The sequence below is a fragment of the Sinocyclocheilus anshuiensis genome, unplaced genomic scaffold (genome assembly GCF_001515605.1).
Source record: "Sinocyclocheilus anshuiensis isolate Anshui unplaced genomic scaffold, SAMN03320099.WGS_v1.1 scaffold524, whole genome shotgun sequence".
In the NCBI taxonomy this organism is placed as follows: Eukaryota; Metazoa; Chordata; class Actinopteri; order Cypriniformes; family Cyprinidae; genus Sinocyclocheilus; species Sinocyclocheilus anshuiensis.
In genome coordinates, this window is record NW_015555703.1 from 1,682,887 (window position 1) to 1,754,975 (window position 72,089).

Genomic DNA, 72,089 nt, shown 5'->3' on the forward strand with positions numbered 1-72,089 from the left:
TGTTGATCAGTTTCATGTTCCCAGTTCCTTGATGACGTCTTTACAATTCATTGTGTAGCTTTCCCAAATTTCAGAGGAAAGGGGGTCAGTAACAGACAGAAAGGGTTGTAATATCATATTACATGGTAACCTGCCAGCATAGGTTACTTTAAAAAAAAAGAAAGAAAGAAAATAGAATTTAGCTGAATGAAACCCAACAAAACCCATTTTTTTCAACAATTTTTAACCAATAGAAAGGAGGTTTGAGATGTGATGTAAAATCAGAAACACAAAATCTCAACATTCTTTTAAAAACTCTTTTATTATTTTCAGATTTTCTTGCCTTTGTTATACAAAGATGTTAAATAACTTAAATACATTCTTACCAGTCATTCATGATCAGTTTATACCTACAAGCTATACACATGAGGTAGAGGAAAATAATTTAGAGGAAAATAGTTTCCCATAAGACAAGACAAAAGTGGACAAAGACAAACTACTGACAAAAACTCTGCCCTTAAAAGAAAAAGAATGCCTTTTAATAGTTACAGCATTGCACAAACCCTGACAAAAATCAGAATAGTGGCCAAGCCATTGGAATTTATGGAAAAAATTACTATGCATTTGTTCAATGAATGTTGGTCTATAACAATCAACTGACTTGTTAGTTGTTTATTTCATATAATCAACATAGTAGTATAAAATAGTATAACATTTTACAGTCTTTATGCTACAAATGATGAAATTGCTACAGCTGACTGGGACATATATAGTATTATTGTGGGTGTTGTAGTTTTGAGTTGGTTACATACTAAATATTGTTAATCTTTGGTATACATTCCTCATCATAAATAAGGACAACGTTGCATTTCAGACATAGGAGAGGAACTGAATTTTACAGGGTTTGCATTGTTTTTTGTTTTTTCTTGGGGGGATTTTTGTTTTTTCTTTTAACCATCGGGAGCAATTAAGTTGTAGAAAAAAAAAAAAAAGTATACCGCAACCCTAGAAAGCAAATACACAATAACAGGCCAAATGCAAGAAAATATATAGAAAATCATCTTGAACTTTACAAAATGTACAATTAACACATGCTCATAAAACATTTCAAAATAAGTTATATTTTGTCTGTCTGTCCATTTTCCTACCAAATACATTTTATACAGGTTGCATTGGAAAAGGAAGAATATGGAACCAAGACAACAACAAAAATAAACATATGCTTTCACAATGCCTTCTGTCAATGAAAAAAATATATATTACTGATTACTGAGAACATGCAGCATGCCAACAATGCAACTATATGTGATATCTACATTGTATGTAGTCAAAACAGATGTGAACAAGCAGCTGAGGAGAATTGTGTCTTATATGAATGTCATTGCTGTTTTCTGTTCACTTCTGCTGTGGGCAGACACCATGACTGGTGAAAAACTCTGCATAGCCATTATGGTTTCCATTTAGCATGCTCAAGTCTATGTTTGTGTTTCCATGCATTCTTTAATTGGCAAGTCTCCCCATCAAATAACTATTTGGAATTCAGCTCGTTACTTTAAATGAAAGAAAATTTGAATCCCTTCTCAGACAGAATTATTTCCTGTGCACTCCTGAACCCCTTGGTTTTTGTATTCAAAATTAGCAACAAAATCTTCACTGATTTTTTTTTTTATATATATATATTAATATGAAATATTATCATTTTTGTGTTGCTTCCCATGACAAATATATGAGCATCCTTGAGAAGCAAAAAGTCTTAATATCTTATGCAAATTTGCAGAAGTAAATGTGTCTTGTTTTAAATATATTTTTACTAGAAAAAAAACAAGAGAAATTAATTAATAACATTTTTTTTTTTTTGTAGTGCTGTCTATTTATGCAGATGTCATTTTAGTTGAACATTTGCCCATCTTCAATGCAACATCAAAACTTTCCTTATTGAATCATTCACCAGATGTTTTTGCAACATTTGATTAAAAATTTAAAAGTAAATTTGCTTATTTAAAGATTTGACACAAAAAAAAAGATTAAATGCAGTGCTTTCCAGATGATGCATATTTTCACAGAGATCTACTAAGGATAATTACATAAAATTGTAACATTTATTTACAAAGCACTGAACTTGGCACTTCATAAAAGTTTGAGAGAAAAAAAAACTGTTTGAGTTTGAATTTTAACTTAAAACAACAATGTACCTCTACTTAGTCAGACAGGTCTAAACATCTTTATTCTGGAAAGTTCTGTCCAAAAGCGGTATGCATGTGCCTCACTTTTGTCTGTATGCCACAGGAACATAACCATAGCTATTTACAACAAAAATCATAAATAAATAAAAGAGCTTCCAAGCTTCAGTGCGTGAATGGTACCATTTTTCTTGTTGTCGGTCTCTCACTCAGTAGTTCATTCACACTAAACTAAAAAAATAAAAGAGCATATATAATTCATTCATATATATTTTGTCATATCTTAATTTCTATATATTGTATTTACACAATGTGATCTCAACAGAGTTTGGCAATCTGAATACAAAATCATACATTTTCAAAGTTTGTGCTGCCACTAAACTGACAGAGCATTTAAATGATTAAAAGTCTGATCAGAAACTTAGATCCTGTCATTTGGTCACACGGCGGCATTCTCCATTCCAGCTGTTATGTTAAATAATTTTCAAAAATATGGAATTTCAGTGTTTATATTTTACAATATAGATACAGTATATGGACTTCTACGCCCATATAGTCATACAAAAATATGCCATGTCCAGCCTCTCCACAATTGTGAATAGATTAGATGAAATGATCATTGTTCATTAACATGCATGGGCATTTGTCCAATGTAGTTATTAAGCAAAACTTTCTTAGTAAAAGTTAACAATGTGACAAGAGAGAACCACAGTCAAGCAATACATCATCCACACTTGAATATAAAAAAAGTTCACCTTAATTTTCCAACATCAATATCTGCTGGAAAATGTATTAGATTAGCTCTGAGGTTGATTATTTCCCCCCTAGAAATACAATGAAAAAAGGGGGAAAATTTTTTTTCGTTCCAATTCAAATTTGGATCTCACATTTGCTGTCATGTTCATTCTCAACTCTTATTTGCACCCTCCAGCTGTCTGTTAAACTGACAGAACATAAAGTGGCCATGAACCATGGCATATTTCATATTTAACCAGCATTGTCCTGAAAAGCACTGCTGCAACGATTACAGCAATGAATCAGCAGCTAGATGGACAGATCTGTCATCAAGTGGAAGCCTAAATCACAGAGACTAAGCTCCTTGCGTTATCTCTGAGATTTCTTTACCATACAATGGTGCATAGTGGTTTCACTTGTTCCCTGAACAGTCATTTGTAGAGTTTGTTTAAGGCCGAGTTAAATCTTAAATAGACTGGCAAAGATTTCCACTAAAAGAAATTAATAAAATAAAAAAACAAAAAGGAAGTAAAAGCACATTTTCCTTCCATGCAAGGACCATTCCTTGAGATGTTCCATAAATTATATCAACAGAAAAACACAAATCAAAAGTATTGCTTTCCTAAGGGCCTTGTCGAGAATTACAACACAAAGTGAATGCAAGCACACAAACAATAAAACATTTGTGTGGTTAGTGGTTATTTAACATACTCAGATAAGTGGTGTATATAATAGAATTATAATGTAATTTTATCTATGTACATATGCATACACACTCTTGTGTGGGTGTAGGATACATGTGCATGTAGAATAAATCTGACGCCATTATTTTTCACTGCAAATTCTGTCTGCAAGTTGAAATTAAGTCACATACAAACACATACTCTTACACATATGGCTTGAAGCTATTATTCAGAGACTGTCAAATCATTGGGCAAACAATTGTCTGTCCAAGACTGGACTTCACTGTTGATTGATATCTTGGCAGACTAATTACTCCGTGAAATGTTTAATCTAGTTCCAAGGTGTCTTTCAAAGCTGTAGACCATTCCCTTAGGCTTGGTATATTATACAGCTTTCACGCTGCTCCACATGGAAAACAGAAAAAAATGCCCTGCAAAACCTCTCAAAAAAGTGCTTTCAACTAGTCTGATGTCTTTGAGACCTTTCTCCAAACCAGGACAACTTGTCACTTATCCTCTCTTTTTGCCTTCCACTCATTCACTGTTCTCAGACTGGTGAGAGATATTCTGCATGGTCGTGACAGTTTTTACCCCTTACAGGTGTAAACTTCTTCTCTTTGTGTGCACTGTTTGCATTCAACATAGCAGCACCAGCGCACCTGGCACTGACACGGTCTCGTCACCACCCGGCTCTGAGTGTTGTGGCCCCTGCCGCAGCAGATGGCCTCACAGTTCTTATCCTTGTAACATTTGTGGGCCATGGTGCCTGCCGAATACTTGCTAGGCCTGCAAAAACTCGGCGAGTCCTCAATGTGAAGTAGGTCAAGGGTGCGGGGAATGAGGTCCGGTCGAGGGCCCGGAGGGGGCTGCTGCCCTTGGGATCGGGTCTGGGAGATCTCCCCCTCCCCAGTCGCCTCATTGGTGGAGCTGACCACTCTGATTGAAGTCTCGTAGCGCTGCTTGAGCTGCTTGCCGATTTCGTGGAAGGGTGCCAGCTGCCTCCAGCATGTTTGCACGGTACACGAGCCCGAAACTCCATGACACTTACAGGTGGTCTCCACCCCCGCCTTGATCACCTGTGCGGGAAAAATGTTAAAAGTAGTCAGACTACACACATCAAAGGAATTACATTCGAGATTTTTACCAAACATCAACATTTACGTCTCCAATTATCTCAGCAGACACAGCACAGCGCTCAGCTGCGATACATCAAAGATGCAGTAAGTGCAGTGTTTACCAAACCCTTATGTTGCCCCTCATATTGATAAATCTGAATGGGTCAGTTAAACAGATGGGCAATGCTATTTACAAAACAAGTATTTCAAAAGCACATTGAAGCAGTGACTTTAATGTTCCCACATATTTTGATTGCTTTTACCCTTCCCAAACAAAGACCAAAGATATAATACAGGCCATTGGGGAGTAGGGCGTTATCGTCATTCTTACCTAACTGCCATAATTATGGTTTTATCAAAAGCACCATCAGTTGTCATTAAAAAGCGGTGCTTTAAAATATGTCCGTTATATACAATTTTAAGAAAAGGTAAACTAAATATGTAATTATGATAGCCTTGGTAACTTTAATTTCAGTCACAAGACGCTAAGTGTGTCACAACCCAGGACTGTTTGTGTTTTCTAGTGATGGGAAGTTCGGATCATTTGACCGACTCCTTTGAGTCTCGTTCAGCAAAATGAACGAATCTTTTTTCGAGTCATTTCGTTCATTTCGTTCATTTTAGCAAAATATAATTAAAATGTTACGTGTTACTTCCCTAATATGTCTACTACTTACGCAAACGTTGATCACACTACAAACAATACAAAACTATAATGCTATAAGAAACAGATTCAAAATGAACGAATCGTTCAAGAACGACCCAACACTAGTGTTTTCACTCCCCATGTGCTCTGTGACCTAGGTTCTGTCTATGTCTGATTGTGTCATCATGTTCAGGTGTGTCTCATCAATTATCATCCCTGTATAAGGCTGCGTTTACACTTGGCATTAACATGCGACCTGTATCTGGATGTTGTCCACATACACATTGAAAAAACAAGTGTAAATGCGCTTCTGATTGGAATGTTATCCGATCAGCGTGTCCTGGTCCAGAGGTAGTCGAGGACGCATTGTGAACGGATCTCAGTGTTATGTAAACGCAATCCAGCCATCGTGTCTGCATTCGCAGGTCGACATCATGCAAAATGATGTCTCCCGAACTGTCAGAAGAACAGAGCACTAGTGAGACTCGTACATTTATTTTCACTATTCGGTGAAATATTCACTATTCGACCACTTCAGGTCGACTTTGCACCGCAGACTTATTTAAATATCGTGCGGGAAATACAGATCTGATCGGTTATCCAGATCGAGAAGTCAGCTGATGTTGCCAAGTGATAGTTTACACAAAACTATAGTATTGTGCTGAATATTGAATAGTGCTGAATGTGTGTATATATTCAGCTCTTGGATACTGCCAAAATACTGCAGTCCAACTGCAAAGGCCAAAAAGGTCAAATAAAACTCTAAATGAATAGCATGTTACAGTACACTCAAATACTGTAAGTTGTGCAATTGTAAAATCAGGGTCAATGACAGATTCATTCTGTCTCAGCATCATGCCTTTGTGCTTGAGTCTGGCCTGAGGACTTTGTCCACATCACAAGTAATGTTGTCTTTTTTGCCAGACAAAGAGAAAAAAAACGTCTGACAGATCCAGCCTTGATAACACTCTCTAAACCTTACTCTTTCTCTCCTAATCCTCTTCCTCCACTTCTTACATGTACACTTCCTCCTCTCCTTCTCAGATTGTGTCCATCTATTGTTCGTATCATCATTCAGTCACCTGTGCCACTTGTGCACTCTGAGCTGGCTCATATTTTGTACAGTTGGTTTGATCACATCTTTAGAAACAAGTGTGAACAATTTTGAATCGTTGTGTGTAAACGATGACCACTGTGCTTTAGTTGTTTAACTTTTGTCGCTTTTGTTTAGCATTTTGCAGCACAAATCTATCACAGTGTGATAAGTGTTTAAGTGAATGAGAATGTGTTTAGATTTTTTACAAAAAGAGTGCATGAGATTTGCTAATAGAGCCTAACTGCCTGAACGTGTTTAAGGTTTAGCAGAAAGAGTGCTTTATTCGACAAATTGGTTTAAGCTAGTGAGAATTTGGTTCAGAGATTGGGGTTTAGTGTTTTAGCAATTCAGAAAAACTGTAAACATTACAGGTTTTTTACAAACATTTTTTGGCACTAATATCAGAACAGTGATGTCATTTTTTTTTTAAACGCTAAACACAAAACTCACAAATTTACTCCATTTGCTTGGATACAAAACCTAAAGCTAAGCTCATTTGTTCACTGAACTAAAATCACCTATTCAAACTTACACGATTTAGATTTTTTTCAAAATTATCCCTAAGTTGTCCTATTTTGTATAGATTTACTGAAAAACTAACACCTATTTAGGTGTTCAGCTACAACTAATTGTTTTGATAGTATTTAGTTTTTTATTACAATGGGTTTCAATGTGGTAGTATTCTAAATTGCTGCCTTATTCAGTTCTGTATGTTTGGTTTTGAACTTAAGTTTAACAGTTTTGAAAAGAGTGTATAACCAATGCAAATTGGCCTGTTGGTTTGTAGTTTTGGTGGTAGTTGTGTTTGAGTGAGAAAATAATTCATGTAATTTGAAAGCTGTAGTCATTGAATGCATTTTGTGCCAAAGCAATGAAAAATTATCCACAGTTTCGCCCACATAGACAGCTGTTGTGCTCATTGTGTGAAGAATTTTGATAAAGTGACCTAAGAACTAAGAACTGAGATGGGTCATAGTGATCGTAAAAATGGTAACATTTCAATTGTATTCAGTTGAATTACTATTTCAAAATGCAATTTACACATTACATTGGAGATGACTGTTGATGAGATGCTGAGATGATTAATTTCATTACAATGATTTAACCTTCAATCTTTCCAATTTTATGGAAACTGACAAAGAATATTCCATCAGGTACATTTCAGGATAACCAGATCTGTTAACACTTTATTTTCGTGTCCTTGTTATATGTTACATGTACTTACTATATTAATAACAGTAAATTATGCATACTGTAATTTCATGCAAGTAACCCTAAGCCAAACCCTAATTCTAACCCAATGTACGTTAAATAATATTCCTCAGTACTTAAATGTATAATTAGACTGTAATAAGGACACATTAAAATAAATGTTTTCAGATTTGAAAAAAAAATTTTTGCAGTCCCTCAACCCTTGTTTTTTCTCCACTGCAGTTGGACGTTTACTGGGCTTTAGTGTTTTGTTTATTTGTTTGTTTTGTAGCTACTAAAATCATTTTTGCCTTGATTCAAAGAAACCGATGTTATGATTTGATTGTATTTAATCAATACTGTATATTTCAAGCAGAATTTGTTTTAAGATTCCACTGTCTGTAGTATTCTCTCTTCTAGTCTGTTTACAGTGATGTATTTATGTAGTGCCATAATAAAATACGTATCACATATTTTGTACTACAATATTTAATGATTGTACAAACAACTACACAGTAAAACTATCTGAATCTTGTGTGCGGGTGATCTAAATTAATGTTCCTATGATATTTCATAATAAATAATTTATCTGAACCAGTTATTTAGCTTTTTTTTTTTCTTTTAATATATGAATGTACAATGCAAAATTGAACACTAGGTACTGATGTCCATTTTGAATTTTGTGTCTAAAGTTTTGAAAAAAGACATCAAGTTTCTGAAATTAGTGTCAATGTGAAAACAGTTGTAATAAATGATAGACAAATGTTTTAAATTGAGAAGAGATGCCATAAAACCATAAAACTGAACTGCTGACAGAGGTAGCTACTTAAATTTCACCACAGTGTTTGATCCATTCAACATTTCTGTAAGAATGTGAACTTTAAGATATGCATATAAAAGGTGCTGTCTGGACATTTTGTGTTAAACAAGTGGTGGACTAGTTCAACAGAAACTGCAAATCCACCACAATGGAAGGAGAGGAAAACATGTAACATCAGCTTTAAAATGCAGGTGATGCCGAGGCTAGCACATTCCAAGTGTGTTCTCCATATGGGATTTGACCCCAAACCCCGTACACCTCCTTACATGTGCAGATGGACCAAAATATGCAGTGCTGTAAATCTCTTATCGCAGACAATATGGCCTGAGGACGACTACTTGAGATGGACTGAGCAAAGAGGGCAAGTCTGCTGAGTGCTGCTGTAATTTATATTCATTCTACAACTAAAACTAACAATATGAGACAATCTATTGGTGCCAGACCTGTAGTTTACTTTGGCTCTCTGTTATGGGTCTTTTTCTGTTCCTTCTTTTTTTGTTTTTACTCTTACGAGGGCCTCAATGTTACCTCGGCTCTTTCTCCTACCAGAAACAATGGAAGACTTGGACAAACTCAGTGCACTTTAGACTAAGGGAAACCAAACTTTGATTAATGGGCACTTATTATAAATTACTGAATTAAATAGTCAATTTAAGTGATTTAAAATGGGACCTTTACAGACTATTTGAGTGAAAGAAAGAAAGAAAGAAAGAAAGAAAGAAAGAAAGAAAGAAAGACAGAAAGAAAGAAAGAAAGCTAAACGGTTCAATCACTTTATAGTATACTGTATGCAGATAACTTTATGTTTCTCATTCATGTTTCTGTCACACAACATTTCCCACATTATTTATGATTCCCATGATCCCCATACTTTTTAATATATCTTAGCAGCCTACCTTCATCCCTACATTGCTGTTGTGCATATCTATCCGGGCGCGGAGATCCTTGTTGGACCTCTTACCCAGGAAGTCTTTGACAAATTTGTTGCTGTACTTGAGGTTGTCTCCACAGCCTCCCCACTGCCAAGCCTTGCGGTTCTCCAGGTCAGGAGCCTCATCACAGGTGCAGCGCTCCATGCGGCCAGCGCTGCAGGCTTTGGCCATGGCGTGGGTCAGGCCTGCTGAAGAGATGGCATAGAGGAATGCCGTCTCCTTGAAGCCTGTGAGGAACATGGAGATTACGAGGCAGCCAATAGTTCATTCCTGACCTTCAATCCTGTGATTTTACAGGGAATGCTAGTAACAGTTCCAAGCCCCCCTTGTACTTACTTTTGTTCAGCAAGTAAATGAATGACAGTAAAGACATTTATGATGTTACAAAAGATTTCTGTTTTCACATAAATACTTTTTTCATCAAAGAAACCTGAAAAAAACTAAACCTGAAAAAAAGTATCATAAGCAGTTCTATTTTATTTAAATAGTCCACTTTAGACATTCTACCAACTAGTCATTTTGCAACTATATGCCAACTAAGGGTACGTTTACAAGACAACAATGTACTGCAAAATGGAAAAGTTTTTCCTTTGCTTTTTTGAAAAGTTTCTCATACAGGCGACAATATTGCGAAAACAATCGCTGTTCTCATGGAACTGAAAAAGATTAAACTGCTTTATTAAGCATGCCAAGCCAGTAGTTGGCGATGTCACTTTGTAAAGAAACTCGCGCATGCCTATAGACTGAACACATAATATGTGCGCCCATGACGTCACTGTTTTCACAAATTCACGTTTTTATAGTTTACACGGAGACTATACTGGTATTGTTTTCAAAAACTTGCACTTTGAAACCCTATTTTAAAAGTTTGCGTTTTCCTACCCAGGCTAATTGGAAATATGTGCCTCTATCTACATTTCTGCAAAACTCAAAAAATGTACATACATACAAATAAATCGCTGCAGTTTCCAGTTGAAATGAACACTAGAGGCAGTAAAACTTTTTCCCTAAGAAAGCCTAAATTTCGCACAATTCCTGCACAATATTGTGTTATGACTTCAAAACAATTCTAACATGCTGCGAGATTAAAACTGATACTTTTGAACGTTAGCATCACATATACAGCTTCATATATTGGTTTTATAATGTAGTAGGTTTGCTCAGTAGCTCACACAATACGGCGTTGCACTTGTGAAGTGAAGCGCTCCGGTACGGAGGTTCACTGGTACAATCCCGTGAAACTACGGTTCAACAAAACAGCTCAAACCTGTGTAGAAGGAAGTAAAAATAGTACAGTTGTATCAGTGAATGTATTTTTATATCACTTTTGCATTCTTTAACACTATCAGGCTGGTTTAGGTTGGGTTGGGTGTAGGGCAGAGGTGCCCAAACTTTTTCTTATGAAGGGCCAAAAATCAAACTTGACTGAGGGCTGTGGGCTGAAAATAAGAATTGCATTATACTAAACTGTATTATATTAAACTTTTATTAAATTATATGTATTATAGTACATTTTCTAAGGTCCCCATCATTTATGAGTTCATAATATTTAAAAATTAATAAATAAAAAGAAAACATTACTCTGTAATCTGCTTAACTAATGCAGTTTTATTTTCAAAATGTTATAGTTCAATTAAACTTATAGTACAATGAAAACATAGAAACACTCCCATTTATAGTACAATAGAGTTCAATGCCTAATACAGCTATTTAAGATAAAAGCAACACAGCCATATGCTTGCAAAATCAGTGACCTCTAATGAGAGACATGAAGCCGGTCCTTATTTTTCAAATGTTTTCGAAATTGAGCTGCAGCTGAATTACTGACAAAGTCAGGATATTATGTAGGTGATAGTCAGTTAGTTTGCTTCTCATTTTACACTTGTTCAAGTTCATAAGACTGGAAGTTTGTTCATAGAGGAAGGTACTGCCAAACAGAGATAATATCACTTGTGCCTTTTTGCACATGAATTTCATCAGGACACTTCGCTGACAGTGATTTTGAGTGGATCAATATCGATATTAACACATTATTATTATTATTATTATTATGCTATATGAAGAGACTTTCCAAAAGTGCTGATATTTCAACAGTATCAGCACTGGGACTGTCAGTCAATGCAGTTACATTGTTACACCAGTAGGTGGTGGCAAGGAACTGTCTTTATGAGTAGTCATCGTTAAACCGATCTGTTCATTTAACGAATAGACATACAAATGCTGATTCATTCATGAATGAAACATGGTGTTGAAATTAATTTAACTTTGAACGCCACTTAGTAAGGCTCAATCGACGATCAACAAATTATCTGGGTAATGCTGAAGCTGATGTTTCATTTCAAAGAGAATAATGCCATTGATTCAATGCATTGAACAGTGTTGAGACCAAAATCCCCTTAAACACTGAAAGGATGCTATGACAAAGATATCGCTTTTCATCTTCTGACAACTGATGGCAAACTGTTTTACTAATAATGACTTGACCTGAAGAAGGACAGACGGAGGTAATCGCACACGCTTCAGTTCCCCTGTCTCTGTCTGCTCTGTGTGTGTGTGTGTGTGTGTGTGTGTGTGTGTGTGTGTGTGAGGAGCTGCCTGAGCCCTGCCTCTACGTCATACACAGATAGTGTTACGTCCTGGGACATAAAGCTTGTTTTGTTTTGTTTTCCCTTTGTGTTATTGCTGTTGTTTTATGTACACTAATGAAAATGTGTATTGTGACTTGTGTGAGGAGTCTTGCTCTCTCCATTTCTCTCTCTCTATGCCTAATTAGGACCAGCTGAGGAGAATTTGTGATGAGGAACGGGAGTGTTGAAATAAGGAGAAGATGGCAGTGGCTCTTCGTTTTGCTCTTCGTCTCCTGCTCCAGACTGATGTGTGCTATTGTGTACTGTAATTCGGCTTGTGTGGCTGACCAGTGTATTCATTGTATGCCTTTTCCAAACGCAGTATTTTAATCACATTAATTCACCATTAAAATGGAGTCTTCGGAAGCTGTAAGGAGTAGGTTTGCCCTTTTTCTTTTTGAACATTGTTTTCTCCTGTTTTCCGACAGTTAAGGAGTCAGGGAAGGCACTTGTCATTTATTTTGGGAGTTTTAGTTAGTAGACTCTAGTAGACTCTAAAGGTAGAGTATGTTTTGTTTATTGTTTTGGCTTGTACCTCTCCTGGGGGGTATTCCAAAAAGCAGGTTATGTGATATACCCGGGTATGTTTAAGGATAAGCGAGCGGATCACCTCAGCTTTCGGTTCCAAAATCGGAGGTTACTTTCAGGGCATGTAAGTAACCATAGTAACTTGCTCTCTGAAGCAGGTTATGTTCCAGGGTTAGTTCACTTCAGCGCACGTGTGATCTACTGACGAGCCAGTTTACGAGACCACGAAAACCAGTCAGTATCTGGTGTGACCACCATTTGCCTCACGCAGTGCAACACATCTCCTTCGCATAGAGTTGATCAGGTTGTTGATTGTGGCCTGTGGAATGTTGGTCCACTCCTCTTCAATGGCTGTGCGAAGTTGCTGGATATTGGCAGGAACTGGAACACGCTGTCGTATACGCCGATCCAGAGCATCCCAAACATGCTCAATGGGTGACATGTCCGGTGAGTATGCTGGCCATGCAAGAACTGGGATGTTTTCAGCTTCCAGGAATTAAACAAAAGTGTTGCGTTTATAATTTTGTTCAGTGTATGATATGTTAATGATGAAGCACTAATATAAGTAATAAATAAGGTAATATATTATTCTAATATGGTTATTATATTTATTTTATTGGCATATATAACAGTTATCTGTATCAATTATAAAGCACTATGACAAGGTAATGTTTATTTTATTATATTATATATATTTATTTATTAAATTTTGTATTATCATCTCACACATGGATCGGCATTTTCTATAATGTCTCAATTCTAAATCAAAATACATATCTAATATGACTTAATATATAGTTAGCATCAAACAAACAATATAATTCATATTCTCAAGGATTAAAGATTAAATGGAAAAAAAATAAAAATGATTGCACAACCATCAATTAGGTGGCGATATGCACTAAGCATGTAAATGACCACTGAACAAAAGAAGAAGAAAGAAACAGCATGGTGTGCTTTTTCTTAGCGTCCGTTTCCATAGTGACTCGTCTATTCGTCGCTCTGTTGAGAATGTCTTGAGCCTTAACCAGGAACATACTCTGAGTTGAATGAACTTACTCCCGGACGCGTTTTTGGAACCACATACCTTGAGTAAGCAAGGTTTGGGGTTAATCAACCGAAAGTTCAGGGTTTAGCTGACGGTAAGTTAACCGTGCTTTCTGCAATACACCCCTGAAGAGAATCACTTCCTGTTTGTTTTTCCTTTTGTAAAACTTCAAATAAAAAGCCACTATGTTGGTCAAATTTACTCTTCTCTAAAGTGTAATTTTTATGAGCTGAGACAGGAGAGGAAATACAGATAATTGGATCCAAGTCCTTTTATTTTCCTTTTATTTCCTTATGAGAATTTCCTAACCTAGACTAGGGGAGCTCGTAACAATAGAAAGCAGACCAGATGTCAGAGGCAGCTGGATATCTATAATGTTTTTGAAATTAATTTTTTATGTGAACAAACAAGCATGTGAACGCAATGGGCAATACTGCGTCACCAAAACCTACCATGGTCATGTCCATATTTCGTGCGATAAGTCGATATAGTAACTATCGCGACAGGCCTAGCATCAATGCCATTTTTCCCCTCTTGTCGTATATGGCATGGCAGGCCAAATTATACGTGTGCCACAATACGTGTACCAACGTAATAAAAAACATGTCCATGGTCACATGGCAACGCATGTTTTAGCACCACTCACTGGACCTTTCACATCAAAACTGTGCGAAATATGCAATAAAGTACGTAATATCAATTTTGCAGAAACGTCACCACAAGCACATATTTTCAGTGAGCCTGGGTTGGCATTTTCAGACCTCCAAAACGCTGTTGTCATGTAAATGAATGGCCAAAAGGCATAAAAAGTTTTCTGTTTTTAGTTGAAAACAGTGTTGTGTAAACAGCCTCTAGCTCTCATTAGAGTATTAGACTTATGGTTAGGGTTAGTAAAATAAGTTTACCTGTACATGCATTTACCCATAGTCAGTAGACCATCAATATTGTATAGGCATTGTATAGATTGCACACTACTTACCTCTCTTTAAAATGTTAGCCCTGTAGCGGCCCTCTATGGTGCAGTTCCATCTCTCAAAGCGAAACTGATATTGGCACTCTAAGGCACTCATGCTGATGGCCTCCATTAGAGTCTCAGCCATGCCAGGGTCCCGTCTGCACATTCTGCGCTGTTTCTTCTCCAGTTTGAGTCGATCACACAGCTTGTAGTGTGCCTTGCCCGCCCTTTCGTCTGGCTGTGAGCTCAGTGGCAAAATGGACAGGGGTTCATTACCTGTTAGCCTACAAAAGAGAGCAATACCATCACTGTTACTGAGGAATTGTTTAAAGGCTATTTTTTTATGTTATATATGAACATCGGAAGAGATGTGTCAGCCAGTAGCCTTTACCATTTAGAAAGGGTGTCCCAGACAAAGACCAAAGTCCAAAATGGACCAAAATGATACATTTACTAAAATATACCATTACCGTGATATAAATGTACTCATACCATGGTATATGATTTGGATAGTTCCACCAACCCCTGAGCCTAGTTTTTGCAAGCATGCTTCAACACATTGAGCCAAGCTGTTTGTTTGGCCAATACTAGTTCAAGTCTTGAGAAGTTCAAGAAATCCAATACAACAGACAAACAGTTTGTGATCTGTCTATATTGCACTGAAGTTCAATGGGTTATACAACTTTGTACTGAGGACTGCATATTGCAATGGCAATGAATCAGATTTTGTAACAGGAAAATGCCAAAATCCAAATTCACCCTCAAATCACCCACAACTCTGTTTGTTACTACTTGGCAAGGCAGAGTACATCACAAATCAATAACATGCATTGGGGACAATGTCGTAAGAGAAAATTCTGGGAACATTTTTTTTTTTCCTTTATTTAACCAGGAAGAAACTCATTGAGATTAAAAATCTCTTTTTCAAGAGTGTCCTGGCCCAGATAGGCAGCAGTACAACCATACAGCTTTACAGCTTTACAGTACAAAATTACAACTGTTCTTACAGTTTTTTACAACAGCTAGGACATATTTCTCAATACTAAAGTCACTTTTTCAAAACTCTTCACACAGTTCTCCTAACCATCTTTCAGTTTCAACTTGACACAGCAGTTCATTTCACATTCAAAATGCACTAAAACTACCAAAACACTTCTATAATGTCTCAAATCAAGGCATTCTTACATGACACTAGAAAAGGTTTTCACCAAACAAACACACCCTGATAGCACACATACATCACGGAGACGTCTATTTGACGTCTGCATGTACATCTGCAAGACGTATTTTTTAGAGTGTTTGATCATCTGCAATACATCTATAGTTTCCTATCAGATGTCAAATAGACATTTAGAAAATGTCTTTAAGATGTTTATGATTTAGAATGTATGTAAAACTGACATCTTAGAGACGTCTATCAGATGTTTGTACACAGCAGATGCTTTAAGCGATCTTTAAGAGACATCTTGTAGACGTACGTGTGCTATCTGGGCTTTATCACTCGTAACACAACAACCTAAAAAACACTAACAACAGGTAGCACTACACAATGTTTTCTTTTGTAAAATTTCTTTACAAAACAAGAATCATACTCTCTACTGTTTATAATTCACTGCAGTATATGTTACATGGTCCATGTTTACATTACAGTACAAAATTATTTCTAAGTTTTCCCCTTTTGTATAGATGGTAATGAAAGTGAAGCACTTGTGAAGATGTTCAGCTACATGCAACTGCTTTGATGGTATTTGATTTTTTACATTCAGAATTGAATCTTATTCATTTTTGTACTGTGCTAGGATTTTAACTTAAGTTTTACAGTTTTGAAAACAGTATGTAAACGTGCAAATTAGCTTGTAGTACATAACGTTTTGGTGGTGTTTGTGTCGAAGTGAGAAAATAATTCATGTAATTTGACAGATGTCATCAATGAATGCATTTTGTGCCAAAGGAATGATAAATTATCCACAGTTTAGCCCACATAGATTGATGTTGTGCTTGCTGTGTGAAGAGTTTTGAAAAAGTGACCTAAGTATTCAGAAATGTGTTCTAGCAATTGTAATAAACTGTAATCGAGTAACGCCAGTCAAAATTCTGATGAGCTGATAAGCTGCAGAGGTTGACCCATATGTTTATTAGTTTATAGTGGCGCCCTTCCAAAACAAAACTGATTGTGTGGAATATCATATCACGGTATTTGAGTCCAATACTGACAATAGTTATTATAGACTGAGTGTGTGTGAAGCCGCGGTCACACTGGACTTCCTGTATGCAAAATTTCTACAGACACTGCAATGAACAGGATATAATGTCACACTCCAGGGCTTTAATTAATTATTAATAATGCAACACATAAATTCAAAATGTGAACATACATAATCTATACATAACACTGCAATCCATTGCAGCTTGAATATTTTAATTAAGTCAAGTGGTCCCTCTTTGATGTTTAGATTGTCTATTGGTCCCAAGTCTTCTCCTCACAGGTCAGAGTTCGCCAAACTTGAACTTCTGTACGCAGTAGAATGCAGTATTTCTTTTCGTGAGCTTGTGTTGCTTGTGTACATACATTAGATAACATCAACAACAATCATAGAAATATCAGCAACCAAACTAAGAACAAATAAACACACATATACTTATTTAGCAGTATTTAGCCAATGTCTCATGTTTTAGACATGGAGTAGGCAGCATGCGATGGAGCAGCACCTCTATTGTCAATTTATTTTAGAGCATGCAAGCATAAAACACACTGGCTGGGTCTGCCGCATAGCTGGCGAACATCTAACCAGCATTCTGCGGTTTGTGACGAGGAGAGCTGAGAGTTACTTTCATAACACATACAGGGGACAAGACTGTCAGCTAATGACCATATTGGTCACACCAATTGACAGCACTGGCAGGGCAGTAGCTCATTATGTGTAATTTCTGGGTTCCTTTTACACATTCAATGAGAGGCAAAGAAATAAATGGATTTACAAAACTCACAGACTCAGGTCTTAAAACACATGTGTTATTACAGTGAAGATTATAGCTTTAAATCTGCCACTTTTGTCTTCTAATATAAGTGCTGGCTATTATTAACTACAACCTAGGGGTTGCCCAGAAAACATACATCAACAGAGCAGCAGATGTTGATGTTAATGACAGCACTGGAGGTTTCCAGAAGTATTCCGCTCTGATCACTTTAATATAATTTTGCTGAGGATGTCAAGACACCAAGTTTTTTGGCACTAGATACTGATTCTTTTCATGCAGCTAAATTTCCAAACGTTCATGCAGTATATTCTGAGCTTGAAAAGGAGCTGCCTCATAAGGAAATCATGACATAAAAAACATGTTTATTCAGTTGCTCAAAGGTGACTTCATGCAAAAATATAAGTTCCACTTGTGTCCACTTGTGTTTTTATTCAGTTGTAACCTTCAGGCTTGTTGTGAGATCTGGTTAAGAAAATGGGGGAATTCTGGGGGGAATTAAGTGAATGTGTGGGGTGCTCAGAATTGACCACAAAGTTCTTGATCGCTTCATGAATGAGCTTGACCTATGTGGTCACATACTACTTGGCGATATTGTCTGAACATTTTCGAGTCAAGTCGAGTTAATTGCTGATTATGAGGTGTATGCCAAAACGCTGTCTTACATTATTTGTCATCTCTTGAAAACACGAGGGGTTCAGGGTTCAGGTTGTTCGAATAATTTGCTGTCAAGAAACCGCAACTGCATAATCCAATTAGGACATTAGACACGCTTGTGGCTTGCCTGTGTGATCCTGTAATATCCTGCCTCGCAGAGACCACCCTCAACGTACCAGCATACTACGGTCCTCTGGAAATGGAAAAAAGGAATGTTCGATTCCTCAGCAAAGTGTATCTTTCCATTATAACTACATCCTCATATAGTGGCTATGATATACTTGCAATTTCTTCTACAAGTTTAGTTCCAGTTCAGACGTGAAGGCAGACTGTAAGTGTAACCTCAATAAGCAGACAAGTGCAATGACGCTTCTGCAGCGAAGCTGACAAAATAAAATATATAATGCAAACGGTCATGAGAGCCAAAAATACAGTCTACAGGTTTCATTCCAAGTACTAAAGGGAAATTCTGAACACATAACAGATTTAAACAGGTGGCTGCAAATGTCTGTGAGACATTTCTCTCGGGAGCTCTGACGAGGCATGAGTTCAGCATGTTTAAATGAACACAAACACAATATTGTAAGCTGAAGCTAAGTGTAAGGAATCTGTTTACTGCAGCAATTTGACATCTATTGACAAGTTATGGAACAGAAACTAGGCAAGCAAAGACCTGCAAAAGCATATTAACAACACCCACATCCATAGCTTATTTTATAATGACAGTTTATCCCTCTGCAACAGAGCCGTGTTTAACGTTACAAGCGAACTTCATTCATTACTACCTAAGAAATAGTAAATGTACACATTTGATATAAACTTCAATCACTCACAAGTATCCATTGCTTAATTATTATCAAATACCAAAGACACAACAATTAAAGTAATTTAAGCTTTAAAATATGCATTGTTCATGGCTGTACTGATTAATTAGCTTTATACTTTCTAATAGAAGTGCCTGAAACTTTAGTAATGCAATCATTGTATGAGGCCCAAAACACACTGTACAAAAGTATGTGAACACAAACACTTCTAGCTTATGTTACATTGCATGGGGTACCATTTATAATGCAACTGAAGTACTCATTGCCACAAGAGCTGATAGGGTGGACATACTGTCATTTTTCTTTTTCAAGTCAACTACTGTCATGGCGGAGCAACTTAATTACAAATTTCTTGCATAAAGTTTGTTTCTGGCCCAAAGCAAAACTTATTCCTTCAGTCCTTTAAAAAGGATTAAGAGTTCATTATCAGCCGATAACATACACACCAGAGGCATGTTGGGCCGTATGAATTCAAGCAACTGAGAACAAACTGACAGATCTCACAGAAACAAAACAGCAATTTCATGTCTGGCCTCTGAGAAGACTTTGAGACATGCTTCTATCTGAAACACAAAAGCTACTATGGAACTGGAGAGCTGCCAGAGACACTGAGCTCCACTAATCCCTGGGCTACTGGCGATGGCTTACAGCCCAGTATTTTTAGCCTTTTACCCAGAGTGCTGGAGGGCAAGCCTGGATGTGTGAGAATGGAGAGCAGTCAAGTATTCAGGCTTTTGAAAGATGAAGTCACCTCAGCTATGTGTGAGCTTTTATGTGTGTTCTTTTTCCAAAACTGTATAGATTTGACAGACTGCTCAGAGTCTCTACAGTATGTCAATAGAGACTAGCAATACATCTTACATTGAAGTTTTATCTCTGGACAAACCTTTGACTTCTTCAAGCAATAGATCACCCAAAAAGGAAACTTGACATTGCATTATTTACTAAACCTCATGCAGTTCCAAAACCATGTTTTGTTGTTTCCACAGCACACACAAAAAAGAGACTGTTTGAAGAATCTTTTCACAGCTCTTTTCCATACAGCTCATTTTCATAACAAGACGTTATGACTCTAAAATCTTAGTCTCCATTTGGCATATTTAAAATGGTGCATGTTATGGTAACTGTATGGTAAAATGTTTATTAAAATTATGTTTCAATATCAAATTCTTTATAAGGAATAAAATCAGACAAACATTGTAAGAAATAAATACATAAATCATACTTTTTTCAAACTTTCCAGCTTATCCACATGCACATTTTGGAATAAACAAATCGGCTGTTTTAACTGTTAGACAGGACTTATTAAGATCTTAATTATAAGGGTGACATGTTGAGTGTTGCAAAACTTTGATCAAAAAGACAATTGCCTCTTTTACATTTTAGGTAGGACTACACCCAGAATATTGAGTGTTAGTACATCTTCCATTCATATTATGAATAATTGTGTACTAGTCAACATGGCAGTGAGCGAACCCATGTTAAAACACTATAGGTTGTCACTGCTGTCAAGGAAGATTCCACTCAACAATATGTCTGGATGCATTATTTTTTTTTTTTTAAATTGCTTTGGTACTAATTTTCACACACAACTTAGTACTAATTGCACAACAGTTCATGAAAAAATCATGTTGTTTAAACATTCAGATGATCACTATGTTCAAACTGTGTATGTGTGTGTTTCAGAGAGAGAGATTTGTAAGTCGTGAACACAGAGCAGGATATAGTACACGGAGGAAACAAACAATGACTATGCATCAGACTGATCAGAGATGCATCAGTACGAAGGAGTCAGATGGTTTTGTGCTAGAACAGAATTTGCTGCCAATATGGTAAATATATGACAATAAATAGGGTAAATGTCAAGGTCTCTTGTTCTTCTAAATCAGAAATGCTCAATCCTGCTTCTGGAGATCCACCTTCTCAGAGAATGTAGTTCCAACCCTGCTCTAACACACCTGTCATTTTCATGTGAACTTAAATAACTTGACTGACTGGTTAAAGTCTTTTTGAGATTAGTGTTGGAACTAGACATCGCAGGAAAGTAAGGTTATGTCTAGAACCTCATTCTTTTGAACTCTCGTGAGATTCATATTTGCTGCTGCAAAATTAGGGTTATGGATCTCTCCAAATCTCATCTCATAAGACTAACTTGACTCACAACTGCAAATTTGAATTCCAGAATCAATCAAAAACAGACTAGCTTGCTAACTTTTCTAAGAAGTCAGCTGAACACATCTGATACATACAAATTTAAGACAGTGCAGATCTAAGTGTGGCCTTTTTTACAACAGAAAATATGATGAAAAACTGAGGAAAGCACACACACAAAGGCAAATGCAAATATAACAGCTAAACAGTTTAACTATCAAACATTCAAAAAAGAACCAACCGATATCAACCCACCATATCAAATAAGAACCAATTATTAAACTGATGAAGCAGACTTCTATACACTGATCAGCCACAACATTAAACCACTGAAAGCAACAGGTGAACAGCCAGCCAGTTCTTGAATTTCATGTGTTGAATGCAGGAAAAAATGGGCAAGTGAAAAGTGACAAGGGCCAAATAGTGATGGCTAAACGACTGGGTCATAACATTTCCAAAATGGCAAGTCTTGTGGGTTGTATGCAGTGGTTAGTACCAAAAATAGTGCAAGGAAGGACAACCAATGAACCAATGACAGTGTCATGGGCGCCCAAGGCTCACTGATGCACGTGGGGAGCGAAGGCTACCCCGTCTGGTCAGATTACACAGAAGAGCTATTGTAGCTCAAATTGCTGAAAACTTAACTTAATGCTGTCCATGACAGAAAGGCGTCAGAACAAACAGAGTTCCCAAGATGACCGCTGAGCGTCTGGGCCCAAGAGTGTCAGAATTGGACCATGGAGTAACGGAAGAAGGTTGCCAGGTCTGATGAATCATGCTGTCTTTTAAATTAGCTGGATGGCTGAGTGCATGTGTTGTTTACCTAGGGAAGAGATGCATTATGTTACTATGGCATGTACCACTTACCTAAAGATTGTTGCAGACCACGAACACCCCTTCATAGATCTCAATCCATTTGTGTAACTATAGGATGTGCTGGACCAAGTAATCCATGGAGGCCTCACCTCACAACTTACAGGACTTAAAGGAATAATTCAACCAAAAATGAAAATTATCCCATAATTTACTCACTCTCAAAGCCATCCCAGGTGTATATGCCTTTCTTCTTTCAGATGAAAACAATCAGCGTTATATTAAATAATATCCTGGCTTTTCCCATCTTTGTAATGGCAGTGAATGGTGCCCGAGTTTTTGAAGCTCCAAAAAGCACATTCATCCATCAAGTAATCCATCCGACTCCAGTGGGTTTATGAATGCATTCTGAAGCGAAGCAATGGGTTTTTGTAAGAAAAAAAAATCCATATTTAAAACTTTGTAAACTATTATCATTGGCTTCCGGCAACTCATGTCTATTCCTTGAAAGGATCTGCTGCTAATGCCTTGGTGCCAGATGTCATAGAACACGTTCAGAGGTCTTGTGGAGTCCATGACTCGAAACATAAGAGCTGTTTTGGCAGCATGTGGAGGACTTACATGATTTTGGGCAGGTGGCTTTATTGTTGTGGCTGATGAGTGTAACTAAGGAGGAACTAAGGTAACAAACGTAAATGTGAACACCGGTACAAAGAACGTGAAATAAACTAAGGGTCCATAGAAATACTCAAAATAAGAGTCTCTGGACACTAAAAAACACAGAATACATGTGACCAAATCCTTACCACAGTTTGAGTCATTTTCAACCACATAGACCACAATATAATAATTCTGTCTGATATCTGTCTTGTCTGTGTACCGAGATGTTACTACTTGAAACAAAATTTTAGACTATTTAATATTTTTAGTTCATATATTTTGAGAACTGCCTACTCTTGCTTCAAACGAAGCCGGCTAATATTTATATTTTATTAAGTTGTAAATGCATATTATAGATCGTATTGTGAACTATTCACCCATGTCTGTTTGTATATTAAAATAAAATTGACTTCGTAATATTTAATCAAAATGACATAAATTGCTCGTCCAGTAAAAATGATAGACTTACATTAGAACGTTCAGGCGATGTATCTGCTACACAAATTAAATACAATAAATACACTATAGCTAGATCTAAATTTGGAGGATCATTTATACCATTGTTATATATCGCCATATCAACCAGCTCTAAAAAGCAATCTATGTTAAAGATTTAAGACATTACAGGCATAACACTATGACTTACTGTAAAGCTTCTTTTGAAAAGATGTGCAATGTGTAAAGCGTTATACAAATAAATTTGACCTGACTCATATTATGAGTCCCAGACCATTTACAGTTTTTATTACAAGTGTTCATATACTGCATGAGATTCTAACAGCACTGGTGTGTTATCTTTAGGGTTGTATGATTTTTCACCACTTGGCTTTTTCCATCATGCTCTCTCACAAGAGTCGTTGCTGCAGTTCTGTCACTCAGCGCTTTGGGGCTTGTTTGCCCCTTTTTTATTATTGTCAGCACTTCATATTACCCCTGACATAACCATCATATGCATTTTCCGTGGTGAGGGTTGAACTAAAATGGTTCATTACACACTCTGGAGGTTCTTTCCAGGTTCTTTAAAGTTGTTGTTTGTTCTAAACTCTGTTGTCTGTCTGTTCAGCATATTTGTGATTAGAGCTTGCAATAAAGTGTTTATGAATATTAAAATCAACAAAATGAATAATGGATGAGCACCACAGTAGATTTCAAAGATGAAACTGAGCAAATGATGCCCTTGTCTGTAAACCTGAGGATTTACTAAGTCAAATACTAAAGATACTGCATACTGACTGTATTGGTTCTCACATGTGGCACCAAATGAATGTTATGAGTTTTGGTCACACGTCACTTAAGGTGAGTGTGAGAGTGTCAGATGACCCCTCTCTCTTTTACCTCGGGTACCAGCTAAGGAATTTCACCTTAACAGTAAAAGAACAATCAAGGAAGTAAATAAAATGTAAATTGGAGGAAGTTTGTCAGCTGACCAATCTGGCCTCTTACTTAACTATCAACACAATGAAGACACAAGTGTAATAAAAGGAATTTTATTAACAAAAAACATAGACCAGGGTAACTAACACAACTACAAATTGAATACCTATTTATGGATAAAGACAAAAGGGCATAACATTTTTAAATGCAAGCAATTGAGTTGGAAGTTACTATGGCAGTTTATATAGACTAGAGTAATCGGTACATTTATATATGGGTGGCTATTCTCTATCAGACATATTGCAAGGCAAGGGACTAAGGAATTTACAGTTGTTCACATTTGGGGATAAGAATCAGGGAGAACCAAACAGTTCCTTCTCGTCAAGAGCTTTTATCTGAATGCAAAAGGCATCTGTTAATGTTGTCCGCAGAAACACGATCACACTGAATTGCAACTTGGGGTTTCAAACTTTGCCAGTCTCTGTGCTTGCTGTCCACGACATGACAAATGAGTGACATTCCATTCACAAGCTCAAGATCATGACCTTCTGTTAAACAGTTCTTTGCATGCACCATAAAGGTAAGTGTTGCATGTGAGCTATTAAATTGTTTGGCTCACGAACAACATGATGTCAGAAGAGAAGAGATCATTTGGGAAAAGAAAAGGCTCCTGTGGGAGAGGAAAGGTCAGTGGATAACATAAAATACCTGATGCTGTTCATAGGATGGGAGAGAGATTATAGAAAACAGATGTGAAGAAACAGTATAACTAATCACACTCAAAATCCTGACAGTTTGAGATATGGACTACTAAACAAAAGTTCAGGAGGAGCTTGTTTATCATGTGCTTACATCACTCCTGCGACCTTCAACATGCCTTCAAATCTTTAAAGTTAACTTTTTTTAAAACTGTACTTGCTGATAATATTAATGAAATAAAATGCCACTTAAGTGTACTGAGAGTATGACTATGTTTATTGACACTTTTAAAAAGTGCACTTTGTAACACTGTCAAATTAAAAGCTTCACTTTAAAGTACATTTTAAATATTTATGTTTGAATAATCATTTGTTGTGCTTTAAAAAGGTAGACTTACATTATTTTAATGTGTTGACTAACATAGTATGTAAAGTACTAGATAATTATAATTTGAACTACAGTTTATTTGGTATTACATTTAAAGTTAATATGTATTTTAAATGTACTTTTAAAAACTGTAATTGTAAATATATTGAAATACACAACATACAAGTTTCAAAAGAAATTAATTTTGAGTATATTTTAGTTCACCATAGCTGCTTGTACAGTAAGTACATTCAGCAGTACACTTGAACAATATTTCAAAGACAACATAAGTAATTATAAAATTACGTATAAAGATGTACTTAAGTCCTACATGAGGGGGTAAAAAACACTCTTACGTTAAACTGTCACATTTATGTTCTGTTCCATGTACTCTTATTTTGATATGTGTATCTATTTCCTTTCCTCTCGGTTTCCTTTGTTTAGTTCCTGTTTACTTAGCTGCCCTTGTTTGTTTGTTTGTTTGCCCTAGTGTGTTCTTACTTGTTGCCATAGCTACACATTGTGTACACCTGTGTCTCATTTCGTTTCATGTTTGTTCCCATGCACACTAAATATAATCCTAAATTAATTAATTGCTTCCACACCAACCGCTGACAAAGGAACGGATTTTAAAAATGGATCCAACAGCAGTACGGATTCTCCTCCTCTGACAGGAGATTGCTCCACTGAGTACAAAACACAGGATTTTTTTAGATGTGGCTCACCTTGTCCAATACACCAATGACAGCCTCTGTGTATTTTTACCGGACGGGACTCAGAGAGCATATCTGCTCAGAGATGGTCCTTGAGGGACCCTTAGTGAGTAGTTGGACTGGGTGCTTGTCCTTTGTGCATCCGCCTTCACCATACATGAGAGAGAGGAGGATCTCAACTCCCCGCAGTGTCTGCACCAATCCCAGCTCACCCTCCTGAGATCATCTAGCCTCTCCCCAAGCCTGCAACAGACCCAGAGCCACAGCCCACACCCACCAGGGTCGTAGTGCCAAAGTTCACACCTACAATGAAGCAAGAGTCAATTCTTGCCATGGAGCTAGAGCCTGCTGCCACTGCCGTCCCAGAGGCAGAGCCTGATGCCATGACGGAGCTGACGCTTGCTGAAATGTTCGTCCCGGAGCTCATAGAGCTGGATGCTCAGGACTATGTTCCTGCCTATGTTCCCACCCCCAAGATGGCTCTCTCTCCCTGCCAGTTCCATCTGAGGTTTTTTGCTGCCGAGCACTTTCTGGACCGTCCTCCAGCCTCCTGGCTCCTTCGTCTCCACTGGTTCCTTCCAATCTTCTGGCTCCTCCTTCCTCACTTGCTCAGCCTGACTCCCTGGCTTTCTGCCTGACTCCCTGGCTTTCTGTCTTTCAGCTCTGACTTGGCCCTAGATTCACCCACCTCCACTGTAGTCTGTCATCCCTTTGGCTCAACTAGGCTCTGCCTTGGTCCTTGGTTCCCTCCAGCTTCATTTGGTTCTCCAGCCTACCCGACTCAGTTTCCCTTCCCCCGGCTATGACTTGCAGCAGTATTGGGCCCCATTTCTATTTAGCATGCAACAAATGTTTTATTTTGCACTTGATGTGTCATTATTAGTGACAAGAATAGTTGCTAAAAATGTAATCTGACCATCCAAGATTTAATAAATCCTTTATTAAGGTGTTTTTAACTTCAAACCATTGCTTCGTGCTGAGATATATTTATCCATAGTGTCGTCTATCCATAATATTGATTTCTCAAGTGAAAAAGTCATCTCATCTGAATCAGGAGAGAAATATGCACAGATCAAGCACTGTTTACAAACAAGAACAATTCCAAAAAAATTCTAAACAAATATATCAGAGGATTTTGACATGAGACAACAACAGAAGATGAACTTTTTCACTGGAGAAAGCTTATGCTTACTAAGCTTATTATTAATTATGGACTAGCCTATATTAAAATGGTTAATGATGAATTTGTTTCTCACAAACAAACCTCTTTTCACTTCACAAGACATTAATTTATGGATTTGAGATTATTGTGATGTTTTTATCAGCTGTTTGAACTCTCATTCTAATAGCATTCTAATGGCACCCATTCACTGCAGAGGATCCATTGATGAGCTAAATTTCTCCAAATCTGTTCCAATGAAGAAACAAACACTACATGTCCGTAAACAAACTACACAGCAACACTCAATGTCACTGCTTTGGTCCCACCACAAAAACAAGTCCTCACACACACAAGACAGTTAACAGTCTTGAACCTAAACAAAGCGAACTTGCTTTCAACACGTTTGGGCTTGCTGGTTGTGTGGTCTCCCGGCTGGCAAGTCAGGGTCCCCAATTACTTCAAATGCATGCCAATCATCCCCCCCAGCTGTTGACCCCAAACAAAGCCTTTTCTCAGACACCACCCCCCACCCCCCAGCTGTCTACCACAGTAACCAAAAACAAAGACAGATGTGAGGAAAAGTGTGAGTTACTGGCACAAGCCAAACAAAAACCTTCGAGGAGTCCATTCGTGTTTCTGATTTGGCTTGGAATGCACTCTGGACAAAAACACGCCAATTGTAGCCAAATCTCAACAGATGTGTCAGCAAGATGGATTTAGCGTTAGTCCGTGATGCTCGTTCAGACAGAGTGTTTCAAGATGCTTTAATGACATTTCACACATCACAATGAATGTTATAGATACCAGAAATATAGCAAGCAAATCATAATTGCATAATATCTGCTCAGTGTCAGCGAAATGAACCTGTGGCCTCCAACTCTGACCCTGTCTGATCTGAATTTGTTGTCAGAACAGCTCCTTCAAGAGGTGAGGGGCCCAAGAAACACTCCACTAGAAAAAGAACACTACCTCTACTGGGTACTGAAAAACACCTCTTCCCGCTCCAGGGGTAGAAGAACATCTCCTTCAGAGAGCTAGATGAATTTCAGGCTGCTGTGCTGGAGTCCCATCTAGAGTTTGACTGGCTTGGCCCAGCAGGAAAGCAATAGTGGTAGATCCAGCCAAGCAGCAGTGGCAGCCTGTTTTACATCTTTCCGCCCCTATGTGTGGCAGCCAAAAAATCCTAATGACTCCCGTCATAATGATCACGCTAAAGCGAATGTTTACCTGTGGGGTGCGGTTAGCATTGCAGGTTAGTGATTACTGGTTTGACAAGTGGATATATAGTAAGACTTGTGTTCATTGTTTATGAGTTTCTGAATTGTGAAGGAATTGTGGCAGCTGTGAAGGAGTGATTTATATACAAGTGTTGTGTACTACAGTATGTTAAGAGATCAGTAACTGGTTAATGTTTTTATCTACTGATAAAAGTGTACTACTTACAGTACTACTTACCATTAGACAATATTTATTTTATATGTATACAGGTTTTACAGCAATTTGAATCTCAGTGTCCTCTTTAGAGGTACAGAAGTCTCCCCAAAGATGCATTTAGCCAATATCTTCACTGCCGTACAATCACAAAACTGTCAAAGTAAAAGAGTGGTACATTCAATGACAATGCTTTAATCAGCATATTAAAATATTTTCTGTCTCTGTTTACAAGTCGCACACATGGAAAAGTTATCTAAGAAACATAGACCCATTATATATATATATATATATATACATATATATATATATAAAATTGTGGACTAAAGATGGACTTTAACCAAACGTTGTCCATTATTGTAATGGTTTAAATAATTGCACATGTCTGAGAAAGAACCTTACTGAGAAAATCACTATTGACTTTTCCATCTTTCTCTTAAATTCTTAAAGGGGTCATATGATGCGATTGAAATTTTTCCTTTCTCTTTGGAGTGTTACAAGCTCTTGGTGCATAAAGATTAACACAGTTTTGACAAGAAGCATTGTAATCAGTTCCATATATATCATTTTTAGACTGCAATTAATCATGACCACTCAATGCCAGTCAGCATACAGAAACTGTTCTATATGACGACATGAACACAGTCTGGACCCCTAAAATTATCTGTGAATTCACCAGCACACTGACTGCCTCACAAGAACAAAGTGCTCCCAAATAGCAAGAAGATGACGGGACATGACGGCAACAGAGTGACACACACAGGATGTGAACGAGTCGCCATGACCTTTAGAGTCACTGTGGGCTGTCAACTGGCACAATAGCTGAGATGTTGAGAAACACCATGTTGTAAATTTGTCAGTTCTAGTCACGATAGAACACAGGAAAACTGCAGATGTACACACACAGGATGGCTAAAAATCAATAAGACACGGATAGACAATCCAGAAACATTTCGCAAAGAAAAGTGTTTTCCATGTGGTAGTGTGGCCAGATGGATTAGGATGAGATGTTTATTCACTCGGCACTAATATTTTGTTTGGCAAGGTCACATGAGTATGTACTTAAAATCATTAACAGAGTTGCCAGTCTGCTACAGCTGTAACCAGGTGTAATATCCAAAGGAAAAGTTAATGGACAATACCTAGCATATCCTAAAAGAAAACTTGATTTCTAAGGGGATTTCGCAGTTTTGTTTTAATTAAATATCAAATTTGTCATTGATGTTTCTCTAAAACTTTTGAAATAACCAAGTCAGTTGTTGAGATGCATTAACCATAAATCCAAGAGTCTTTGGAAAAGTCAACCTGGTCTTATAAAAATACGTACCTCTGGGAACTTTTCTGCAGCACCGTTTTTACGTACCTTACTGCACGTTTTGCCGCCGTTTCAAAGAGAAATGTCCACTGAGTGGCACTAAAACACGGGTTCAATACGTGAACCCTGAAAAGTTTTTATTATGTTGATATAGGTACATATTGCTGTGTTTTTATTGCGTTGCTTCAGGTAAGTATTATCCGGGGACTGTCGCTAAAAGTTAATGCTCTATCGTGTTGAAAATATGCCCTACACCAAAACCAACCCTGAACCTACCCGATAGTGTTAACAAATGCAAAACTGATATAAAAATGCATTTGTTGATGCAACCGTGTCATTTGAATTTCCTTATATGCTGATTTGAAATGTTTTGTCGAACCGTAGTTACACAGGATTTGAACCAGAGCTCCTTACTTCTCAAGTACATCTCCGTACTCCGTGAGCTACCAAACAAACCTATCGTCTATGAAAACCCATAGATATGAAGCTGGATATGTGTGATGCTAACATTCAAAAGCATTGGTTTTCAAATTTCCCAGCATATTAATATTGTTTTGAAGTCATAGCATGATATTCTTCAAGTAATTGTGCGAAAATTATGCTTTATTAATCGAAACTCTGTAAATTTGTGTGAAAAGTAATAAAAGGTGTCGGAGTTTTAATGCCTCTAGTGTTCATTTCTTTTGGAAACTGCAGTGATATGTACTTATTGGTACGTATTTCGTGTCTCGCTAAAAAGTGCCCCCAGGTACGTTTATGCCATGAGACCAGGTAGGGAAAAATAGTAGTACATCTTTCCTCAACACGACACATGATTTGAGGTATTGTTCATGCCTGTAGCACAAATGGTGCGGAACAAGTAAAGCATTTAATAAATTAAATCACTTTTTGTTTAATACCTGAGCAATAGTAATAGTGAAGTTTCGTTTGTCAAGCACTGTTAATATAATTAATGTGGATTACACTGCTGAGAGGACTTGGTCTTGGAAGAATTTGATGAGAAATTAATTGAATAAAATTGAATCCACTGACGTTTGCTTGTAGATTGGTACCTTATTTTCCGGAAAATGACTATAAGTCACATCAGGTCAAAACTGCATTGTTGAGAGAAAAGAAAGAAAAAAAAAACACAGATAAGTAGCATTAGTGTACAAGTTACATTTTATTATTACATTCAGAAATAATGTAAAATACAGGTAAATAAAATGTTTACAAACATAGAAAGACTATAAACATGCATTTTATTTTCCTCAACTCCATAGCAAATCCTTTTACTTTAACAGTATTCAGAACAGGAATGAAAAATATAAGTATAAAACAAACATAAATTATAGTGGCATTCATTATGAATTACATGTAGTATAAACACCAAGCCAAAACAAATTTATTCAAAGCGAAACTACACTTTATTTTGATGGTCCCCTATAGACATTTTGTTGACTAAAAGTAACTTTGCAACTACATGTCAACTACCAGTCATTAAAGTATTAGTAGAGTATTAGTAGACTGTTAGGCTAGGGTTAAGGTTATAGACTAAGCTGACATATAGTTGCAAAGTTACTTATAGTCAATAGACTACAGATATCCGAAGAAAGTGTTAACAGATATTAAGCAGATGGTCTACTAATACTTTAATGACTAGTAGTTGACATGTAGTTGCAAAGGTACTTATAGTCAACAGAATGTCTGAGGACCATCAAAATAAAGTGTTTCCCAAAAATTTCCTAAAGGGGGCAGTCATCGACTTGTAACCCAAAGGTCGCAGGTTCGAGTCTCGGTAACGGGTTCGAGTCAAATATAGCCAACTAATTCGGCAGGAATCAAAATGTGTCCACTTTGTGCATGTTTCGCATGCTTGACGATATTTGCATGATATAAGTAACTTGGGAACATACAGTAAGATGATAAAAAAACAATTTAGTTCGATTTTTTCTGAAAATACGGAAACTAGGGCTGGGACGATAAATCGATGCAGAATCGATTCGTGGATCGATTCTTAGATTTTCAGAATGCATCGCGATTCCTCTGGAATCGATTCTGAGCTTAGATGTTAACAGCAGATGGCGTTCTAATCTAGTTTTTATCCACACACTCAAATGCTCATGAAGAAGAGTGCTAAAGAGCGCTTGTGCGTTCGGCTGAGTCATGTAATTCCACCTCAGCTCAGAATGCGTTTATGACGCGAGATTAATGTAAACACAGTCCACTGTGAACACCTTTGTAATTCGCTTCAACCTTTTCGAATTGTATGAATGATTATTTTAGGTTCAAGTGTGTGTGTAAGGATTTGGAAACAAGCAGAGTACGGCTGTTTCTAAAGCATGCAGTGCCATCTGCCATTCAAAACTAAGCTCAGAATCGATTCAAGAAAGAATCGCGATGCATTCGGAAAATCTCAGAATCGATGATATTCAATATTTTCCCAGCCCTAACGGAAACTTGACACAGTTAGGCATAGTTTTTCATATTGTTGTTGTGATCTATTTAAACGCAAAGGGAGACACAAATGTATTTACTAAGGTTATTTTATTTGGAAACTAACCTGAGAAGCAGTACAGACTTCAGCAATAGTCTCCATTTACTCTACGAGACATCTATGAGAAACAATACTAACAGGCCGCAATATCTTAGAAAATAATTAAACTATAATTCAACATAAATGTAGGGGTAGTAGAGTAGGACACACACAGTAGGTTGGTGCGTACAGTACCATGCGTGTGGTTAGCATTAGTAAGAGGTTTAACCACGGGGCTCGACACAGGTCAGCTGCTCAGCGATGGTGACTGTGTGACTGGCACAGCATGGGTGCACCACAGAGCTCCACATGACTCTACCTATCGACCTCACACCATGGCACTGAGAACCCCAGCACCCAATGACAGGTACGAGAGCTGCTCCACTCTCTCATTTGGGTTTCCACTAAAAGCCTTTTCTAAAAGCATGCAAACATAGACCTTAATGATGTGTTTGTCCTTACCATAAAAGCATAAAAATGGACTTGAGAAGTTGGGAATCCTAACATGCTTTGACTGCAGGGATCAGTAACGTAGCATTTATGGTTCTTATTGTAAGCTGTGTGACAATATAATGACACGGCATCTATGACACTGATTCTATGGGCACACTGATACATTGATCATCTTCATTCCAAATAGAAGACCAAAATGTCTTTTATGGAACCAATTAATCTTAAATTGACAGCTATATTAGTTACAGTTATTTATATTTGCTGATGACAGAAATTATATAGCTTTTTCTACATATTAGAGACTCTCGTAAAGCCTAAGTGTACCTTATACTACAGCTACGAGTACTAAAGCTGGTGCCTTGAGGAACCAAAGACCAAAATGCCTTTTACAGAACCAATTCATCTTAAAATTCAAGCTATATTAGTTGGTTATTTATATTTGCTGCTGACAGAGATTATATATCTTATTCTACATATTAGAGACTCTCGTGAAATCTAAGTGTACAAGTACTACTACTGATGCCTAGAGGAACCAGTTGAAGTGCTTGAATTTGTGGTTACCATAGCCAAAAACATCTATTATATATTTATTCAAATCATATATTTGCTACCAAATAATTTAGCAGTATATTGTTCCCTAGTTCAGTCTTAAAGCCTGAAGTCTGAAGACTGATTCATGCGCATAACCTACCCTAGCCAAAACCATCTATTGAGACATTAATCTGTGGTTTTTGTTTGTTTGTTCACATTATACAGGCAGCGCAGCGGTAACAGTCTAAATGAAAAGAAAAGAAAAGCAGCTTTAATTAAAAACTCCTAGTTTGATGCAATAAAACGGAAAAAGCATGAACTCAAGGTACATTCTTGGTTTGTCTTGCCTACTGTTTTGACATCAACGCCCAGTCCGTGTAATAAATGTGCATGTATGGTTCATAGCTCAGGGTTTTTACAGTCATCTTATGGTTTTTCAGTCATCTAATCTTGGCTGTAGTCACTGATCATTTTGGCCCAGAGTCCACCCAAAGCCCTTTGTGGCGGAAAACAGCCTGTGGTGAGAGACGGAAAACACATGACATGGTAGTGCCACTAATTAACATCATTTCATCAATCCTTGACCACCAAAACCTATCAAGATTCCATATTGGCTTTCCGGTTTTGCCTGGCTATTTGCTCCTGTCTGATGATGCCCATCACTGCATTCCCAACAACAGCCTACATATCTACAAAACACACCACTGACTGGGTTAGGCAGGAGCGGACCTGCCCTCTCTTAAAAAATCAAGGCAGACCTCCAAACTGTGGTCGGAGCCGTACTACCAGAATATTGAGCCATTTGGATGCAAGTGTGCCAAACACATTTAAAGACATTCCCCAGAGCAATAATACCATATAATCAAGGCAGGGTTGGGATGACTCCTGCGGGAGAAGCCATTCTCACAGCTTGTCGAGAAAGCCATTGAGGAAAAACAAACCGGTAGAAATATAGAGACATGGATTTATGTTTTTCAAGTGGTTACTTGAAATGTCATGAAAGCCAAAGAAATGTTCATAATCTTAAGTGTGTTTATAGTAGAAACATTACACTATGTTAAGCTGTCCAGCAATGATACACAGTTCGGTGGAGTTGTACCTTTAGAAAAGTGAAACAAATTTTAAGTGAAACACATTTTAAGTTTTATGTAAAGAAAACATGCATATGATTCAATAAAATGTCTGTGGGTGTGTATAGGAAGTGGTCGCATGTGAGGATCTTCAGTTGCAGACACTGCTATTCTCTGGCACTGAAAGGCGATCCACCGCAGCTCAGGCAGCCACTCTCATCAACATTCCCAAGCCCAAGTCTAGTCGGGAGATTTAATCTGAAGTCTTATGCAGCAAACTGGGGCTTTCCTGAGAGTCGTGGCCAAAACATGCCATCGCCAACAGATCAAACTGACCACAACTACCTTTGAATAAAACTGCTGCTCTGTTGACCTTCTCCCTGTATCCTGGTCACACAGCTCTCTGCGCTTATATCTGTTTTTGCCACTCATTTCCCACTGTGCTAAGATTTCATAAAGAAGCAGATGATGATTGAAGAGCAAGGCGCTTTTACAGAAGTGACTCTACCCCCTGGTGGAAACATCAGGCACTGCAAGTACTGCTGCACCTAATGATGGACAGGTTGTGACAAAACATGACTCGTTATTTAGTACAACTAAATCAGAATAAATGACAGATGAATTACAGAGTCTGAGGGATAGAAGCACAGTACTTCCTATAGAAATACTGTGGAAGCCTTGGGCCTGTTCTGACTGGGTTCTAGGGGACAGAACTACACCTGAACCAAAACTGGTTGAGCCTTTATCACAGGGTTATAATAATGCACATACGCATGCATGTTGTTGCAGTCAACATCTTCAACACAGGATTTTGAAACATGTGAGTAACAGCTGATGTTAAAGAAATTGCTAAAGGAAAGTGTCTGACACTTTAACCTTATGAACTGATAAAGATTTTCAATTGAATAGTTCCTTGTTAATAGCTCAAGTGCATTTCACCAGTCTTCCTTGTAAATAACAAGACATCCATCATAACTTATTGTTGAGTTTTGGGCTTTTCAAACGTAAGCACATCGTACTTTACATCTCTAGAATTATAATTTAGGTGGCAATCTCACATATAAGTCTTAAATATTTACCCTCATTTCAATTCAGGTTTACTTTTAGGACAGCAGTCCCCCACATGTGACCCCAGGCTGGCTTCCTCAGGAGATCTGCGTAAACTTGTCAAAGCCAGGTACAAAAGAATCTCATTCCATGGATATTCAGGGCTTATTTTCCCCATGTCTTCCCAGCATGTAACCTCTTCCCCTTTCGTCCCTCAGGCTGTTTGAGGTGAGCTCTACACCTAGACAAAAAGTGTGCAGCCTCCATATTGCTGTATTGTTCTACCACCATTTTGTCCCCAACCAACCGAACCTGGTCTCCCTGAGACTGCTGTTGGGCACCTGTCACTACAGACTGGAGGGGACGGGTGGTAAAAACTAAGGCTTTGCATTCTTGTGGCCAGGGTGACAATTTCAGCAGCGGCTCAACTAGGCAAGGAATCCCACCCAACCCTCAGAGACACAGACTGAGGTCTAACAGAGACTGTGTTTAGGTTTCACATACGCTCCACCGCACTGGGGAAATTGGGTATGCAACATTGACCCTCTATTTAAGTAAATCAGTGGCCAGAAGATGCATTCACCTCATGGAAGGTATTTATTTGCACGTTAGTGGAAGCAAGTGTGACAACATATCAGAAGGTAATAGTTTCATGCTGTTGCTTGCACAAGGTTGAAATGACTTGTTTGATTTGTGATTGTGTCCTTGTCTTGAAAAGTAGCCCCTTGACTGTAGAGTTCAACAAAAAGTCTTACCCATATCAGCGTTCAAAATTAACACTCATTGTGTGAGATAAGAAAGAACACCCATAATGCCATAGTGAAATATATCACTAATGAGTTCCATATAGTTTGTTTTCATGACCCGGTAACATGGAAGTACAAGTGGTTTCCGTCAAAGTAGACAAAGTGCTGAAACTGGCAAAGTTTGAGTACTTCTAAACAATGGCTAGTTAGCCTCACATACGCATGACAAATTGAATGTTAAAAATATCCAGACATTTATTAGACATAGCCACTTGACACTGCATATCTGCTCATTATCACACATTGTAGTTTATCGTTTTCCATTAAATGTGCCAAAAAACAAGGGGAAAATATTCTTAAGAGGCTAATTCCAATTGATAACAATCTTTCAGATCAAATAATGGAGACTATAAATCTTTATATGAAGTACTGTCCCACCCATGCGAACACAGGCCAGCATTTATTAAATTTATTGACTTCCTAAGAGGGGGTAGAATAGGCTTAGACCCAGTCTACAACCACTGCAGCCCAACAAACCGGTTTACTGCTTCATAATGTTCAATGGGGCCTGAGGGAGCCACTCCCGCCCTGGCCCTTGATTTGCCCTAACAATATCCTCTCCTTAGCACACCTTTTTACATAGAATCTTCCATCACTGTAGAGCCAAGAGAAATAATGAAACAGTGGCATGAACTTCTGAACAGCTGTTGATGGTGAAAACTGTTCTGGGATAGAACTCTGTAACCCACACCTGTCCATGGATTATGTCCAATACTTTCGGATTGCATGTAGTCATTTAGTCTGTATGTAAAAGACTTTCATACCAGTCAACCTATCTACTTTTACCCTCCAAACTTGGTTTCAAACTTGTTGATACAAATGACAATGATTTAAAGACGAGTTAAACACATGTTTCTCGAAACATGAAGGCGCATAATGGAAGAATATCAATAAGCAGCACGCGTCATAGAGGAACATATTCCAAAGGCGTTCCCGCGGTATCACAATTACCTCAATTAAAATTATGCTAGGAGAATGTTTATAGGGGGAACTGGGGAAACTGTAAATTCAACACACATTCTTGAACTTGCGCTTATTAAACTCCTGTGAGCAAGCAATGGGGGTGCCAGAACGAGTGTTTATGCTGTATGAAGAAATATTATCTGCGATCTGAACAGACGTTTTGGCCACCAGGTTAGAGATCTCCGTAACTTTTATTGTTAACAGCTGTTGAGAGCTGCTCGTGTCTGTTTTCTTTCTTCTACGAGCATCTATGAGAAAGACAAACCTGACCGGCTAGTACCTGCCATTCAAAACACGCTATTGAATGAATGTCCCGATATGCACTATTTAATTAACTGGTAAATAAGGACATATTTATTGAACTTGCAAGCAAGTTATTAACCGGAGACTTCGTGCAAACATGTTGCTATAATGAGAACATCACTCACACTGAATCGCAACTCCACAGGTTGTTATGGAAAGCGAAGTTTACATAACGCGTTGTCTATTTTATGATCTTTGATTTATAATTTCGTATCTATCTTTAGTCTATGCATTACAAACTTGAAGCTTAAAAAGCATTTAAAGAGTGAGGAAGAGTTCCTCTGCCTACCCGAAGTAAGCTGTGCTCGGTCCAGGCAAGCTGATTAGATGCACTATAATGGTAAATGATAACCATCCCAGGAGAAGGTGTCCATCCAGCATTTTGTAGCGGCTCTGGGGCAGCTCATTTCGTTCGTCCTGAGTTGCTGTGTAAAATCCCTGCTTGTGAGAACCGCACTTCTTATACACTCCGATGATTTCTGCGCCCCTCCCATTCACTTTGTTTAGAACAGAACAGAACAGAACAGAAGAGAGAGAGAGGGAGAGAGAGAGAGTCGGGGGGAGTCTGGCTTAATTATTTACGTTTGCTGAAATAGGAAGGCTAATAGATTGTGTCTAAGCATGTGCAATAATAATCGTGATGTTTCTGAAATGGAATAAGTTTTAATTAAACGTTTTAATATCAGAGAAAATCTCTCGAGCTGATGAAAGATAGTGAGCATGCTCAACCAGCATATGATTTTTTCCCCATTATTCATGTTCCATTATGTTAAATTTGAGGTAGCTCACCCAAAAATTGAAAATTCTGTCATCATTGTCCTCAAGTTGTTCCAATCCTGCATGAGTTTCTTTCTTCTGTTAAACACAAAACAAGATATTTTGAAAAATGTTGCTGGTCCCCAGTGACTTCCACAGTATTTCCCCCCATACTATGGAAGTCTGTACACTCTAAAAAATACTGGGTTAAATACAACCCAGTGCTGGGTAAAATAAGGACAAACCCAGCAATTGGGTTGTTTTGACCCAGCGGTTGGGTTACTACCACCACTGGGTCAAAACAGCCCAATTGCTGGGTTTGTCCCTATTTTACCCAGCACTGGGTTGTATTTAACCCAGCATTTTTTTAGAGTGATGGGGACCAGCAACATTTTTCAAAACATCTTCTTTTATGTTCAACAGAAGAAAGAAACGCATGCAGGTTTGGAACAACATGGGGTGAGTAAATGATGACAGAATTTTAATTTGGGTGAACAATCCTTTTAACACTTGCCCAGCAGTGCCATGATTTCTTTTATACATTTCTGAGAGGACATACTGGCACAAGTTCTTTACTAGTTTCGCAAGATCTAGATGAATCTTTTAATAAGCAAGGAAGTTAAAAATCAAGATGAGAGATTTGTTTTGGCAAGAGCAGAGGAGAAAAGGTTGTCTATTCTTCTTTGAATGCTTTTTATTGATGAGCAGTGAAGACAACATACTGTACACCACACTATAGAGCTAATCTGCTCTGCCTTCAAGGAGATATTGACATGCAAAAGAATGATGTGTCATTAACATAACATAAATAGCACAGATGACACACAAATATTGGTATCATTACAACTTACAGATCTTTGTTTTGGCAGCGAATTGTTAGTGAGATAGGGATCTGTTGGGCTGGTTCCAGCTCACTCTTGGGCACACCTGGATGGAGCCATTGACATGCTTGAAATGACAGCCCTTGAATGTGGCAACAATATGGACCTTTTCATCACAAGGATCACAGTAGCAACAGGTGGGCTACTGGAACCTTTTGCCACGTTTCTGTTTGCCAAGCTGCCTGGTCGGCTGGATCATGACACAGGTACAGGGTGAAATGGCATTACTGAGGATCTACCTGAGCAAACACGAGGCAATGACATTGACACCAGATGATGGGGAGTTCGACCTCACAAATTAAAGAACTGGATTTTAAAAGATTAAATGGCAAGATTCCATAATTCCTTTAAGCCTATGTCTCTTTTTCATCTGACGACATAAATCCCCCTCATTAACCCCTCCCCTCCAAACACCTGTTATAATGAATTCCCGAATCCCATCAAATGCACTGGAAGAGCCATTTATCCTAACCAGCCACCTACCTTACATTCAAGCACAGGCCTGGACAGCAGACCGTGTTGTGCTGCTTGGAAAGATCATCTCTCACAACCTTTTGAATGAAAGCAGTTTAACCAGAGATTCACACTAAATGCATCATCAAGCATGTTCTAAACAAGTCTGTTTCGTTAAGTCATTTCAGAGTCCAAACCTGCTTATACAACGGTTGTTGTTTTAACGAGCACACATTCAAGGATATACAACCAAATCTGTGCCATATGTTACTGTTATTACCATGTGATGTGTACTGTAATAGACTTACTTCATAACTATGCACAGTGCAATTAATCAAAACTGTTAGATTAAAAAAAAATGAAGAACCATCACTATACCACATTGCACTGTTCGTAAGAATTTAAAAATAATTAAAGTAATGGAAAACAGCTGTACAAATGGATGGTTTTTGTACAGAGGAAATTGAGTTAGTGCACGGTATAAAAAGACCATTTAATAAAATGTTAAGGGGACAGTAGCAAAACTTCACTTTTCACACATTTGTTTGCAATATATGTTCACACCAGTTTCAATGAGTGGAATTTAATGGAAAGAATTCGCTCATAGAGACATGCATGTTTATGTTTCTGTTAGGTATGCATGGAGATTTACAAAAAAAAAAAAGACAGCTGAAGAAGATGATTGACAGGCCATTTGCACTGATGTGTAAAGCCATGTCATGATTAGTGAATATGGTTAGATAGGTGTGTAAGACAAATTCACTCCTTCACACACAGTGCATCCACATCCGTGGATTTATACTTGTGTTTTTCCAGATCAGATGTGCCTGAACATACATCTGTAAATTATCAGAATAACTGCAGATTTGAGCATATGCACAGGAGTGATTGACCAGTGAAAAGTTGAAATCTCATTTTGAGCACCCACTTAAAATGATTTATATTTTTCTGTGCTAATGTCACAGAAAACATAAGAAAAAATGTCTTTCAGTTACCCTTTAATGAAATGTGTTGTGATTTTAGTAAGAAAAAAATCAAATAAAATTCAGAATTTGTTCTCATAATTCTATGCATTTACTGATATGCTACAACTTTTAGAACAATTACTTTTTGATTTTTTTTTAAATCATTTTTAATAGCATTTGCACATCAGCTCTTACACTATTAAAAATTCTTTTTGCAAAGTTATAACGAAAACAAAACTACGTTGGACTAAGTTGTACAAGAAAGTACTATTTCAGAATTTCTATTTCAAAATTTCCTGTTATGCAAAGCAACGAATATTGTATTGAAGGTGTTCCAAGTTTTTTTTAGTTTTGATTTAATTATTGCAAATAAAACAGCTCTTCAACATAACTATTTCTTATTTTATGATGATGTACTGTACAAATCTGTTTACACACAGCATGTAGACTCGTGTGAAGCTCAACATAATGGCTTCTTTCTGTCTTTGAATATACGCAAAGACCCTATAACAAAATTAATCAGTGTTAGCTTCCTGCCACCATTCTAACTCTTGTGAATACCATGCAGTAAGTAAAGGTGAGGACAACTAGGCTGGGAACTGGGTTGTGGGGCTCTTCTCATAAAATATATTCCTTGTGTAGTGAATATGTCTTTGTGTTTAAGATGTAGATTCCATCCAGTTAACATTAACGCATTACAGTCAGACTCCCCTGCCAACCTTTTCAGGGCCCTTGTGGTATTTTCATTTTAGGCATCATTAGTGGTTTGGGATGTGGAGGCTGACACTGCATCTGTGGAGCGGGACAGTCTCAGGTCTCGCACCTCAGACAACTGCGGAGTCACCTTCTAGTGTTAGTTTTCTTTGAATCATCTGAAGGTACAACCTTCACTACACCCTGACACACACAAGAGCCTTTAACCATACATATTTACTCTCTCATCATAGAAAGTATAGATTCATTGGTGCAAAGCCATTCCAAAGAAAAAAGTTTGTCTCTGTAATATTTAATCAAAATGTAACATCTTGCTTTGGCTCTAAAATTACTTTCTTTTTTGGCTGATGTCATCAAGCTCTCTTATTTTTCAACTCCTCCAACTCCAGCCTCCTGTCATTTAGAGACCACTTTTCATGATCCAATCAATTCCAGATGGATAAAATCAAGTTTCGCCCAACGTGTTTTTTTTTTTTTCATCGAATATCCCGTTTCACTTTGAAGCACGTCATATTACAGAAGTAAAATGGTTGGTTGTTTCAGTGGTCCAACATGTCAACTTCTGGTTGGTTGAGAAACAACAATTCTGTTTAATGCTGCTAGTGGCTAAGAAATTTCATTTAAAGTCAACATGCAATGGCATTCACAACCTAATCAATCAAACAGGCTTGATATGCTTTCATATAGACTTTAAGGGCTATTTTTATGAACAAATTCACCATGTTTCAAATACATATTTTAGGTAAAAACTGTGTGCATGTGTCAAGCTGTTAAACCTGAGCTCTTCAATACTCTGTGCTGCAGAATTCCTTGATGACCAATGCTACTCTCTTCATTCATCATATTTAGCTAGCATACTGAATGCTCATGGAAACGATTGGTGAAAGACAACAGGCATGTAAAGAGAATGTAAAGAATTCTTTTTAAGCATCATTTCCTCAACTGATAGATCTGGTCCAGAGGAGCCCCTCATTCAAGGTGTCTGAGGAATGTGCAGGCAGAATACAGCTTACATAGAAACCATAGACTGCTGTTTGTACAGTGTACATTAATGGATTTTATTGCATGGAATGATTAGTACATTATTAGAGCGTCATAATGGAAAGACCCTGTCTGTTGTTGTTCTAAATATCAGTCAGCTACTGTTAATGCACATTTCGTCTCGAATTGTTGTGAAATTCCTCTGCTAATATGTAATGACATGTAGGTGCATGTCCATCTCCTTAAGGCTTTCTCTGTAGACTACTTGTCCTCACAATACAACCTAGTTTTTTTAGTTAAACATTATAAAGGGAAAAGATTCCTGGGGCTTAGATTCCATGGCTGCTGGCCCTGAGGGAAACACAGTACCATAGCAATCAACCCCAACATCACAAGAAAAGAAGCTGATTGCATGTAGTGTAAAAATGTTGAAAGCAGCAAGGTAAGTTAGGTGGCAATGTAAATTTGGGTCTTAAATGAACACTCCACTATTTTTGAAAATAGGCTCATTTTCCAATTCCCCTAGAGATAAACAGTTGAGTTTTACCGTTTTCGAATCCATTCAGCCGATCTCCGGGTCTGGCGGTAGCACTTTTAGCTGTAGCTTAGCATAGATCATTGAATCTGATTAGACCGTTAGCATCTCGCTCAAAAATGACCAAAGAGTTTCTATATTTTTCCTATTTAAAACTTGACTCTTCTGTAGTTACATCGTGTACTAAGGCCGACGGAAAATGAAAAGTTGCGATTTTCTAGGCCGATATGGCTAGGAGATTATTACACCGGAATAAAAGTATAGTTCCTAGCCATATCGGCCTCAGTCTTAGTACACGATGTAACTACAAAAGAGTCAAGTTTTAAATAGGAAAAATATAGAAACTCTTTGGTCATTTTTGAGCGAGATGCTAACGGTCTAATCAGATTCAATGATCTATGCTAAGCTACAGCTAAAAGTGCTACCGCCAGACCCGGAGATCGGCTGAATGGATTCGAAAACGGTAAAACTCAACTGTTTAACTCTAGGGGAGTTGGAAAATTAGCCTATTTTCAAAAAAAGTGGAGTGTTCCTTTAAATCAACGCACAAATTTTGATGCAATTCTTTCCATTTAAAGTTTCCTTTGAGCAAATATGTTTTGTATAATTTGTACATGCAGCTTTTTCTTTTCTATTACAATATTAATGTAAAGTATAACTGTATGTAAATACATGCTTGCAAATTGAGGATTTTGAGTCATCCCAGTGACTTTATTCTTTTGAATTAGTTCACCAAAAAGAGTTCAATTTGAGTAAAAGTTGATACTAGTTGTCGAAAGTCAGAGCCAGTCTGCAGATCTGAGTTTCATTTCATAGAAAATCACATAGTGTATGATGGTCACAGACTCATATTGTTAGAACACATATTGTTTTAATTTTTCATGCATCTCCTAGCAAAAAAGCATGTGTTTCTGTGTGAGTTTGTTGTGTTCAGAATGACTTGAAAGTATGTAGTGTGTGATCCTCTGTTGTTTAATGTATGATGCCCAGTTTTTCCTCTGTAACTATTTACAAATTCAGGAAGTATATGATGTCTAGTGTTCAGATTTTAAAAAACATGTAGCTTCTTCCATATACAAATAACTTATGGTGTTCATTTTGTGCCACAATTCTGGGGAAGTGAATCAAGTGCAACAACAACACTTTTAAGTCCTTCAAGAACGAACCAGGTCTTGATATTTTTTATTAAACTTCATGTATGTACAAGAGTCTCCAAAGAGTGTGGTTAAGTATTCTGCACACGACACAGAGCAGATCTAACATTTTTACCTCGCTTTCATTTACTGTTCATTTTCAAATTGCTCAAAAATGCAGATTCATTCATGGATATAACAGCATTTAAATTACAGAAATTAAATTGCATGGCTTATGCCCTTGCACTACATGGATGAATTGTAAAGTCGTGTAGTAGCAGGCACAAACCTATAAGACTTCTGTAGCACTGATGCCGGATTAACCTACTGCTAAACATGTTTCTCTTTCCCTCATATTCCCACTGAGTTGTCCATGCCAGCCAGTAGTTTAGACATCATTCTCCGCCAGAATATGTGTGCTACATACCACAAAACTATTCACCAGACCTCTGTACTCCACCTCCTGCCATAAATTTAATCTCATTTTCATTCACTACTTCCCCCATTTAGGGAATCATGTGGTATCTTAACCAAGGTTTTTGGGGATTTGCCTACTTTGTCCTGTAGTTAACCTTATAAAACATGATTCTTAGAGTTTTGTGTTGGTTTATCAAATCTGATAGCTGATGAAAGCTTACCGTGATAATCAAAAAAGGCACTGCCTTCAGCACAAAAGCCCTTTCCTTCCCCTCACTCTCTCTTCAGACTCTGGGATTGACAAAGTGACAGCAGTGGGCGAGCGCTTCCAGGGAAGAGCCCAGTTTTCAAAGGCCTGGGGCAGATAAGCAGGTCAGCAAAGGGAGGAACGTGACATCCACCCGACTGATTTCAACTGCGTAATGATTGAGTGGAATAAAGTTGACGCAGTTGGACATGGCTGTAATGATGCTGATGTCTGGAGTAATTAAGACACAGCCAGATGTTGTGTTTCACCTCTTGTTTCAAAAGGTGGAGGCAATGAATAAACAAAGATTAATATTTGCCGCAGGATAGGCTTAATACTGCGGTCAGTCTCGTAGGGATTGCACTCCAAAATTCATAACGAATACAAATGAATAATAGAAAAAGTATTTGTTAGATGCAGTCCTACTGCTAAACATGTTCCTCTTTTCCACATTTTTTCCCAGTGTTGCGGATAACGCAAGCTACGTAATCAGATTCCTTTTTTCAAGTGACTGTAAAGTAACGCATTGCTTTTTAAGAAAATATCTGAGTTACTTTTTCAATTCCTTCAGCCTCAGGGAATAAAAGGGCTTTTACATTTGCCAAAAACTGAATATTTTATATTAAAAACAAACAAGCAAGCCCAGCCCAGATGAGAAAAAGTAGCCCAAAAGTAATGTAACACTTATTTTCCATAAAAAGTAACTAAGTAACGCAATTAGTTACTTTTGTAGGGAGTAATGCAATATTGTAATGCATTACTTTTAAAAGTAACTTTCCCCAACACTGGTTCAGTAGCAACGCAGAATAACACACTGCTCATCTGGGTATTTGAGCTCGACGCATCTTTCAACGTCAATATCTCTCATATCCCACCGCCGTGCTCTTGCTAATTTTATTTGAGCGCAACAGCTGTCATCTTGCGCTTCTATTATCGACTGTATTTACAGTAAAATGAAACCGGAGGACTGCAGCATTAATGGCAGGCCTGTGGTAATATTTTGACTTTCTTCTCAAAGAAATTTTGTGTTTAAAGAGCTTATAAAAATGTTCAACTAAAATCAATATTTTGTGTCAAATTATTTACTTATGAGCCAAGTAGCCTTGTAATAAGCAGAATAATGTACATCCAGCCTAATTTTGCTCCTTATACAGTGTAGGAGTGGCAAGAGCAAGACAGATCAAACACCTGAGAAGGACTGACTGCTACAGGTATTTCATTGTGTTCTGTCCTAACATTCTCCTCTGGAATTCAGAACGCTCTTATAGATTTAGCTCAACAACAAAAGACAGGCTGTTGTCAGTGAGTCAAAAATGTGACAGTTTGATTGCAAAAGCTGCACATTTGTATGCTGCATTTAACAATGCCTAGTTAAACTCATCACATTCGGAATGATGATTTGTAACATTTGTTATTCAAGTATTGTGCTTCTTTACAGGCTTTTAAGTGTCAGCATTCTGCTGCTGCATGTTCTTGGCTCTGATTATTATTGTTTATTTGTCTCTGTAATTATTGAATCAGTTGAATTACACATTGTTGAAGCTATAAAATAAACAGGTGTTAGGTGTGTAATTTCTCTGCAACTAAAAAACTTTTATACAAATTATAAAAGTGGGAATTGCTGTAAATTAGGTTTCCTTAACACACCCCTATATCTGCTATTGGTTGGACAAACATACTCCCGCCCCAAATTTACGCCAATGGTTGAGGCAATGTTGCTGTGCCAAAATGATGGGAATGCTAAAACAAAGAGAGACATGTTTTTGGTTGCCATATACAGATGAAACAACATACAGATGATTTCTAGTTGTCCCTGCATATTAAACTTTAAAATTCAAAATTACACAGATTACACACAGCTATGAATGAGTTTAAATCAACCAAATTTTTAAACAATACTGACCTCTAGTGGTTTTAATTTACAACCATCTATCACCTTAGAATGAGGCTTCACCATGAAGCCAATTTAGGTGGCTATAACTAAGTAGGTTTCAGTTTAGTTTGTGCCAACCCTGGGTTTTGGCACCATGAAAGTGGCTCAGCTTTTACCAGTGTTCAGTGCTATAGTAACTTGAGCTCACCTGCATAGGCTAACCTGCTCCAGGGCAGTTTTTGTTCTGGGTAAGAGATCTCAAACTGAAATTAGACCAGCTGTAAGCAATGTGACACCTCTGATGCAACAAAATCACTCCTTCAGGTTCTTTTGCTCCAAATTAAAGGTCAATTCACAGTAAAAGAGTTTTAAAGACAACATCTCCAAGCTTTCAGTGATAATTTATTATAATCATTTGGTCAAATGTATTTTAAGGTCCAATTCTCACTATAAAGTAACTATTAACTAAATTTTTTCTCCTCAGTAAACTCCTAATTTGATGCTTATTATTAAATAGTAAGGTAGTTGTTAAGATTAGGTATGGGGTTGGATTAAAGGCAAGTGACTTTGATTGTGATTGTAGGTAAACTCTGCATGACGGTGGCCCAGGACCAGAGTTGAAGTGCCCTACCTTAGAAGAACCCCAATGTACAAATCGCTTGCATGAATCCACAGTGAACCAGGAAAGTGAAAGTGAGTATTCATATTTTAAAAGTAACTGCTACCGAACAACTGGCTCTTTCCATTGCTACAACCTTGAAAAACTAAATCATTCTCTTAATGCTTTTGCCTGCTTGCAACCTTTCATTTCTTCACGTATCCTATGCCACAGACCTGGTCCCTTGAGACAGACCTAAACTGACAGATGTTCCAGGCAGTGGGTCAGCATCTTATGAAACAGGAATATGAAATATACTGCACGGCCGCCCGCCTGCTGTGAAGGAAAGTTAGACTGAGTGGATTGATGGGACGCTCGTCTCAGCAGTGCATGATATAAGACAGGATGCGTATGAATTAAGTCCTTCAGAGAGGCAGCTCATCTGCTCTTGGAAAATAAATAGATTTTATTCCTGCTGTGAAGAGACAAGACTGGAATGTATTCATGTCATCTAGGGGAAATTATTAGTTCAGCCTTATGAGTCACAAGAAAAAGAAGCATTGTAAAACATTTTAAAGCAACTTAGTACTTTTTTCCCTTTTTCCTGATTCCATGCAACCTGTACTGTCCGATTTGATTTAGCTGTTCTGTCCAGTAAAGTTCTAAATACATTTTTTGGCAAAACAAAGACTCATAAAATCAGAAAGAATCGTCACAACTCGTCTAACTATTTTATGTAAGAGCCTTCTGAATTCTGCATCAGTGCTTCTCTCAGATCGCGTCTTTGAGTCTTTGGTAATTCACACTATGTGATCGTCACTCACCAAACGAGCACCATATATCTCAGATTTTGACTTTCACCAGAAAACTGTCAGCAAGTGAAAATTGGGCCCAAAATCATGCAGTGTGTCAATATCTTACCTGTAAATGTAAGAGACTCTTATAAGATTCCATTACGGTTACTGTCACTATAAAATATACTTTCTTTTGTACTTTCTTGTATAAATTTGATGTTCAACAACAAATATTTCTCTATAGAGCTCCGCCTGTTTGATACCCACATGCACATATTTAAAGTTTGATTGTGGGTAATGTAATGTGGGTAACCAAAATTTGACGGTAGCCATTGACTTCAATAATATTGAAGAAAAAAAATACTATGGAAGTCGATGGCTACCGTGAACTGTTTATATTTCCCTTTTAAAGGGGATACATTTTTACCATTTTTCAACCATTAGATGTCACAAGGGAGCGGGGTTATTAAAATGTACTAAAACTTGAAATAAAACAAATGTTAACTAAACTAAAAATAAATAAAATAAGTATGCAACACATATAGTGACCAGAGGCTATAAAGCTCTAAATAGAACCATAAAAGTAGTCCATAAAACTTTTGTGCTTGCGATATGTGTACAACAAAATGAAATGCATCTCTTTGCTCGATGAAAATCTTGCCCTCTGGTGTAGTAATTTGCTTCCGTTGTATTAAAAGAGCAGTGTGAACAAAATCCTTCAGAACTTTTGCTTTAGTGTTCCACAGAGGAAAGAAAAGCTTACGAATTTGGAACAACACAAGTGTTTTTCATAATTCATGGGTGATGTTTTCTCTTTTTCATTATGAGTGATCTCCTTTAACATCCACATTAATTATACCATATTTTCTGTTTCATATCATGCTGGACCGAAAATGTAGACCTACTACAATATGAGGTGGTGAAACAGAACTTGGAAAGAGGAAGGTTTGGTGACGTGCAGCTAATGAGGAGGTCTGGCCCACTCAGTGCACTTACTCTCCTGGACACCACCTTGCATTTCTCCACATGACATAATGGTCTCAGTGAGGTCAGAATAGGCGCGTGAAAACACCATGATGTTGACACACGGTCCTTCTGTTACCCACAGAAAAAGTGAAAGATGGGCAAAAAGGATTGAGGGTGAAAGATTGCGCATTTAAAAGCTGTGAAACCAGGGAAAATGTGAAAATATTTTTGATTTATTATTGTCCAGGGGTCTTGGTTTTTTTTCTGAACCAACAAATGACAAATGTAATTTCCCCGATATTATTTCTTGTGTTTTGTGGTAGAAATTACTTTTTCAACATTTTTAGGACTAAAATAGCAGTCTCTTTTCCCTTGTTAAAGCTAATTTCATAGCTAGCATGTCCTAAATAGACACACTTAAATAATATTTCCACACATAATAATACAGTATGTTCCAAATGGATTGGAAATAATGCATAATAAAAAAAAAATGCTGTTAAATTTTGCTACCTTTTCTCAACTTTGCACTTTACTGACACTGTTTGTCTCCATGGCATCCAAGAACTTACTAAACTAAACACTGACTACTACTAAAAAAAAATTTAATTAAATTAACTAAATTGTTAGTTATGGTAGAAATTACATCACAGCTGACACAGTGAATTTTTATTACAGTTAATAGTTCATTTATGTTGAATAACAAAAATACAAAAATATTTATTATATAAAATTATGAAAGAAAAAGGTTTTAGCTGGGACATAAAGGTTCCTGTTGAAGAAACACCTAGTTATGCCTCAATGTTATAAATATTCAACTTCCACCATGTTATGGTTTTACATTAACTAAGGTAATGTGCTCATGTATGTCCACAGTAGCTCAGAAGTAGCTCTGTTTAAACAGGCATGAATTGAGAAATCAACATTTCCTTGATCTTTTGACAAGAGGTCATTGTGCTATAAAAACATACGTTTCAAGACTGCCTGAAGAATTCTAACATTTGGCTATTTATTTTCAATAAAGTGCCTGATCATGTCAGTAACGTTAAATCTAAAGCTTGATCTGTGATAAATGACTGCGTAGCCCACCGTTCTGTCTCAAATTTGTTTATTTCTGTTTATGCATCGGCAAAATCAAGCCATCAACTGAACATCGACTCATATTCACATGTTCCTTTTAGTAGCATTAAAAACAACTGATATTTAAATTGTGATTATATACAAAAAACAATCAAAGAATGCTCGCTTTATAATTGCTGGAGCTGTCGAGCCCGGTCTCATGAAAATGCGTATAAATAGTACGCCAAATAAAAACGAAAACTCGTGGTATTGATACGCAAAAATTGACTTTGGCGTGCATATGATACGCATGTGTTTGGCGTGCATATAATACGCAGTTTTCGCATGCATATGATAGGCTACGCATCTACCCCACAACCCTAAACCTACCCATCACGTAGCATATACACGCCAAAGTCCATCAATACCACGAGTTTTCGTTTTTATTTGGCGTATTATTTATACGTACTTTCATGAGATCGGGTTGAGCTGTAAATCACTATAGTTCAGCACAAGTTCTGCTCTGTTCCCTTCAAATATCTGAAACGGCATAAGAAATCTCACATTTACATCGTTTCTACACTTTGTTGGTTACTGCGAGAGAATTGGTGAATGAGCTTACGCTGAACAAAAATTTGGCCATCCACAATTGTTCAATGCTGCAAAAAACAGTGCTCATAGAAACATTTAAATCCACACTTTACATTAGTTAATCTAAGCAACTGTTATTGTAATCGTATTTCAACAGTTCCATGTTGTTTCATGCGTTTACGTTGAAGTCTTAAAGGAGACACGTCCCTTTAAAAGCAGTATTCAGACCAATCAGTCAAAAACAAAACAGAATATGGCCAACTATTTCTAAATTAGGATGTAATTTTTTATGTAAAAACCTTACATATAAGTACATTAGTGGTCCTCAAGGAACATTCCAAAATAATAATAAATGACCCCTTTATTAAATGTCCCAAATGTCAAGAAGTTTTAGAAAAACTTTGTCAGCATGATCCGGTAGTCATGTTGAGTAAGGAGGAAAAAGTGTGAAGGTTCGCTGAGTTCATACTCACCTGGGGGCAATATTAATCATATTCCATTCTCATGACTGGAATAATAAAGCTGACACTGTGCCCACATACTGTAACCAACACCTCACCCTGTTCAAGCTCTGTTAGCTGGACTCTGAAGCAGAACCTCAAACATTTTGGTATGTTTCATATTTCTCCTCCACTATTGATGCTGTGGACGGGACAGCAGCTGACGTTGTTCATGTCATTTGAGTCTGTTTTCAGTGCTGACTCTGCCTGTGAGGTCATGATGATGGAAAAAGCACCTCGCCTCACCTCTGCTGTCTCTTTTCCAGAAATAAAAAGTAAAAACACACTCTATGTCAAACACAGAACTTACTTTCACAGAACACCTCCCAACACCCTACAAATGGGTGTCTGCATGTAAAAAGAGTATGTTTATTATGACCAAACAAAATGCATGGACTATTGGTTGTGCAAATAAAGAAATGCAGTCTTCAAATAATTTGTCTTTTTATTATGCTCTGCCTGGAAACCTGTAGGCTATCTCTTCAACACCACTAATCAGTTTTTACTAACTATGAATTATTCAAAGAGGAATAGTTCACCCCCCCCCCCAAAAAAAGTACTCTATTTATTATGTAGCCTACTTTTTATTTTTATTTATTGTTTTATGTATTATTTTTATAAAAAATAATATTTATTATATATTATATTTTTATTATATATTATTTTTGGGTAAACCATTCCATTCATGAATATCTAATCCAAAAGTTAATTTTCTCATTCAACACAGGCGAGTCACTTATTACAACACAGAGGCATTCAAAATAACTTCCAGAAATTACTAGTTTCTGACTTAATGGCAATAAATGTCTGTCATACCAGGAAGCTGATTTGTCAGGAAGAGATATTTCACCGTGCATATCCCAAGGCAACACAGCTTTCTTCATTACAGACAGGATTCTTAGTTTTACTAATTGTAGTAATTCACAAATCACAATCAAGTAATCTGTCGGTATTTTTGTGAAGCATTAGGGACTAAAGTGTAGGCTAAATCTTGTTTGTCTATTATAACATTTCTTTTCCAATAGAGGGCATAGGTTGGTCAGGTCAGATGTTAATAGGAACATTGACAACGTTCACTGGCACTGAAGATGTGGAAGAAATTACAATTTGATGCTTTATGGACGGTACTCACTGTGTCAAAATATTAGCTTAATTTCAAATATTGTGCTGAGCAACTTGAAGAGCAACATCGAGTTTGATGCTGCTCATTGCCACTAGATGGAGACATATGAAACAGAAATGTGTTTGAACGCAGTCCTGCACATGTAACTCATTAGCTGCAGTCCTTAAATAAAGAACGCATGAGACAGTGAATGAATGAATGAAACTATTATACATCAAAAACACAAGTTGTTAAGAAATGGTTAAAAGTTAAAAGTCGTTAAAAGTCTCTTTGACCTTTGAATAAATTTAAAAGTCTATTAAGGAAACCTGTTATCTTCACTCTAAAAAATGCTGGGTTGTTTCAACCCAACTTTGGGTGCATTTTTTAGAGTGTTGTTATTTGACTAGTGTCCTATTATGTTAAAGAAATATGCCGTTTTATGCAACAGTTGATCAATATTATTTAGCGGTTAATAGTCGGAAAGAATTCGAGCAAGTTACTCGCTACATGACTTTATGATGAGGGAGAACGTGGGATTCATTAATTTGTTAATTAGCTTTTCCTATTTACTCGATGTGAGCTTCTCCTTTAGATCTCTGTAGGCTAATAAAGGACCTGTTCCACCACAAACCGCATCTGAGCAGGTGTGTAGAGGATCAATGAATATGAATGCACACGATGAACACATGTCCAGTCGGAAAGACAACACGTGCTTTGATGGAATTTACTCTGAAACGTGTAGAAATATTGCAACATCTGCATATAAAAAGAAAGTGTCCTATTCGGCGAAAAACAGCATTATAACCTAGCTATTATTGTATTATTAGGCTACAACATAGATTATGATTATGTTTCTTTATATTATAATCATTATGATTATCAATAGTCAATTTTGATCAATTTCATGATCTTAGCATGAGGCAAACGTACCGTTTCAGTTAAAGTTGTTATAAGATGGACAGATCAGTTTTATCCCGAGCAATATTGCCCGTGTTTAAAAGTTTTATTTGGATTTTATGTAGCTATTTGAAATGCTGCAAAGTCTATTTGGAAGCAAATTAGGGTTTAGTATCTTGACATTAGGCCTATTTTTTTGTTGCCTATTAATGTAGCGTTTAAACGTTTTTTAATTTTTTTATTTTTTTAAAGGTTCAAATTATTGTATTTATTTTTTAAATAACAAAACAGCTTGATTGGAATCATTTGAACACAGCGAAGCAAGCAATACTGCAAGAAAAACTAACACAAGGCAATCAAGCAATTCACACGTTTTTGTTTTTGCGTATGAGGGGCTTTAAACCTGGGGGTGAAATCCGGACAGGTTGTTATAGCTACCCAATCCACAGGGGTCCCCCCACCCACCCTTAGACAACCTTATGTATATATAACACACAAAGCCTTGCATGTCCCAATAACAATTAAAACAGTGAGTGTCCCGAGCATTTGCAGTTCAGGCTGCCTGAGTGACTCTATCATCAGAATTTGGCCCGTGGCAAAAGCTTGTGATTGGGTCCAAACGCAAAGCTGCTCTCAACTTTAATATGCGCCTCATAACCGCGCGCAGGAGAACGCTGTAGGATTATCGGAGAGAAATATCGCTCATCATCACCTCGCGTGAAATCACTGACACACGCGGACGAGTGTGTGTGTGTGTGTGTGTGTGTGTGTGTATGTGCGCGCGCGCGCGCGCGCGTGCGTGCGTGTGTGTGGGTGGGTGTGTATGTGCGTGTGTGTGTGTGTGTCTGTTTAAGCCTAACTTTTTAAAGGATGATATATCTTGGATATTTCCTGTTTCTTTTTTGTGGGCTCACGCGCGTCATGGCAAGTTACCCGATATGGTGGTAAGTTTTATGACTTTTTTAACCTTTCTCTGTTAAATACAATGAGTTTGGTAGTCTAGAAAGGGTAAATGACAAGCTTTCAACTTGACAATGATTTGGGGGATCGAAAATGTCTTTGACCTCACTTCTAACTAATACCGATATTGATATGATGATCGGTAACGCTATCTATCTATCTATCTATCTATCTATCTATCTATCTGTCTGTCTGTCTGTCTGTCTGTCTGTCGTGCACCTGTTAATCGTTTTGTAAGTACATTGCAGGATCAACTTTTGTCAACATAGACCTTATAATAAGTGTAACTCGTGTCCAATGTATTAATTAAAACGTTCGATTCATTCATTGAAATTGTTAGTATAATTAGTTATTCTCATTTACCCGAAGGTTTAACCATTTTAAAAATTCTCAGTGATTCAGATGTTGACTTTTTGTGATATTTTATGACAGGCTGGACGTCAAACCGTGTTGTCTTTAAATAAAACCTATGTGAGGAAATGATAGGCTATTTGTACTACATGTTAGTTATAATAAATCAATGCTGTTAACGTAGCTGTTCAATTAGTTTCGTTAATCGGAGATTTCGCTTTCGCTGAATTCATTCGAATTAGCCTTATGCATATTCAGAATTCGATTTTAGTTGTTATATTTTTATCATCATTTTTGTATAGGCTTTTGAACACTTAGTTGTAATTAAATTGTATTTTAAATAGGCCTAAACCACTTACTATAATAATGACAATAAAGTAAAATCGGCGATTGTAGCTGGTGAGCTCGGAAAATTATTTTAAACACATCTAGTTGATTGTTAAGAATATGCAGATTTGCATTTTCACTTGAGAACATATTTTTAAAAATCCACTGGAATTCTCAGTGTATTTCTTTACAAATATTCTCTTAAAATAACTTCATGCTTGTACAAAAAAAGAAATGTTCATAACTGACACAGCAAACATTTAAGGTGTTCTCCACCGATTTCACTCACACACACCTAAAAGATCATTGTTTCGGGGAGGCAAGACAATAAAGCAGAGTTTTCTCAGTGGTTGTAAAAGCTGTAATTGAGTAGGTCATTAGTCACAGTCCAGGCTGCTCTTTTTTGTTAATTGCTGTCTGTCTGACCCTCTTGAAATTTTAAAAGCTCTGCTTTCCTTCTCATTCACAATGCCAGTTCAGAGAACAGCATCCAGAAACTTCAGTTGCTTATTATGAGCCGCCAACCCTTGTGGAAAAAGATTGTGCTTAATTGTATTGAATGTGCACTTGTTATATACTTCAAATCTTACAAGTATATAACAAAAAAAAACTGTACTTGCAGATAATATTAATGAAATAAAAGACCACAGAAAATACACTTTCTTGACATTACACATTTAAAAAGCGCAAAGAAAAATCTAATGAAAAGTTTTACTTTAAAAGAACATTTTAACTCATTTGTTTTAATAATGTGTTTAATCATCTTTTGAAGAGCAACACTTATTTTTAAGTGCTGACTAAAGCACACGTAACGTACTTGATTGTAATTTTAACTGTAGTGAAGTTATTACAAAATAGTTATTTGATACATTTAATATATGTGCTAAATTACAACATCATAATTAATGTGTAATTACAAGTATGTTTAAATACATGACATACAAGTTTCAATAGAAATGTCATTAAAGTATATTTCAATTTACTATAAATGCTTGTCAGTACTTTCAACACTTGTACACTTTGACCATATTTCAAAGACAATAAAAGTAATTATGAAATTACATATAAAGATGTACTTAATTGGGTCAAAACACTCTTAAATTCAACTCATTGCATTTAATATAACTTTAACCTTTCATTTAATTGTAAATAGCATGCGATTACGTTTCTGAACACAATGCAATGTTTTTAGAAACCCAATTAAATATGTTCTTTTAAAGTATGATATTTCCATAATATGCACTCTTTTAAAAAGTAATGCTTAAGTGTTCTTCTGTTTCAAGCTCAGGGGTGTGCTATAGAAGTAAAGAACATTTACCATCAAGGTATCAAACTGTCAAATAATCAATATAAAAGCACTGAGGTATACAGCTAACCATCTCACCATCAGTACAGCTGTCAAGCTGTACAAAATGTTCATTGCTTCTGGAGTGACATATTTTTTTTCAGTTCCAGCCTCAACTTCAGCTTCATGGTAAATTGTGAGAAGTATCAGAAAGTGTCAAGTTTGACCTAGATCAGTCTATAGTGTTTGTTTTTTATTCTTTTTTTATGTGAAATGTACTGCCTCAATTTGTTTGAAACGACTGCTTCTGACTGAATGTGCCAGTTTCTCTTGGTTTAAACAATCAGCTTTTGACAGAGGTATAAATAAAGTCATTGAAGTTTGTTCGATTAAGTTTTTAGGTAGACAGATTGTTCTTTATTTTTCCCAAGAAACAAGCCACAGAGTTTCGGTTTCCCCTAACAGAAGGTGCATATACGTGAAAACATGGCTGGGCAATTTAACTCAGCAGAGTGGCCTGCGGTTCTTCAGCTTGAGAGAGTTATGTGATATGATAACCTGCAGTCATGACCGCAGTGATTTAACACAGGACTGCTGATGTCCATTCAGAGGAGACCTGGACAGTGCAGGTGTATCTATACATGTACTGTTGGATAACGTTTTGCTTGGTAGCACTGTGAAAAACACTATGAAGGAGGTTTTTGATGTGGGTCAGGTATAGAGACCAGGTTCATGGCTTCCTGCATCTCCTCATGACATAGTGTTGCCTGACTGCACCTCCACCCCCGCGCTCCACCTTAAAAGATAAATACCTGGAGGTGAAAGCTTGCTGCACATTCCTTCTCCAAAACAGTTCTCTCTTGATGTCAAAGTCGGCTATGTGGCCCCAGGGCCTACAAGTAAAGTGGTAATTCAGAGGTGCACTTGCTTGGGCTTGCTGAAATATGCATTAAAACCTAGACTGGATACACTTCAGATGAAAAGTGAGCAAATATATCTAAGACTCCAGAGCAAACGGAATGTTCATTTCTGTCCTTTTGTCTTTTAATTACCTGGCTTTAAGAGATTTCGGGGAGGTAAAGACTGTACTGTTCTGCCAGGGTGGAGGGTGGATGTCAGTTTGTCATCCTTTCGTTTGGGATATCGCTAAGTTTGGCACAAGCTTGGTTCAAAGAATGAGTTTCACACGCCTAATGCAAATCATGACAACCTTATAAATGCTTGTGTTGCATTGGATTCTATCTACATATTCTTCAAGAAATACCAGCTTATCCAATCTCAGTGCAGTAACAATGAATTCGTTTTGGCCAAATGTGCTTTTATTTGTTTTTAGAGAGCCCGAGTTTTCTGTTCTTACTAAATGATGGTGATCTTAGTATCATGAGCTACAACAGATGACGGGGCAGACACACGCCCAAGACAGCTGAGCACGAAGACATGTCACTGAAACACCTGTTCACCTCACTCAGCGGTGGTGACGTCTCAAATTCATCAGCTTCTGGCAAAGTACAATACCAAAGTATGAGGTGGTGATTCTAGCCGTCAACAGAGCCTATTAATTATCACTTTAGTCTTGACTGCAGTATACCTGAAGTCCTTAATCAAGGCTTACCTGTGGTGAAATGATTGTAACGTAGCCTCTCTTGGCATTTTGGGAGAATATAATGAAACTTCTCAATGCCATAAAAAAAATTATAAAAATAAACAAATAAGAAATGATGAATCTCATTTACAGCTCAAGTGAAACTGTAAATCTCTGATTACGATGAAAAAACAATATACTCATAATGATTTGTTGTACCGTTTAATTTAAATAAACATCATTGCATTACTCTGTAGTTTTTTTTCTATAATTCATCTTAAAGGGGTCCATGATGCGATTTCAAGTTTTCCTTTCTCTTTGGAGTGTTACAAGCTGTTCGTGCATAGATACCTAAAGTTGCAAAGACTAAAGTCTCAAACCCAAAGAGATATTCTTTATAAAAGTTAAGACTCGTCCATGCCTACCTAAAAAGCCTCGTTTAAACACGCTCCCACATGTCTACATCACAGTGTGGGAAGATTTGCATAACGCCGCCCAAATGTTCATGCAAAGAAAGAAGGCGTAACTTTTATTCTCGCTGTAGTATTGTTGTTGCCGCCGCCGCCATGTCGTGAAGATGCTGTGTGTTTCTTTGTGAAAGCGAAACTACTTGGTTTGGTCTTCCAAAAAAGGACACAACTAAAAATCAGTGGTTAAGTTGTATTTACAACACTGTTCTGGAACAGTTCAAACCAAATATTCAGATGTGTGCAATGCATTTTACGGAGGACGATGACTGGGAGAGTAGCCTACAATGCCGGTGTTCCAGTGAATTCAGTTTCCCCTTCGGCGCGCACACTGACCCTATACAGTCTATGATGATGACAAATAATGCTGACTCACAGACTGTAAGTACGTTTTCATATTTAAAGGATTTGCCACTGACGATTCAAACGCGAGTTTTGAGCAGTGTAGAGTAGGGCTTGTTGTTTGTCATTTTTCCGATCACAAATGCAGACATGGTTTTATGTTTACGCGCCGCGATGCAACGCAATGCATAAAAAGACAGTATAAGTAATTATAATCAGTAATTATGTCCCCACTGGATGCAACAAATGCCTCGTTTATAATGGGTTTTATTGGTTTTGTCTCGTCATGCCGGGACACGGCATCACAGTATGGTAAGGGGCGTAACATTTCCGTCACACGCTTGAGGAATTCGGCCAATCACAACGCACTGGATAGCTGGCCAATCAGAGCACAGCTCGCTTTTCAGACCGATGAGCTTTGTAAAAATCGATGCGTTTTAGAAAGGCGGGGCATAGAGGAGAAACAATAATGTACAGTATGTGGAAAATAATGTGTTTTTTTAACCTTAAACCGCATAAACACATTTCATTACACCAAATACACCAAATAATGCTCTTTTTTAGCAACGTCATATGACCCCTTTAGGAATTACAGTAATGAAGATGTAGAATCACTGGAGAATCACTACTGAGAATAATGGTAATTACAAAAAAATATATAATAATAATCTTTTGATTCTGGGGTTAAATGCAACCTGGGCATAATTTTGTGCAATTTATCTGATTGTTTTATTTGAGGATAGTGCTTGTGGTTGCACCAGTGTTCAACATAAAAATTAGTTCAAATATAAAACTACTGTACTGTTTTAGTGCCTACCACACAACTAAATATTAATGTACTTAATTGTATTGTGATTGAGTAGATCAAGTAATACTGAGTGAATTTGACCATTTTGTCTTATTCCACACCTCATATTAACTGCTAAAGTTGAGCTTGCTCAGTCAGCTTGGTTCTGGTTCTCAACAGCTTGTTCTCCATCATTGCATCCTCATGGATTAGACATGCAGATAACTAGCGTTCAAAGATTAGCCAGCCTTTGTTCAATTATATATAATCAATTAATGTTTTCAAAAACATACTGAGAAATTAAACACTGAATTTTTAACATTCTATAAGTTCTCAAAATAAATGAATTGCAACAGTTCTATCTGTCTCCTGTGTGTTGTGGTCATAAAGAGGCGGTACTAGGTCTAAATGAGCTCAATTCTTGCAAAGAAAAAAGAGACAGAAACGGCAACTGACCGATATTTTAATCGCAATTCAAGCATCGGTCAGTCTTGCCCACGGCCACCCCTGGCCGCCCCCTAGTTCTGCCCTTGGGTAGCACTAAGGGTTGGTTGTGTATTTGTATGCATGTAAAAGAAATGCATGCAACAGCGTGAGACAGACGGGGCGGGCGTAAACGTCCCGTGCAATTGTTTTGAGAGGCTACTTGGCCCCTGAGGCAAAGGACTGACAAAGGCTAAGAAAAGGTCAAATTGTAATAGGAATTACTTAGTGAACAAATCCTCATAGTTTCGCTACACCCTGCTAGATGAGGTTTGGATCTTCTCTCGGGCCAATTCAAGTTCCCTCTTGTTCTGTGCTCCCTTAGACTTTAAAGTAAAATTCAGATTAAGCTCCTTACCGAGAAAGATGTAAAAAGGCCTGACTCACAGTAAAATAATGCCAGGGATCAACTTGTACAAAGCATAACCGATTGAAGTCAGTTTAGACAAGAGCAGTCATAGAAAGACATCAAAGAGTCTCAAGCATAATTCAGCAGTCTCAATTTCTCAAGCATAATTCAGTTCAAGTACTCTTTTCAAAAATCCAAATGATGTAGCCTACTATAATCACACACAATGAAATTCATGCTTTAGGCCAACATGATTGATCTAAGCCATCTTTCATTTCCTTTACAATCAGAGATCCATAACTTCCCTCTCAGAACAATGGATGAGAGGAAGTGTTGTGGAATGCAGCAGGTATAGGAACCGGTTGGAGGTGCATCAGCTGATGAGGGAGTGTCACAGTCTTTGTCATTGAGAGAGCCCTACAGGTCTAATCATTGCCGGTCAGGGGTCACTGAGGGGCCCTCTTGTTGTCATTAGTAATCGGCTCGTAACACAGGTCAACGCACAGCTAATTGAGACTGCTCACACCTTCACAGACACGTCGCTTTCATTTTAACTGTAAACATTAAAATGTGTTAATATGTATTAATAAAATATGTTAATATTTATTATCCAAAATTAGGGCTGATTGCTTTTACGTTTCATCAGAATGAGTGCAATTTCACATAGGCACAAATCACAAGAATGTCAACTCGCATGGTTTGCTCGCAGATTTAGTCACCGCAAGCACAAACAACTGAGTGAAAGAAAACAGATTGTCTGTATTAGACTTTCATTGATTTCATTGATTAAAATTATTGACATCTGGCAACCATGGAAGCCTGTGAAAGCTTGTTGCAAGATAACGCAAATGCCGCTACGAATAAATCAATTATTGAATAAAAGCAAATATCGCTGACGACTAATAAATCCAGAGAAACAGAAATCGTGATCACAATAGTCCAGGAGGTAGGCGGGGCTTAAAATGGAAGTGTGTCCAAACTATATGAAAATTCTATTTTAAATGTAATTCTGTTCCCTTCATAGTTAACATGAAGCAATTATGCCTTGTATGATTTATTCAACTATTCCTTTTTATTCTAACATTTCTGTAAATTTATTTTAATTGAAAAAAAAATACTAAATGGTAAATAAAATAAAAAAGTCCTTTAATAGAGTACATTGGTGTCGTTTGTGGGATTGGTGGGACATGCTCCAACCACTTTTTCGCCAATTTCCAATTCGCTCCCTACCACTTTTTGAAATCCATTGGACAAACAGCTTGCGGAACCCTTGTACAACACTCTTACGTATGCGTGAAAACTGATGCTAATATGTACACCTTAACGAATGAGGCTTCTGCTTACATATTTCTATGCTAGTGACCTTTTCAGTTGCTCGTGACAACATTTGTTGGTGGTTGTTGTGACAACTTCACATGCTTAAGCTAATTTTCATTCAAAGAGTTTACACATATTCACTTTACACACTCACTATTGAGTTATATTTTTTGTTGTTGTTTATCTAAAATATTGCGATTTTTGAAATCTTGTTTCTGAAATCATGAGAGGTGTTATAATGAGATGCGTCTTGTTCTTAACATGAGTTGTTAGCATATCAGATACACTCTTTTAAGTCTTGTATTAATTTATCATTCTTAAGGTAGAGTTAGGATACAGATCATATGTTAGATTTGAAATTGATGACAACAAAGTAGAAAAACAGTAGCAAAACACCTAGTACCGACTGACAAACTGACAAACTTTCCACAACAGTGCAATGGAAACTCTGAATTGTAAGTGAAAAGCATGTCAGCACATGAGTCGCATCTGAGCCGTGTGTCATCAAAGAATGGTCGAGTTCAAACTAACATCAGTCAAGCATCCTCTGATGCTCAGCCAGACCAGTGCACACTGTCATTACAGCAAGCCACAGACCTATTTCACTTTTGGACAGTTTAAGGATGTCGGTGGCCCTTAATGACAAGGTACCTGTCCCGCACTGTGAATCCTTGATCAGTATACTGCTCCTGTCTCAGCTGGGGCTTTCATGTTTGTTTACCACTTAGCAACGTGTTATGGCTTTATCCGAACCCCTCCCACAAAGCCAAAGCTCTTCAATGCCTATGACAGGTTCAAACAACACAAGCAACAATAGTTCCTGCTGCTACATTTTTTGAACTGGTGTGGTACATATACAATGCCAAGTGTTAGATTGATCTCCTCATTTTAGGACATGGAGTCCATCCACAGATGTTACACTTTGATCCTATAATTGTTCAAATTACACTTTTCTGGCTTTTTGAGCTAACTTGTAAATGATACACCCGTGATAATGTTGTAAATAGGAGTAGTTAGTAAAGGAGGGTCGGCGCTTTGAGCAAAATTAAGCTTATTTTAAATCCTGGCTGAAAATACCAGCATCAAATGTGACCCTGGACCACAAAAGCAGTCTTAAGTCGCTGGGGTATATTTGTAGCAATAGCCAAAAATACATTGTATGGGTCAAAATTATAGATTTTTCTTTTATGCCAAAAGTAATTTTTCAAAAATCAACTTATCAAAAAAGTTAAAAAAGAGCTCAAATGTAACTACATGGACTTAACAAGGGTTAAGGATAGGTTTGGGATTGGACGTAGGGTTAGTTCCAAGTTAATACCCAGTTATTATAATTATGGTCACACTTTATTTTAAGGTCCAATTCTCACTATTAACTAACTATTAACTACGAAGTTTGCCTCATTAACCTCCTAATTTGCTGCTTATTATTAGTTAGTAAGGTAGTTGTTAAATTTAGGTATAGGGTCGGATTAAGGCATCTAAAATATGGTCATACTGAATAAGACATTAATATGTGCTTTATAAGTACTAATAAACAGTGCTAGTAATAGGCATGCTAGTTAATGGTGAGAATTTCTCCTTAAAATAAAGTGTTACCATAATTACTATAGTAAGTACATAATATGCACACGCAGGAAAAGGACTGTAAAATTAAGTGCTGCCAAAAACTGTAGCAGTCAACGGCTAACCTCCGTGTTTTCCTCGGCAGGTCTCTGGCGGTGGGACACCAGTACACTTCTCTGGGTACTCAGCCCATCCTGTGCAGCTCAATTCCTGGTCTGGTTCCCAAACAGCTCCGCTTCTGCCGCAACTATGTGGAAATCATGCCTAGCGTGGCAGAGGGGGTGAAAATCGGCATCCAAGAGTGTCAGCATCAGTTCCGAGGCCGCAGATGGAATTGCACGACTATTAATGACAACCTGGCCATCTTTGGACCAGTGCTGGATAAAGGTAGGCCTACAATAAGAGAATCAAAGGGAATTCAGGAATTCATCGAGTCATTGTATAATTAAGGGTACATTTTATATCCATTGATGATAATTAACATTTTTATTCAGAAATATCATATTTGATTCATTAAGAGAATATGTGACCCTGGAGCACAAAAGCAGTCTTAAGTCGCTGGGGTATATTTGTAGCAATAGCCAACATTACACTGTATGGGTCAAAATTATCGATTTTTCTTTTATGACAAAAATCATTAGGATATTAAGTAAAGATCATGTTCCATGAAGATATTTTGTAAATTTCCTACCGTAAATATATCAAAACTTAATTTTTGATTAGTAATATGCATTGCTAAGAACTTCATTTGGCGATTTTCTCAATATTTGGATTTTTTTGCACCCTCAGATTCCAGATATTAAAATAGTCGTATCTCGACCAAATATTGTCCTATCCTAACAAACCATACATCAATGGAAAGCTTATTTATTCATCTTTCAGATGATTGAGACTTTGAAAAATTGACACTTAAGACTGGTTTTGTGGTCCAGGGTCACATATATACTAGAATCTCATGCATATATTTTGTGCACCCTGTTTTTCAGATTGTTTGAAATTTTCTTTATGTCCCTTAAATTACAGTGTTTGCAATGTCCGCTTTGTGAGTCTTGAGTTCAGAACAATGAATACAAAAATGTAAAGTCAAGATTATAAATATATCAAATTTATTTCTACAATCTAAATACCTTAAAAATAGAGTATTTTCTTTCAAATAAAAGAAAATATTTCATTTTGCTCATGTCCACAAAAATACTAACCAAACACCCCTGAAAACTAAAAAATGTGTTATTACAAAACCATGTGACCAGCATCATGTGATGTCATTTTCTTCTGCAGTGGACATTTTGAACAAATTATGGTAAATTTTATCTATATTTGATGTCCAATTACCTATATTCATGGAGTCTATTAATTGCTTGTAAACTATGTTGGGTACATTGTTATGGTTTGCAATATTTTTATGATTTTATTTAAAAAATCATAATAATAATAAATAAGAATGAGGTTAACCTGATCAAGAAAATAACCTTTGGTTGGCCAGACAAGGCAAAATGGTGAAATTGTCAACTGTGTTACCTGTAAACCCATACAGTTTGTCCATAACATAGTTGACAAACTCACCGCCAGGGAAAACATCTCTTTCTTTGTAATATCAAAATGGTGTTTAATGACTAAGCTTGGCAACTAGCAGATACACTGATAAAATATATCAGCTGAAAGCAATAGTTGTTTTATTTTGAAAGCATGTTGTTTTTACACGTTTTTCCTGATGTGAAATGTACCCTAAATGATAGAATGACTATCATGCTGCCTTTAAATATTTAGCCTGATATTTAGCCAGAGGTAAAGATCTCTTACCAATGAATTTCAGTTTCTACATTTTAAAGACTGGAGAACAGGAATGTGATCTGCCTTTATCCACCCCATAATGAAAGCTACTCGAAAATCATATTTCACTCAGTGCTTCTTTGCATTCAGTGACTATGTAACGTTATGACTTCTCAATTACAACAAAAGTCCCTGTTTGCACACAGCTCTGATTACTGAGATTACTCTGTTGTTCTGTGCACATTATTTATTTGCCACTCTCTAATCCCACTCTCAATGGGCATTAGTCAGGTGCACTGGACTATGACAGTTTGTACAGATGTAGTAATGCACGCGTGTAAAGTGGGTGGGACGTGTTTTGTTTGTTTCTGTCAAAGGGAATCCCCACATTTCTCATTGTGTTTGTCCCGGCACAGTAAAGGTAATGCATCTCACAGCAGCAACACGCTGACGTTCCTAAAAGGCATTTCAGAAGTATCTCAGCGTGTGTGCAACACGCACACATTTACAGACATACTTCACCATGCGCTCAAACGTATTACATTGCCAGCTTGTGTGTTTGTCTAAGGTGAAGTTATGAATGTGTTGTTTTGGTCTTTAATCCGTTGGGATTCTTGTCTAAGGCACAAGTCTGTGCATAACACAGAACAGTTTAGGGTTATGTAGATTTAACAAAATCCAAATAAACTGTTTCTTAATGACTAAACTAGATAGCTTCATTACAGAAATGTATATTTTGCTAGGGTAAGCATCATTATTGCTATTGCTCATATTAAACAACTGTAACTTGACAAGATACTTATAAAATTTGATGTAAATGGCATTTGTGTGTGGGTTAATATTTTTGATCAAACTTTAGTTTGGGAATCAATTCTCAATATTAACTAACTATTAACTATGATTTTGCCTCAATAAACTCCTAATTTGCTGCTTATTAATAGTTAGTAAGGTAGTTGTTAAATTTAGGTATGGGGTAGAGATTAAGGGATCTAAAATATGGTCATGCAGAATAATGCATTAATATGTGCTAATAAACAACCAATATGCTAGTAATATGCATGCTAATATGCAACTAGTTAATAGTGAGAATTGGTCCCGAAAATATCATGTGACCTATTTATTAACATTACATAACTTAGTCAAAACATAGTGAAGAAAAGCCACAATTAAGTACATATTAATATTTAAATGACTGTACCTTAGTAATATTTCGTTGTCATATCCTAAAAGACATCAAATGTTGCAGTAAACCAGTTTTTACTGATTTAAAAACAAACTGCTTCATTAAATGAATCAGCCTTCTCATTAGTGTTTCAAGAGATAGTTCACCCAAAAATGAAAATTAATTTACTCATCCACAAGTAATCAAGCAGTTCATGGTAGCCATTGACTTTCATAGTATAGAAAAAAAAAATACCATGGAAGTCAAAGGCTGCCGTCAACTGTTTGGTTACTAACATTCTTCAAAATATTTTCTTTTGTGTTCAGAAGAAGAAAGAAATTTATACAGGTTTGGAACAACTCAAGGGTGAATAAATGATTTTCATTTTTGGGCGAACTATCCCTTTCAGCCGTGATGTTAAAACCTAAGAGACTAATTCAGCATGGGTTAACTGAGATTTTGCTATGGGGTTTTAAATCAATTGTAAATTAAGGTCTATACTAAACACAACTTCACCATACATCAAAAAATGCAAATATATGGTATAAAGTCCATAAATTGGTGCTCTTTAGTTTGGATGCAGGATTTCTTAATTTGTCAAAAAAACTCATAACGCCTAGGCACTCGAAAATATAATGAAAAATAAAAAACCTTTATCTCACATGGTTTTACATTAAAAACAACTCACAAGTACACAGACGCGTTGCAGCTAACAAGCCTTCATCAGAGTGTCAAACTACAAACACATTCAGAACTATCAATTCATCATATGACACAGTCACCTGATTAAGTGTAAAAACAACACAAAGAGAATTATTTTCACCAATTTATCTTTAATAGTTGGTCCTTTTCTAAACTCATTAGAAGGAGATTCAGGGAGAACTTCCCTAAGGTGAGGATCACTCATCAAGATTTCCCAATTCGTTTTTACAATTTTCTTGATTTTATTTGCCTCTATACTGTATTGTGTCACGAAATTTTCAGAATGACTTGATTTTTGTCTTTATACCAATAATTCATCCCTACTGATGTTTTTAGCTTTATTATATGCCTTATAGATCACATGATCATTTTTATATCCTCGTTCTTTAAACCTTTGAGTCATATCTTGGGCCTTGATATCAAAATCCTCCTCCTTATCACAAATTCTTTTTAACCTCTGAAACTACATTCTAAAAAGTGCTGGGTTAAATACAACCCAGTGCTGGGTCAAATAGGGACAAACCCAGCAATTGGGTTGTTTTGGGTCAAAACAGCCCAATTGCTGGGTTTGTCCCTATTTTACCCAGCATTTTTTAGAGTGTGTCCAAAAGGGATGTTGTCTGTCAACCATGGGGGATGAAAACTGTCTGCTCTTAAGTTTCTTTTCTAAAAAATAGTTGTATGCAATTTTCCTTTATTATCCTTAAATATTTTTAAGTCCAAAAAAATTATTTGAATAAATGAAAAATCTAAACTGAGCTTCAAATGTACTTTAGTGGTATTTAAATATGAATGAAAAGCCAACAGATCTACCTCTGAGCCCGTCCATATCAAAATGATGTCAACTATAAATCTTCCCCACCACACCATAATATTCTCTAAATATGGATTGGAATCAGAAAATACAAATCTATTTTCCCAAAATCCCAAAAATAAATTTACAGGTCCCTCTTTATATTAAGCGGCCTTAACTACTATGTACCTACTTCAAAAAAATAAGTTCTTATTGTGTTCATATTGTATTGCAAAACACTTTTGCTGCTATTGAGGTGGGATATGGGTAAAGTAAGGGACAGGTTTGGTGGTTTGGGTTATAAATTTAATTACAGAAATTAATTACAGATGTAATTACATGCAGGTATTTTTAAATTATAAGTACAATGTAAAAACATGTATGTACACAATAAGTGCATTGTACCAAATTATTAATTTAAATGTAAGTACATAGTAGTTAAGGCCACTTAATATAAAGTGGGACCAAAAAAACATTATTTTTCAATGTCCATTCTGTTAGTTGTAAAGTAAAACAAGCCGGTGGTTTCTCAAAAGTTGATCTCATTTCTAAATAATGTGATAATGCTTCAAGACCTTCTTCGTGATCTATATTTGTGAACAATGATTCCACATCCATAGTCCATCCATGAGTGTTTAATTTACGTTGTAGAGCAAAACGCATTATATTTACCACAGACCTTGTTTTACAAATAAATTGAAGAGCTCCATGATAAAAAAACATAGGAAAATCTGCAGGGAACCATTGGTGAATTAGTCTCCCGGGTTTTATCGTCACGGCTAGCACTCTATAAGAAAAAGGGCATTTTAGGCCATTTTTTTGGGGCGGGGGGTTTGATTTTATAACCAGTTCCCTTGGTTTTAAGCTGTGTGTGCAATACAATATTACAAAATAGCACACAACACCACTACACTTTGTAAGAAGCACCTTGTGGAGTAGCTACTGGAAAAATTACTCCGTTTTTAAAACAGCTGAGCTATTGTACAGAAGAATATAGTTAGGTTTTTAAATCGTTACTCCCCAGCACTGCAGTCAGTGGATATTGCTCTGGTATGTTGAGATTTGGAAAGAGTATATGAGAAGCGTTTGGCTTCCTGTTGCTGTTTTTATTCCCCTCTCATTATGAAAAAGTTATATCAATTCAAAGTTGTATCAGTTTAGCCCTCTCACAGTGTCCAGGAGAAATGAGCGGTCAGGGTACAAGGAGCCCATCGAGCGCTTCGAGAGGCCGCAGGTGGGATGAATACTGATAACCGGTTACGGCGGGAGGTGGTGCCAGCAGTGCCAATTGCCTTTAATAAACTCTCAAGCAATTGTTACATTGATAGAGAGGGCTTGAGCCCAAGCGGGCCACTGATGATGGGAGGACTACTCAGGTCTTCTCCATTGTAGTGTTAATAGCCACTCCGTATCCCCTGCAGTTCCCCCTCCTCCGGTCTAAATTGAAGGGGAGATTGGTCAGGGACAGGGGTGATGGGAGTTTGAACCAGGTCAGTCATCAGGGTCCAGGGGTGGCTTTAGTAAATCATTTTGATTGGATTAAAGCTTCTGAAGCTCTTCATAATGCGAGAGGTCAAAGCAGGCAGATTAAGTGCTTTGTTGGGGGCGGTTTAAGGGCCGCTTCGAAGCTCAGATGCTTTTCACAGAGCTTAGAGAAGAGCGCCTCTCACTTTCGCTCCTTTGTGACTTACATTGTCACTTTTGTGGAGCTAGTGCTATTGTGTGCTGGTGTTAATGTCTGCGGCGCAGACGGATGTTTGTCGGTTTCCTCTTCTGTTTTGTGCTGGGCTGAATGGAGCACTGATCTTTAATAGGTCTTCAGCAGCTTGTTACCGACAATCCCACAGCTGTCTGAGATCTGCCCTGCCACTTTCAGCAGATGTGGATGATGTTTCCTCGGCATTCAGCATTCAGAAATCTACTTTTTCCAGTGGTAGTCTGGCCCTGTGGGGCTATCAGAAGATGTTCTGTTTGTTTCAGCATCCCGATCAACCTGACATTGGCTCAACTAATCATGTAACTTAGGACAGGACCTGTTTGCTTGTTGTTTGGCAGATGGGGGGAGTCTTCTGGAAACCTGTCTGAAAACCAGCCATTATTTTTCAAATTGTGGGCGGAAAGTGCACCTTTAAATGCCTTTACTTTAATACTTTTACTGACCATTTGACAGCTTTCTTTGGTTACTTCACAAACTTATGCATGGAAAGTCAGGTTTGCCACCTAGCTTTGCTCGCTTTGTACCTCTCATAAAACTGTGTATTTGTTGCCTACAGTGTTGCATTGTTTTGCAATGGTAAACTACCTCTCCAATCTCATCCTCATCTATCTACTTCACAGTGCTGCCTCGGGCTACGTCTGCATCAATGCTCATTAATTTACATTAACCAAAGTGTCAAAACAGGGCCCACTGGAATCCGCGATGAAAGGAGAGTCAGCGCAGGTGTTCTAGAAGAGTTTGCTGAACACGCCTACAGCAGATAACGTTGCCAGTCGCATGCGAGCTGTAATTGGACACCAGAATTAACTTGTTCTTAATGTCACTCAAGATTTTTGTTGTTACTGAAATCAGACCGTTAAACTGAAAAGATTTTGTGGCCTTTTACATACATTGTCTTACCACCATATTGTTTTGTGATATTTGTTCAAAATTGCCTTTCCTTGCAATTTCCTCAGACATTTAACAAGCAATAAAATTACATCAGGGTGTCAAGGAAAGCCTTTTCATTGGAATTACTCAGGGGCATCCACCATGTTGCCCACCACCACAAAATGAAGTAAAGGAATCCCATGACTCTTAATGCTAACACCCTCACCTAAACCAACTTTTCATGAGGTCAGGCTACCCAGGTTATGACCTCTGTCCTCAGGAGGAGAAACTGTTACAATTTAGGATGTACTGAGAGCACCGTGCCTTTCATCAAATGCATGTTTAACTGTGCCGGGGGAGGTCTGCTCACCAGTATATCATTAACTCTGCCCAAGAAAGAAAGAATGGGGTGTGGCATACGGAGTTGATGGTGGGACCTTAGCCCCACCTCCTGCTGGGCCCAACTCACCACACAATATCTGGGCGACCATAAGATTAAGCCAGAGAGAAAGCTCCTTTCACAATTCACACGCCCTTTAGATTGTTTTATGAAACCATTTCAATGGGGATTTCCCCGTCTGCCGACAAGTGGGTTCTAGCCAATGCATAGCTCTCTGTTGCTATGACTTAACTTGGTCCCCACTTATCACTGGCAAGGACAAATTTCATATAAAATATCGGGGGGCTTTTGTGTGTGTAATTCACCGTGACAGTGGCAGCACAATGAGGGATTCAGGGTCCCAGCAGGTAACAGGGACCACTTGCCATGTGAGGGTCCAGCAAAGTTAGCCAGAAGGTGGGCAGCAGGGGGCAACTGTTGTCACAAATAATCAGTCTAATCTGGCTTCACCTGCATTCTTTTCTCAGGTAAAGACCCCCTACCATTCTAAAGTGTCTCCGTATCTCCCATTTATCCATTTTTGATCCATTCTTCCTCTGGATATTAATCTGCCCCCACTTTTCAATGCTCATTAATTTACATTAACCAAAGTGTCAAAACAGGGCCCACTGGAATCCGCGATGAAAGGAGAGTCAGCGCAGGTGTTCTAGAAGAGTTTGCTGAACACACCTACAGCAGATAACGTTGCCAGTCGCATGCGAGCTGTAATTGGACACCAGAATTAACTTGTTCTTAATGTCACTCAAGATTTTTGTTGTTACTGAAATCAGACCGTTAAACTGAAAAGATTTTGTGGCCTTTTACATACATTGTCTTACCACCATATTGTTTTGTGATATTTGTTCAAAATTGCCTTTCCTTGCAATTTCCTCAGACATTTAACAAGCAATAAAATTACATCAGGGTGTCAAGGAAAGCCTTTTCATTGGAATTACTCAGGGGCATCCACCATGTTGCCCACCACCACAAAATGAAGTAAAGGAATCCCATGACTCTTAATGCTAACACCCTCACCTAAACCAACTTTTCATGAGGTCAGGCTACCCAGGTTATGACCTCTGTCCTCAGGAGGAGAAACTGTTACAATTTAGGATGTACTGAGAGCACCGTGCCTTTCATCAAATGCATGTTTAACTGTGCCGGGGGAGGTCTGCTCACCAGTATATCATTAACTCTGCCCAAGAAAGAAAGAATGGGGTGTGGCATACGGAGTTGATGGTGGGACCTTAGCCCCGCCTCCTGCTGGGCCCAACTCACCACACAATATCTGGGCGACCATAAGATTAAGCCAGAGAGAAAGCTCCTTTCACAATTCACACGCCCTTTAGATTGTTTTATGAAACCATTTCAATGGGGATTTCCCCGTCTGCCGACAAGTGGGTTCTAGCCAATGCATAGCTCTCTGTTGCTATGACTTAACTTGGTCCCCACTTATCACTGGCAAGGACAAATTTCATATAAAATATCGGGGGGCTTTTGTGTGTGTAATTCACCGTGACAGTGGCAGCACAATAAGGGATTCAGGGTCCCAGCAGGTAACAGGGACCACTTGCCATGTGAGGGTCCAGCAAAGTTAGCCAGAAGGTGGGCAGCAGGGGGCAACTGTTGTCACAAATAATCAGTCTAATCTGGCTTCACCTGCATTCTTTTCTCAGGTAAAGACCCCCTACCATTCTAAAGTGTCTCCGTATCTCCCATTTATCCATTTTTGATCCATTCTTCCTCTGGATATTAATCTGCCCCCACTTTCCCCCAACGCTGTCTCTCCTTTATTCCCCCAACCAGTCTGCCATGTTATTGTCGGCCAGCCGTATTTGACCCACATTTTATTGGCTTCCTGTTCATAAAACACAGGTCACTCAGTGGGTTTTATATTGTAATTGAATGGCCCTTTCAGACCCAACTATTTGTACCCCCAACTACAATGTGATTTAGTTGATGGATATGGAAGCAGAAGTTGCTAGTTTGAGCAAGAGGAATCAAAGGCATCTGTGCTACAGTAAAGACCATCAACTGATATAGCTTTTAATATTTTT

At 37.5% G+C, this 72,089-nt stretch overlaps 2 protein-coding genes across 2 annotated transcripts in view; one reads left to right on the forward strand and one right to left on the reverse strand.

The window, feature by feature from the left end:
* Positions 1-3,985: 3,985 nt before the first annotated feature.
* On the reverse strand, positions 3,986-37,778 carry LOC107671764 (protein Wnt-9a-like). Its single transcript, XM_016464719.1, has 4 exons — positions 37,654-37,778; positions 14,560-14,819; positions 9,342-9,604; positions 3,986-4,653 (listed from the first exon to the last, which is right to left on the reverse strand). Exons 1-4 carry the CDS (start codon positions 37,743-37,745, stop codon positions 4,165-4,167), a joined length of 1,104 nt encoding a protein of 367 aa, XP_016320205.1. The 5' UTR covers positions 37,746-37,778; the 3' UTR covers positions 3,986-4,164.
* Positions 37,779-53,635: 15,857 nt separating this feature from the next.
* The window catches only part of wnt3a (wingless-type MMTV integration site family, member 3A), a 20,335-nt gene continuing 1,881 nt past the window's right edge, over positions 53,636-72,089 (forward strand). Inside the window, exons 1-2 of the mRNA XM_016464582.1 lie at positions 53,636-53,770; positions 62,785-63,026. Coding sequence (XP_016320068.1) covers positions 53,697-53,770; positions 62,785-63,026 — 316 coding nt within the window. The 5' untranslated portion in view covers positions 53,636-53,696. The remainder of the gene's footprint in view (positions 53,771-62,784; positions 63,027-72,089) is intronic.

Bases quoted from the DNA above. Each gene is read 5' to 3' on its own strand.
- LOC107671764 (XM_016464719.1), bottom strand. From the start codon at position 37,745: ATGCTGGATGGACACCTTCTCCTGGGATGGTTATCATTTACCATTATA. The intron at 14,820-37,653 runs GTAGGCAGAGGA...TCTCTTTTGTAG, and splicing joins CCGAGCACAGCTTACTTCGG to GCTAACAGGTAATGAACCCC. The intron at 4,654-9,341 runs GTAGGCTGCTAA...TTTCCCGCACAG, and splicing joins ACAGCAATGTAGGGATGAAG to GTGATCAAGGCGGGGGTGGA.